This window comes from Oncorhynchus nerka, linkage group LG10 (assembly GCF_034236695.1).
Source record: "Oncorhynchus nerka isolate Pitt River linkage group LG10, Oner_Uvic_2.0, whole genome shotgun sequence".
Lineage (NCBI taxonomy): Eukaryota > Metazoa > Chordata > Actinopteri > Salmoniformes > Salmonidae > Oncorhynchus > Oncorhynchus nerka.
Genome location: NC_088405.1, coordinates 100,530,891 through 100,602,979, shown reverse-complemented (window position 1 = coordinate 100,602,979; position 72,089 = coordinate 100,530,891). Strand labels below are relative to the sequence as shown.

General features: G+C 43.3%; 2 protein-coding genes across 2 annotated transcripts in view; one reads left to right on the top strand and one right to left on the bottom strand.

The window, feature by feature from the left end:
* mis18a (MIS18 kinetochore protein A) overlaps nt 1–751 on the bottom strand; it is a 12,660-nt gene extending 11,909 nt beyond the window's left edge. Inside the window, exon 1 of the mRNA XM_065024016.1 lies at nt 463–751. Coding sequence (XP_064880088.1) covers nt 463–700 — 238 coding nt within the window. The 5' untranslated portion in view covers nt 701–751. The remainder of the gene's footprint in view (nt 1–462) is intronic.
* Nucleotides 752–28,671: 27,920 nt separating this feature from the next.
* LOC115125941 (lysosomal proton-coupled steroid conjugate and bile acid symporter SLC46A3) lies at nt 28,672–71,246 on the top strand. The gene is made up of 7 exons (XM_065024015.1): nt 28,672–28,799; nt 31,305–31,522; nt 51,806–52,682; nt 63,072–63,155; nt 66,771–66,927; nt 69,628–69,732; nt 70,153–71,246. The coding sequence occupies exons 2-6, from the start codon at nt 31,340–31,342 to the stop codon at nt 69,725–69,727; spliced, it is 1,401 nt and encodes a 466-aa protein (XP_064880087.1). The 5' UTR covers nt 28,672–28,799; nt 31,305–31,339; the 3' UTR covers nt 69,728–69,732; nt 70,153–71,246.
* Nucleotides 71,247–72,089: the final 843 nt, after the last annotated feature.

Below are 72,089 nucleotides of genomic sequence, written 5' to 3'. Positions count from 1 at the left end.
TACACCCGTTTCAAAACAGCTGAAAGTACATTATTTTGGACGAAGGAAAATATATTTCACAGTAGTTAAGGTACAAATGATTCTCTACACATCTCTATCCTTGTTCGTTTTGTCACAGAAATGAAATTAGGCCATTTTTTTTTTACAAATTGTAGTAACCAGGAAATGTCGGACGGAGCGATGTCTGCATTTTTAATGAACTCTGCATTGTTGGGAAAGGACTCCCATTGTAAAGTTAAATACTTCACGGTCAAGTCTACATCTGTTGTATTCGGCGCAGATGACAAATACAATTTGAACCTCGTTTCGCCATCTGGGAAAGCCGGGCGCTGCAGCGGGGCACTTCTCAATGCCATTGTTCAGTGTCAAAACAGACACGACAATGAGTAAATGCATTGTATTCTGACACAACCAAGGCTATCACACTATCCAGATCTACAATGTAGTCCGCCAGCAACTTACGTTTCAGGAGTATTTGATTTTTTTCGTCCTCACTCCCAGCCCAAGACAACGAGTCACCGACAGGCAACTTGCAACTCCCGCAGAAAAAGACGACCGGTGGGTCGCTATCGTCGTCTTCTACGAACTTCCCTTGTTTAGAGTTGTCCTTAATGATGGTTGAGTCAGAATAAACTCCATCGTTGACGGTGACTTCATATGTCACGTTTGAATCTTTGCAAAGTGCTCTTCTCCCCGACATGTTTATATTTTTTTTCGAACTTGGGCGGGTTTGGCGACAGACAGTCGCAGACAATACAGGAAATACGTCATACGGCCCGCCTAAAAAAGAAAAGCGGAAGTTTCATGTCATCATTTTTTAATTAAAAAAAATATATATATATTATTTATTTGTTTTAATTATAATTTAATTTTATTATGAACACAACAAATACAAAACCCCTCAGAAATATACAAACAAGAGTACATAAACCTGCGTTTACTTGATAGCTACCTACACAAATAGCTAGCTAGAACAAAGTGTTAATAAGATAAATTCATTTAAAAAGATTAAAAGCAATACAAATATTACATATCGAGATTCATTTTCAATTTCTCAAATACTTTTTATTTTATTTTATTTATTATACCTTTATTTAACCAGGTAGGCAAGTTGAGAACAAGTTCTCATTTACAATTGCGACCTGGCCAAGATAAAGCAAAGCAGTTCGACACATACAACGACACAGAGTTACACATGGAGTAAAACAAACATACAGTCAATAATACAGTATAAACAAGTCTATATACAATGTGAGCAAATGAGGTGAGAAGGAAGGTAAAGGCAAAAAAGGCCATGGTGGCAAAGTAAATACAATATAGCAAGTAAAACACTGGAATGGTAGTTTTGCAATGGAAGAATGTGCAAAGTAGAAATAAAAATAATGGGGTGCAAAGGAGCAAAATAAATAAATAAATAAAATACAGTTGGGAAAGAGGTAGTTGTTTGGGCTAAATTATAGGTGGGCTATGTACAGGTGCAGTAATCTGTAAGATGCTCTGACAGTTGGTGCTTAAAGCTAGTGAGAGAGATAAGTGTTTCCAATTTAAGAGATTTTTGTAGTTCGTTCCAGTCATTGGCAGCAGAGAACTGGAAGGAGAGGCGGCCAAAGAAAGAATTGGTTTTGGGGGTGACTAGAGAGATATACCTGCTGGAGCGTGTGCTACAGGTGGGAGATGCTATGGTGACCAGCGAGCTGAGATAAGGGGGGACTTTACCTAGCAGGGTCTTGTAGATGACATGGAGCCAGTGGGTTTGGCGACGAGTATGAAGCGAGGGCCAGCCAACGAGAGCGTACAGGTCGCAATGGTGGGTAGTATATGGGGCTTTGGTGACAAAACGGATTGCACTGTGATAGACTGCATCCAATTTGTTGAGTAGGGTATTGGAGGCTATTTTGTAAATGACATCGCCAAAGTCGAGGATTGGTAGGATGGTCAGTTTTACAAGGGTATGTTTGGCAGCATGAGTGAAGGATGCTTTGTTGCGAAATAGGAAGCCAATTCTAGATTTAACTTTGGATTGGAGATGTTTGATATGGGTCTGGAAGGTGGTGCATATTGCTTTGTTGTTTTTACATTTACTGAAGAATTGAAATAATGTGAAAAGGGGTTTGTTCTCTGCCCACTTCATTTTATAGACAAAGAATCTTCCAGGAAAGATAAACAAATGAACAATGAAAGAGTCTTTCAAATTAACATTAATAGTCGTTTCTTTTAAAATAAAATCTTCAAAATCCAAAATCTTCTGACATAAGAGCAGTCCCTAAATAAATGGTGAAGAGTCTCTGGGTCACAACCACAAAATACACATTTGTTATCAACAGCTAATTAGAATCTGTGTATGATAAAGGTCTTTACAGGGTAGATTCTATTAATGAGTTTGTATGATACTTCTGTCACCTTATTAGATACAACATTTACCAGACAACAACGAAACATTGTTCCAGTTACCTTGTCCTAGGGCTGCATTCCAGTTACCTTGTCCTAGGGCTGTATTCCAGTTATCTTGTCCTAGGGCTGCATTCCAGTACATTTTAGCAGTGGGTATAGTAACATATTGACATAGTTTCCTTATATAAACATGCTATAGTTTAAAATGTCAATTTCTTCTAATTGTATTGAGGCTACAAAATCCTCAACAGTTGCACTTGGAGTATTGTTATATTCTCCTAAGAGAAGAATAGCACCTAATATTCGGAGATAAACCTGATACATGTGAGAAGGCATGATCTTTCAAGAAAATGGTGGTGTCGTCGGCCAATTGTGAACATTTGATCTCTTTGTCTTGTATCTGAATACCCCTAAAACTATCCTTATTTATATGAAGTGCCATAACTTGTGTGATCAATAAAAATAAGAAAGGAGAAATAATACAAATAAAACTATCCTTATTTTTTATTTCATTCTACTGATGACCTCCCCTTTAAATGCACCTCTTAAAACTGCTACACCTGCAGAGTGGGGAGTCTTACTACTGATGACCTCCCCTTTAAATGCACCTCTTAAAACTGCTACACCTGCAGAGTGGGGAGTCTTACTACTGATGACCTCCCCTTTAAATGCACCTCTTAAAACTGCTTCACCTGCAGAGTGGGGAGTCTTACTACTGATGACCTCCCCTTTAAATGCACCTCTTAAAACTGCTACACCTGCAGAGTGGGGAGTCTTACTACTGATGACCTCCCCTTTAATCCCCTTTAAATGCACCTCTTAAAACTGCTACACCTGCAGAGTGGGGAGTCTTATTACTGATGACCTTCCCTTTAAATGCACCTCTTAAAACTGCTACACCTGCAGAGTGGGGAGTCTTACTACTGATGACCTCCCCTTTAAATGCACCTCTTAAAACTGCTACACCTGCAGAGTGGGGAGTCTTATTACTGATGACCTCCCCTTTAAATGCACCTCTTAAAACTGCTACACCTGCAGAGTGGGGAGTCTTACTACTGATGACCTCCCCTTTAAATGTACCTCTTAAAACTGCTACACCTGCAGAGTGGGGAGTCTTACTACTGATGACCTTCCCTTTAAATGTACCTCTTAAAACTGCTTCACCTGCAGAGTGGGGAGTCTTACTACTGATGACCTCCCCTTTAAATGCACCTCTTAAAACTGCTACACCTGCAGAGTGGTTGTTGCCATATGATAACCAGATATCGTTACCCCATTGATTTTTCCAAAAAGATAGATCGGAAGGACACGCATGAGTCTCTTGTAGAAAGTAAAAGTCTGCATTACAGGAAAATAGCCTTACGTTTGAGTAAATTACGAATAACCCCCGACATTGATTGAACAATGAGATAAAGGCATAAACTTCAACCAACAACCTTGTTATGTGAATATAAGCTTGTAACTCAAAAGGATTTCCATCCCATTATTATCCTCTTATTGGTCATAAAGTTACCAAAGTATTGTTACTCCCACAAGGGGGAGACATTGTGTAGACTTTACAATAAGCAGTTATTCACCTATAGTTACCAGTGTTGAGTTTACCAGTTCTCAGGTCAGCCTTTTCTCATTATTCACCTATAGTTAGTGTTGAGTTTACCAGTTCTCAGGTCAGCCTTTTCTCATTATTCACCTATAGTTAGTGTTGAGTTTACCAGTTCTCAGGTCAGCCTTTTCTCATTATTCACCTATAGTTAGTGTTGAGTTTACCAGTTCTCAGGTCAGCCTTTTCTCATTATTCACCTATAGTCAGTGTAGATAGACTCCGCCTCTATTTTTGGCCTGACAGTTCTGTCCGAGATAGACTCCGCCTCTCACTCCAATGTTCTGATTTGGCCGCATTTGTTTCCCATCGATGATCACTCTTGCACAGATAAATAAATGCAGTTTTCCCTGTCTTTCAGCCACCATCGGCCACAGTTTCTCTCTTGTCACTGTGTCTATTGTCACTGTGTCTGCTGTCTGCTGAGGTCAGATTCTCCGTAAACCTCAATTTTTGCTTGATGAGGAATTCACAGTTCTTCGCTCGCCTCCAGAGAAGATCCCGTGTAGATCTGTTGGTGAACCGGATGATGGTTGTCCTCGGTCTCTTGTCTTGATCCTTAAGTCCCAAACGATGGACGATGTCTACATTTTCCTGAAGTTTGAACATTGTCAGCCAATTAGTTATTATTAATATTAAGTTAACAATTAGTTAATATTAGTGGGAATCTATTTACACGGGGAGAATTTATGTAAAGATACAACTTTGAGGTTTCAAGCAAGGAATATGACACTGTTATTAAAGCTATACCTAGTGGGATAGAAAATGTACTTCAGAATAATGCATATTTTGGAATATCTCCTATTGTAAGCGATATCCAGGTGAAAGGCATTGGTCTGCTAGATACGAAATTCAACAATCGTTTAATTAAGGGATATTTTCTACAGGAAGTCTATTCCCTCTGCGATATTTTGTTGGGCTTCATCGTTTGATGTAAACTGGCACCGTGCTTGGCTCACTTCACACAATTATGGAGATCTCCTTTAAGATTATCCATAGATTCTATCCGTGTAATAGCTTGATTTCTAAATATATATATATATACCTGATGTTACCAGTGAATTCAGTTTTTTTGTGAACTAGAAATTGAATCGATTGAACACTTATTCTGTCATTGTTTATATAGTGAATTGTTCTGGACTGATGTAAAACTATATCTTGGCCTCAAATTGCATACAACCATTGACATTTCTAAGTTTGACATATTATTTTACTACACTGATTCCACAATTGAACGTGAGTATGTCATAAATCTCTTTATTTTATTAGGAAAATGTTTCATACACAAATCAAAATGTATGAAGAAAAAGCCCCTTATCTTTAATTTTTTTAAAATCTGATTTGGAAAACTATTTAGAGTCGTTAAAACGTATACAAAATAAAATGTTTAAAAAAATGTATTCGCTACATGTCTGTATTGATATAAATGTGTATTAGTTTTATTTTCTTATAATTTCTTTCTGGCTGTTATGTTTATGTTAATTAAATATATATATATATATATAATGATAAAAAATGTTTTAAAAAAATAAATAAAAATTGCATTTACCGCCAAAAATCGAATCAAATCTAATTGTATTTGTCACATGCGCCGAATACAACAGGTGTATGTACAGTGAAATGCTTACTGACAAGCCCTTAAACAACAATGCAGTTTTAAATAAATAGAGTTAAGAAAATATTTAATAAATTAACTAAAGCAACAAAAAAAATACAATAATGAGGCTATATACAGGGGGTACCGGTATCAGAGTCAATGTGGAGGCTATATACAGGGTGTTACGGTACAGAGTCAATGTGGAGGCTATATACAGGGGGTACCGGTACAGAGTCAATGTGGAGGCTATATACAGGGGGTACTGGTGCAGAGTCAATGTGGAGGCTATATACAGGGTGTTACGGTACAGAGTCAATGTGGAGGCTATATACAGGGTATTACAGTACAGAGTCAATGTGGAGGCTATATACAGGGGGTACCGGTACAGAGTCAATGTGGAGGCTATATACAGGGGGTACCGGTACAGAGTCAATGTGGAGGCTATATACAGGGTGTACCGGTACAGAGTCAATGTGGAGGCTATATACAGGGGTACCGGTACAGAGTCAATGTGGAGGCTATATACAGGGGGTACCGGTACAGAGTCAATGTGGAGGCTATATACAGGGGGTACCGGTACAGAGTCAATGTGGAGGCTATATACAGGGGGTACCGGTACAGAGTCAATGTGGAGGCTATATACAGGGGGTACCGGTACAGAGTCAATGTGGAGGCTATATACAGGGGTGTATACAGAGTCAATGTGGGGCTATATACAGGGTACCGGTACAGAGTCAATGTGGAGGCTATATACAGGGGGTACCGGTACAGAGTCAATGTGGAGGCTATATACAGGGGGTACCGGTACAGAGTCAATGTGGAGGCTATATACAGGGGTACCGGTACAGAGTCAATGTGGAGGCTATATACAGGGGTACCGGGTACAGAGTCAATGTGGAGGCTATATACAGGGGGTACACAGAGTCAATGTGGAGGCTATATACAGGGGGTACCGGAACAGAGTCAATGTGGAGGCTATATACAGGGGGTACCGGTACAGAGTCAATGTGGAGGCTATATACAGGGGGTACCGGTACAGAGTCAATGTGGAGGCTATATACAGGGGGTACCGGTACAGGGTCAATGTGGAGGCTATATACAGGGGGTACCGGTACAGAGTCAATGTGGAGGCTATATACAGGGGGTACCGGTACAGGGTCAATGTGGAGGCTATATACAGGGGGTACCGGTATCGAGTCAATGTGGAGGCTATATACAGGGGGTACCGGTACAGAGTCAATGTGGAGGCTATATACAGGGGGTACCGGTATCGAGTCAATGCGTGGGGCCACCGGTTAGTCGAGATCATTTCTGGTAATATGTACATGTAGGAAGAGTTAAAGTGACTACGCATAGATAATAAACAGAGAGTGGCAGCAGTGTAAAAGAGGCAAATAGTCTGGGTGGCCATTTGATTAGCTGTTCAGGAGACTTATGGCTTGCGGAAGAAGCTGTTAAGAAGCCTCTTGGACCTAGACTTGCTGTGCGGTAGCAGAGAGAACAGTCTATGACTAGGGTGAGAGTTTGGCCATTTTTAGGGCCTTCCTCTGACACCACCTGGTATAGCTTGCGAGTCCTGCCACATCCAACGAGTGTCGAAGCCGGTGTAGTAGGATTCAATCATAGTCCTGTATTGATGCTTTGCCAGTTTGATGGTTTGTTAGAGGGCATAGCGGGATTTCATAAAAGCTTCCGGGTTAGAGTCCCATTCCTTGAAAGCGGCAGCTCTACCCTTTAGCCCAGGGCAAATGTTGCCTGTAATCCATGGCTTCTGGTTGAGATATTTACGGACAGTCACTGTGGGGACGACATCATCGATGCACTTATTGATAAGCCAGTGACTGATGTGATGTACTCCTCAATGCCATCGGAGGAATCCCAGAACATATTCCAGTCTGTGCTGCAAAACAGTCCTGTAGTTTAGCATCCGTGTCATCTGACCACTTCTTTATTGCCCGAGTCACTGGTGCTTCATGCTTTAGTTTTTGCTTGTAAACTGGAATCAGGAGGATAGAATTATGGTCAGATTTGCCAAATGGAGGGCGAGGGAGAGCTTTGTACACGTCTCTGTGTGCGGAGTAAAGATGGTCTCGTGTTCTTTTTTCTCCTCTGGTTGCACATTTAAGATGTTGGTAGAAATGAGGTAAAACAGATTTAAGTTTCCCTGCGTTAAAGCCTTTGAGCGAGATTTTAGTGCCAGCATCGGTCTCTGGTGGTATGTAGACAGCTACGAAAAATATAGATGGTCTTATCATGAGATACTCTACCTCAGGCGTGCAAAACCTTGAGACTTCCTAATTATTAGATATTGTGCACCAGCTGTTGTTTATATATATGCATAGACCCCTTGTCTTACCAGAGGCTGCTGTTCTCTCCTACCGATGGAGTGTATAACCCACTAGCTGTATATGATATTTGTGATCGTACTGTAGTTTGTCTATTTTGTTATCCGATTGTACGTTGGCTAATAGGACTGATGGTAGAGGCAGATTACCCAGTCACCGTCGGATCCTTACAAGGCACCCCGACCTACGTCCCCGATATCTCCATCTCTTCTTCATGGTAATGACGGGGATTTGGGCCTTGTAGGGTGTCTGAAGTAAAGCCTTTGCGTCCGACTCATTAAAGAAAACATCTTTGTCCAGTACGAGGTGAGTAATCACTGTCCTGATGTCCAGAATCTCTTTTCAGGTCATAAGAGACGGTGACAGAAACATTATGTACAAAATAAGTTATGAATAAAGCAAAATAAAACACACAATGGCACAATTGGTTCGGAGAAAACAGCAGCCTCCTTTGACGTCATTGGGGAGCAGTGCTAGCGTACATTGGGTATACTAAAAATTAGGAATACGTAATATTGAGTTGCACACGAGTCATTCCCAAGGTGAATGGCTGGGCTACGAAATCACACAACTATTGCAGACAATTTGATATTCCCGGCCGCAGTTGATATGGTGAAAACAATGTGTGGAGAGGCAGAGGTACAGAAACTCACATCCATACATGTCGTCAAATAACACTGAAACTAAGAATTGATGCTATAGCTAGCAATCAAGAGGAAACTGACTGAATGAATCGAAAACTCCCCAGATTATGGTCTCCAAATGGACGTGGGGGCCGAGATGTAGCACCGCCTCTGGATGAGCGTTTTCCTGTTTGGAATACAGCTCATTGAGTGCGGTCTTAGTGCCAGCATCGGTCTGTGGTGGTATGTAGCCAGCTACGAAATATACAGATGAAAACTCTCTAGGTAGATAGTGTGGTCTACAGCTTATCATGAGGTACTCTACCTCAGGTGAGCAAAATCTCAAGACTTCCTTAGATATTGTGCACCAGCTGTTGTTCACATATATCCATGTCTTACCAGAGGCTGCTGTTCTGTCCTGCCGATAGAGTGTATAACATAGGCCCCCACCCCGTGTCTTACCAGAGGCTGCTGTTCTGTCCTGCCGATAGAGTGTATAACATAGGCCCCCACCCCGTGTCTTACCAGAGGCTGCTGTTCTGTCCTGCCGATAGTATAACCCACCAGCTGTATGTTCACATATATGCATAGGCCCCCGCCCCGTGTCTTACCAGAGGCTGCTGTTCTGTCCTGCCGATAGAGTGTATAACATAGGCCCCCGCCCCGTGTCTTACCAGAGGCTGCTGTTCTGTCCTGCCGATAGAGTGTATAACATAGGCCCCCGCCCCGTGTCTTACCAGAGGCTGCTGTTCTGTCCTGCCGATAGAGTGTATAACATAGGCCCCCGCCCCGTGTCTTACCAGAGGCTGCTGTTCTGTCCTGCCGATAGTATAACCCACCAGCTGTATGTTCACATATATGCATAGGCCCCCAGCCCCATGTCTTACCAGAGGCTGCTGTTCTATCCTGCCGATAGTATAACCCACCAGCTGTTGTTTTTAATGTCGTTGTTCAGCCATGATTCGGTGAAACATAGAATATTACAGGTTTTAATGTCCCGTTGGTAGGATATATGTGCTTTCAGCTCGTCCCATTTATTTTCCAGCTATTGAACATTAGCTAGCAGGATAGAAGGCAAGGGCAGGTTAGCCACTCATCGCTTGATCCTTGCAAGGCACCCAGATCTCTTTCCACAAAATCTGTTTCCTTTTTCAGCAAATAGCAGGGATCTGGGCCTGGTCGTAGTCCGACTCATTGAAAAATAACTCTTCTTCCAGTTTAAGGTGAGAAGTTCTGACATCCAGAATCTATTTTCACTCACAGCAGCAATATTATGTACAAAACAAGTTATGAACAACGCGGAAAAAATAAATAAAAAATTGCACCATTGGTTGAGAGCCAATAAGAAGGCATCCCTGCCCTCCAGCACCAATCGTACTGCAGTCTCCCTCTGAGCATTAAAACTCATGGTACGCTGACTCAGCCAGGCACACCCATCTCATTAGTGGGGGTGAGATAAGAGACATTATGTCAGACTCATTTGCAATTGATTGTCATTGCCCCACATTAACAGTATGTGATGGTGAGTTGAGAAGAGAAGGTACACAAACAGTACATTTTTTTTTCTTTCTTTGGCCTCTATAACTATATCTATGTTTTTGCGAATTGGATTGATCCCCTCTACCACACGGAACCCCGCTAATCCTACCGACGGAAACGCACGAGGTGGCTAAAAACAGACCTCCATCCTATGCTAGCTTACTACCGATGGCCCGGCAAGCTGTCTGAATCGCTGTGACCCCAACCAACCTCACTATTCACTGAACCCTTTTCATCACTTGATTAAGCATGCCTCTCCTTAATGTCAATATGCCTTGTCCATTGCTGTTCTGGTTAGTGTTTATTGGCTTATTTCACTGTAGAGCCTCTAGTCCTGCTCACTATACCTTATCCAACCTATTAGTTCCACAACCCACACATGCAATGACATCTCCTGGTTTCAATGATGTTTCTAGAGACAATATCTCTCTCTTCATCACTCAATACCTAGGTTTACCTCCACTGTATTCACATCCTACCATACCTTTGTCTGTACATTATACCTTGAAGCTATTTCATCGCCCCCAGAAACCGCCTTTTACTCTCTGTTCCAGACGTTCTAGACGACCAATTCTCATTTATTTTAGCCGTACCCTTATTCTTCTCCTCCTCTGTTCCTCTGGCGATGTAGAGGTGAATCCAGGCCCTGCAGTGCCTAGCTCCACTTCTATTCCCCATCTGCTCTCTTTTGATGACTTCTGTAACCGTAATAGCCTTGGTTTCATGCATGTTAACATTAGAAGCCTCCTCCCTAAGTTTGTTTTATTCACTGCTTTAGCACACTCTGCTAACCCTGATGTCCTTGCTGTGTCTGAATCAGGAAGACCACCAAAAATTCTGAAATGATCATCCCTAACTACAACATTTTCAGACAAGATAGAACTGCCAAAGGGGGCGGTGTTGCAATCTACTGCAAAGACAGCCTGCAGAGTACTGTCCTACTATCCAGGTCTGTACCCAAACAATTTGAACTTCTACTTTTAAAAATCCACCTCTCTAAAAACAAGTCTCTCACCATTGAACAGAGGATGTAGTAGACCACCCTCTGCCCCCAGCTGTGCTCTGGACACCATATGTGAACGGATTGCCCCCCATCTATCTTCAGAGCTCGTGCTGCTAGGCGACCTAAACTGGAACATGCTTAATAACACCCCAGCCATCCTACAATCTAAGCTTGATGCCCTCAATCTCACACAAATTATCAATGAACCAAACCTACCAGGTACCTCCCCAAAGCCATAAACACGGGCACCCTCAGATGTCAGTTGGCTTTTCATAGCCGATCATTAAGAGTTTCTCTACCACTCCTGCTGTCTCTAGAGAGGTATAGGTATATCTAGGTTATATATACCTTATCTAGTGTTGATAAAAGGATATTAGAAGGGTGAGCCGGTTAAGGATCGATTCAGACCAGGTGTTAAAATTGTACGACAAGCGACAGTTTATTTCAGAGGGAGAATATCTGGTACACGTAAATACGGCTCTTCCGTTAGTTCGTGTTGGAACAGCAGGCAGAGAGAGCGTATACAGTCAGCACAGCCCTTATATACGTCACAGAAAGTAGGTTGACCCTAGGAAGATCGGATCTCCGGATTGGTTCAGCTGGTTGTAGTCTGTAGTCTTCCGCCATTGGCTCAGTTGTCTGTCCGTCATCGTAGGATCTTCTTCGGGCACAGTGTTCGGTTAAAAATAAAAGGAGATTATGTGTGTAATGTGGGAGCTATCCTGTGGGGGACCCCACAGGCTTTACTGTGAGTTGTAGCCATGTAATTAGCAGTAAGTTTTTCACCTGCATCTTAAATAGCAATTCCAACAAATCCCTCTCTTCACGTCTCCTCAGAGACGTGACACCACCTAACTAGATCCAGACACAACACAAAAAAACAAAAACAAACAAAAAAACTTCTCCCTAAGGGACTATGAAATAAGGCACGGTACTAAACAGAAATAGATATATATGTATTCCCATCATGTTCTCCATTCAATCCCACTATGTACTAAGTTGGCTTACAACCCTCATTTAACAGAGCGGAGAACAGCTCAAAATAAAGTAAAAATTATTGTCCACATTAGCCAGCTTTTCCAGCAGGAAAAAGTTTCTGATACCCTCTCTTCACATCTCCTAAGAGATGTGATATAGTCCAGATACATTACTCCAAGCAAAAACGAAGACATAATCCAAAAAAGGAAAAATATCCTAAACTTAGGTATGTCTATCCGGAAATGGCCCACAAAGAAAAATAATTTCCCCCTCTTCCCATCCCAGATGGGACACGACATACAATGGAGAAGCTTAATCAATAAAAGCAACTGGATCCCCCTTTTTTGTACTCCTGCTAGGTGTCACTCAATTATCCTTTATTCCAGCAGTCATAGCATTTCATGAAAATAATAAAAGTTTATTACTAATAACAAGTTATATATGCCTTTGTTGTATGCCTTTGTTCCCCCCAAGGGTGTCACTTATCAAAAACAGGATAAAACTTTATTGTTATTGACATGTAAGATGCAGGATAAAACTTTGGTCATGGAAAACAGAGTAAAGAATTATTAGAAACCATCTGGTCCTCTCAGCTACTTCTATCCTGTACCAAGTGGGCTCCTTGCCACCCAGGGACTCCAAACCATGTGTGCATCATCAGTCAGTCCCATCCTCCCCTGAAAGCATGGTATCGGCATCGCCAACTGGAGCATCAAGCAAAAGGCATATGCCTGAAGCCCTCACCACATCTGTAACATACTTAAAACACGGGGTCTGATGCAAGAGCACATCACATCAATAACAAATAATACAAGAATTAGGTCAGAAATCCAGTAACCATCCTACCAGTGCACTTACCAAACCAGGCCAAGAGAACAGACTCCTCCAACCCCCGTGGACCTCATCTTAGCAGATAGTGAATAACTGTTTAGATTGTGAAGTTTAAAAACTATCATCTGGACTGGTATTAGGAATATACGTGCAACATTGTTTACCGAACATCTTGCATACGTCCCCCTGACTGGCAAGAAGCATATTCAAGGCAAGTCTATTCTGTCTGGAAACCCCAAATGTGGCCTCAAGCTGTTCAGACATACTAGTGAGTGCATCACGGATAATTCACAAAACGCTGTTGGTCATAGTAGATATAATTAATCCATGCAGTCTGTCCAGCATCCACCATGGCTGGACCCATAGTAGGTAGTAAGTGCCAGAGTCCATCATTCCTACCCAAGGCCTGAAACTCATGAGGAATCCCCACTGGCACTCCCAACAGGTTAGTGTATGTCAACTACATCCTCTGTCCATGGAGCACTACAACATTTGTCTCCCATGGGATGGAATGTTTTCAGGTCCCCTGGTTACAGAACTCAGCAGCTGTTCAGCAACAACATCAACAATGGTCAGTGGAATTATCAAACTGGTCAGACCACAATTGACCTTGCCATTCTCCTCTAAGAATGGGTCTCAGCCCTCTTTTGGCTTCACTCATCCACCATACATCAGCCAGACCACTAGTTTGGTTTAGGCCTGTAACTGGCCAAGTGGAATTAATGGTTATGTTACTCCTGCAATCACCTTCAGGCAATCTCCCATAATCAATGCCATTACCTGTACCCGTGATGCACTCCATCCTATGCCATATGCCTCAACACCCCAAGAGGCCCGATGAGGAGCTGTACTGCAGGAAACACAAGGCTCAAAGAGGAACAGAGGGTTGAATTGGGCTTAACCTGGTAAAAACTTCTCAAAATACACAACCACCCCTCTCCTTCTCCTACAGCAAATGGGTGTGCCAGAACAGGTCTAGCTTATTTCAAATAATACAGTCCTTTCCTCTCAGGGTTTTAGCTGTGTACCTCATATAAGACAGCCACAAATTGTCCCTACTATCAAAACCAGTCTCAGTTTCTAATTGATCAATAGCCAATAGACTCTAACATTAATTACCTGAATGGTATTTTTAACACAGTGGTGGTAGAGGAGTGTGTCCGGTTACCACCTCTTGCTCCCAGTCTTGGCAGTACCCTGAGAAAACACACCCATCATGTCAAAATGTCCTTCTATGAACAAAAAACAGGGGTCCTTTACTAGTTCCAGAAATTCTGACGACCAATGCTCAGAGATTTTAATAGTTTTGATGGTTTACCTAGGATGTTCCTCACCTTGTAGAGTTCAATATCATTGCCCTGCAGTGCCTAGCTCCCACTTCTGGAAAACCTATCCACCTCTTTTGAGTACCAATTCCTGAAGTTTCTTATCTCTTAAGAACTATCTGCGCTACTTATATATTTTTCGTAAATATATATTTACCTTGGTTCTCTCAATGCATGCTTCTAACTGTTTGACTTTATCAAAAATCATGTCTATGAGTTCCCTTACATTTCCTTAATCTTATTCACAGATGTCTTATACCTGTTAAATTTAATACTTATCTGGTCACCCAGACTCTCAGTATTCTAGGGATCAGAATCTTGTCTGTGAAATCTGTAATTGCCCTATTGGCTTAATATATATCCTATCCTAACCTCCTAACCTAAACTCCTTTATAATGGAATTCATTATACCAATGACAAAATCTGATAAGGTCCATGAACCCACCCATTTATCCAAGTTCTATACTACACTAGCATAACCCTTTATCAAAATCCAAATTCACTTCTCATAAAATAAAACTCATAAATTTCCATATTTGAGCGTGTCTCTTTAAAATACCTTTGCAAAAATAAATAGAACTGCCAATTAATCAGGCCTTTCCACTTGGTCGTGTTTCTCCCCAATATTATAATCCCTGCATTCTCCTTCCAACTGCTCAATATAACAAACACCATTCAAAGACAGCCTTCAGCCCCTCACGAGTAATGTCCATTACTGTTCCTAATAACTAAGACATACTCCAGTTCTGTCCCAAACAATGGATTTAAATTACTGTCTCGTCTTTGAGGTTTATTCTACTTTTAAAAATCAGTGAAACAAGTGTCTCACCATTCCGCCTGCGATAAAATCTGGGTAGCTCTTTTCAGCTAGCTGTCCCAGCTGTGTCTCTGGACACCAAGCCTGAACGGATTGATTTAGAGTGACTTCCCCATCTATCTTCAGTCTCGTCTTTGAATGCATTTTAATTACGTGCTGCAGAGGCTTGAACCTAAAAACGTTTTTTATATCTTATACACTGTTTTTTCTCTGCATTCAATTACAACCAAAGACTTATATAACTATTCTTTACACCTCAGCTGGGAACATGGCCTACACCACTGAACCACCAATGCTTATGATGCAAATAGACCCAATTTACAATTTTTTTTTTTTTTACAAACTATCAATGAACCCCAACCCACATCCTGGACCCCGGTACCTCCCCAGAACCATCTTAACTTTCCCACTTTCTTTATATCACTCCCTTTCCCCTTGAACTCAGTTCAGCTTTTCATTGTGAATTTTTAATCTGCCAATCGGAAATTAATCGGTATCAATATAATTAGAATATACTTAGTCCGTTAAGAGTTTCTCTACCAATCTCTGCTGTCTTAGGTAAGATTATTCGTATATTATCAGATTTATTTCAATTATACATCAGTCATTTTGTTCCTGACATCTAGGGAAGTTTACATATTATACATATTATAGATACACACAACATCTACAACACAGAATTTTCAGATCTAGGTATATCTATATATATATATACACCTTACCTAGGTATATCTAGGTTTATATATATATATACCTTATCTAGGTATATCTATATCTCTTATCTAGGTATATCTATATATATATATACACCTTACCTAGGTATATCTATATATATATATATACTTATCTAATCTCTATCGTATCCTTATCAAAATTGTACACATGTCCGACCCCCATCGGAACTACAGGCCTCAAAAGTGATCCCTCATCATTGAAAGCTATCAGACTGCGCTGACCGTATATATATATCTCAATAAATAAATATATATATATATATATATATATATATATATATATATATATATACACACACATCTTATCTAGATATATACATATATATACACACACACAGTGGGGAGAACAAGTATTTGATACACTGCCGATTTTGCAGGTTTTCCTACTTACAAAGCATGTAGAGGTCTGTAATTTTTTATCATAGGTACACTTCAACTGTGAGACACGGAATCTAAAACAAAAATCCAGCAAATCGAATTGTATGATTTTTAAGTAATTAATTTGCATTTTATTGCATTTTATACATGACATCAGTATTTGATCACCTACCAACCGATAAGAATTCCGGCTCTCACAGACCTGTTAGTTTTTCTTTAAGAAGCCCTCCTGTTCTCCACTCATTACCTGTATTAACTGCACCTGTTTGAACTCATTACCTGTATAAAAGACACCTGTCCACACACTCAATCAAACAGACTCCAACCTCTCCACAATGGCCAAGACCAGAAAGCTGTGTAAGGACATCAGGGTTAAATTGTAGACCTGCTCAAGGCTGGGATGGGCTACAGGACAATAGGCAAGCAGCTTGGTGAGAAGGCAACAACTGTTGGCTCAATTATTAGAAAATGGAAGAAGTTCAAGATAACAGTCAATCACCCTCGGTCTGGGGCTCCATGCAAGATCTAACCTCGTGGGGCATCAATGATCATGAGGAAGGTGAGGGATCAGCCCAGAACTACAGGTCAGGATCTGGTCAATGACCTGAAAAGAGCTGGGACCACAGTCTCAAAGAAAACCATTAGTAACACACTACGCCGTCATGGATTATAATCCTGCAGCGCAGGAAGGTCCCCCTGCTTAAGCCAGCGCATGTCCAGGCCCGGCTGAAGTTTGCCAATGACCATCTGGATGATCCAGAGGAGGAATGGGAGAAGGTCATGTACCTTATCTAGGTATATCTCTATATATATATATATATATATATATATATTATCTAGGTATATCTATATATATATATATATTATCTAGGTATATCTATATATACACTGCTCAAAAAAATAAAGGGAACACTTAAACAACACAATGTAACTCCAAGTCAATCACACTTCTGTGAAATCAAATATCTATATATATCTTATCTAGGTATATCTATATATATCTTAGCTAGGTATATCTATATCTATATATATATATCTTATCTAGGTATATCTATATCTATATATCTTATCTAGGTATATATATATATATATATATATCTTATCTAGGTACATCTATATATATATATCTTATCTAGGTATATCTATATATCTTATCTAGGTATATATATATATATATATATATCTTATCTAAGCTGTCATAGGTTTGTTGATGGGACAGAACCATGGATGCCTGTTTGTACATCTTACCAGTTGCAAAACAAGAGCAAATGTAATATGTAATACCACATGAGGGCATGGAAAAGGGTTCTTTGCAACCATTTCTCTTTCTCAAAAAAAAGAGAGGCATTAATCAAGTCTGTCAGATCAGCATTTTTGAAGAAGCTGACCAGAACAACACGTATCAAACAGTAAACGTCTACAATAATGGAACTGTGTTGATTACAAGGCAACGATTCAAGCCGCCAGGCTTTAGAGAATATGTTTGCTACCCTAAAAGCAGAAGCTGAGGAGAAAGTAGAAGGTGATGACTGTGAAAAGCAGGCCCCACAACGGTCTCTGTGACCCAGCAAGAAGCCACTCAGTGTCCCTCTACCTACCTCACCTGCAGCAGACAGAGCCAAGGACATGTCGACAACACCAAGAACACCTGCTATGCAACGGTTCCACAACACCCTCTGTCTAGTCGAAGCAGAGGTCATAGAACTCAAGAGAGAACAAGCTTCAAGAGGAGGACACTGTCCAGAAACTAAAAGAAGAGGTGAAACAGATCAGGGAGGAGAGCAGAGCATCTATTGCTAAATTAGAAAGCAGAATGGACAAACTGAGTCAGACAAATGATGACCTCAGAGACCATCTGAGCACAACGAGAGAGGAGCTAGAGCAGAGAGAGAGATACATTGATACCCTCAACCAGCAGCGAGTCATTATGTCCTCTGCATCTAGAGAACATGTCCACCAGCTTGGTACAACACATGCAGAACCTGAGACCAGCATAACCAGCATGACCTCCACCACACAGCCTGATGACACTTCACCAGCCTCCCAGTCTGCTCCAGCCCAGGTCAGACTACCAGCCTCCCAGTCTGCTCCAGCCCAGGTCAGACTACCAGTCCCCCAGTCTGCTCCAGCCCAGGTTACCCTACCAGCCTCCCAGTCTGCTCCAACCCAGGTCAACCTACCAGCCTCCCAGTCTGCTCCAGCCCCCCAGTCTGCTCCAGCCCAGGTCAACCTACCAGCCTCCCAGTCTGCTCCAGCCCAGGTCAACCTACCAGCCTCCCAGTCTGCTTCAGCCCAGGTTACCCTACCAGCCTCCCAGTCTGCTCCAGCCCAGGTTACCCTACCAGCCTCCCAGTCTGCTCCAGCCCAGGTTACCCTACCAGCCTCCCAGTCTGCTCCAGCCCAGGTTACCCTACCAGCCTCCCAGTCTGCTCCAGCCCAGGTTACCCTACCAGCCTCCCAGTCTGCTCCAGCCCAGGTCAACCTACCAGCCTCCCAGTCTGCTCCAGACCAGACAACCACCCACAACTACAATCCGTATTGATTCAAATGGGAAGTTCTTGGTCCAGGAAAGATGACTCCCTGGACAACAGGTGTGTAAGTTCTGGTGTCCTACAACTGACAGTGCAATGCAGCTACTCAGTCAGACCAGGATTGACACCCCTGATAACATCATCATCCACACTGGCACAAACAACCTTCCTGCCAAAGGTGAACATGTATCTGGGGCAGTGAGAAGTGTGGCAGAATGGGCACAGGCTATGTTCCCAACAACCAATATCGTAAAGACTTCCCAGGACAGTATGCACAACATAAATCAACAGATCACTGTGGACTGTGCCTCACTGCTCAACGTCAGAACGGCTCACCACCCCACTCTGACATGTCAACACTTATATGATAATATACATCTCGATCAGGACAGTATCAGAACCTTTGCCAAGGACCTAAAAGATGCAACACTTGGCAGGGACCCAAACACCCATCACCCTAGCAACAGAGACCCCCCGTCCCACCTTCTGAAACAACAGTACCTCCACCATCCCCAGGAGAAAAGAGACAGACATGGCTTATTACAGCACAGCTCTACTAGACCAGGCCCAACACAGCACAGATTTACCAGACTAGACCCGCCTCAGGACAGCACGACCAGACCCGGCCCATCACAACACAGCTCTACTAGACCCAGCCCATCACAGCTCTACTAGACCCAGCCCATCACAACACAGCTCTACTAGACCCAGCCCATCACAACACAGCCCTACTAGACCCAGCCCATCACAACACAGCCCTACTAGACCCAGCCCATCACAACACAGCTCTACTAGACCCAGCCCATCACAACACAGCTCTACTAGACCCAGCCCATCACAACACAGCTCTACTAGACCCAGCCCATCACAACACAGCCCTACTAGACCCAGCCCATCACAACACAGCCCATCACAACACACAGCTCTACTAGACCCATCACAACACAGCCCATCACAGCTCTACAGACAGCCCATCACAACACAGCTCTACTAGACCCAGCCCATCACAACACAGCTCTACTAGACCCAGCCCATCACAACACAGCTCTACTAGACCCAGCCCATCACAACACAGCTCTACTAGACCCAGCCCATCACAACACAGCCCTACTAGACCCAGCCCATCACAACACAGCCCTAATGGACCCGGCCCATCACAACACAGCATTGACCACTACTCCGGGGTCGGCCAGAACACTGTCCTTCTGAGCAGTGCAGCACATGATGCAGTCCACACCATGTATCATTCAGAGCATCAGCCTATATATGCTGAGATAGTTCTAGGGGTCTTTTGCCAGAGGTTATCAGTGATTGGACAGGTGCACCAACTACTGCATCGAATATGCAGACTATACTGGGCTAGACAGACCCTTTAAAATCACACACAAACTTACAAAATAAACACATACATACTTCTCCTCCAAGGGGTTGCAGATTCCACTGTAATTATTGTTGTTTGTTTACAACTATTCTTTATTTTATTGCCACTGGTATTTATAATAACATCATATTTTTGTATTTCTGGTTCTTTAAAAAAATATATATATATATATATTAAAAATGAGATCATTAACTATCAGCTCTTGGAATATCCAGGGCCTATACTCTTCACATTTTTGGTTATAAAACAACAAATCCAGAATGGATTAAAAAACATCAAGGGACAGGACATCCTAACCCTACTGGAAACAGATACTCAGTGTCCCTCGGGCTATAGAGAAAGTCAAGGGACAGGACATCCTAACCCTACTGGAAACAGATACTGTGTTAAAAAAGTCAAGGGACAGGACATCCTAACCCTACTGGGACAGTGTCCCTCGGGCTACAAGGGACCATAACCCTACTGGAAACATGGTGTCGTGGAGACATAGATACTCAGTGTCCCTCGGGCTATAGAGAAAGTCAAGGGACAGGACACCATAACCCTACTGGAAACAGATACTCAGTGTCCCTCGGGCTATAGAGAAAGTCAAGGGACAGGACATCCTAACCCTACTGGAAACATGGTATCGTGGAGACATAGATACTCAGTGTCCCTCTGGCTATAGAGAAAGTTTACTACCATCCATCAAACCTACAACATGTTAAAACTGGGACTCAAGTGGAATCATTTAGCATAAAGCAGGACTGGATGAAACTTAAACAAAAAGGTACAATCTATTGTGACAATGATGTGTACATATGTGCAGCTTGTGCTCCTCCTTCAGATTCATCATATTATGATGACCAGGTTTTTTTTATTTTTACAATCTCCAGACAGAAATCCTACAGTTTCAGGCAGAGGGTCAAGTGCTTCGTTGTGGAGATTTCAATGCAAGAACCGGTTCTGAGCCTGACTACACTGACGAGGGAGATAACCACCACGTATTTGGACACCCCTCCTTGTACAGTAGCCCTATTATAAATAATAGAAACAGTCCTGACCAAATACTGAACAAGAATTAGTGCATCTCTGTCGAGCCTTTGGCCTGTACATGCTTAATGGTAGAGTCAGAGGGGACTCTTTAGGTCGGTTTACTAGGCCTGTACAGGCTTCATGGTAGAATCAGAGGGGACTCTTTAGGTCAGTAGTCTTAGGCCTGTACATGTTTAATGGTAGAATCAGAGGAGACTCTTTAGGTCAGTAGTCTTAGGCCTGTACATGCCTAATGGTAGAATCAGAGGGGACTCTTTAGGTCGGTTTACTAGGCCTGTACATGCTTAATGGTAGAATCAGAGGGGACTCTTTAGGTCGGTTTACTAGGCCTGTACATGTTTAATGGTAGAATCAGAGGGGACTCTTTAGGTCAGTAGTCTTAGGCCTGTACATGTTTAATGGTAGAGTCAGTTTACTAGGCCTGTACATGCTTAATGGTAGAATCAGAGGGGACTCTTTAGGTCGGTTTACTAGGCCTGTACAGGCTTAGTGGTAGAATCAGAGGGGACTCTTTAGGTCGGTTTACTAGGCCTGTACAGGCTTCATGGTAGAATCAGAGGGGACTCTTTAGGTCAGTAGTCTTAGGCCTGTACATGTTTAATGGTAGAATCAGAGGAGACTCTTTAGGTCAGTAGTCTTAGGCCTGTACATGCCTAATGGTAGAATCAGAGGGGACTCTTTAGGTCGGTTTACTAGGCCTGTACATGCTTAATGGTAGAATCAGAGGGGACTCTTTAGGTCGGTTTACTAGGCCTGTACATGTTTAATGGTAGAATCAGAGGGGACTCTTTAGGTCAGTAGTCTTAGGCCTGTACATGCTTAATGGTAGAATCAGAGGAGACTCTTTAGGTCAGTAGTCTTAGGCCTGTACATGCTTAATGGTAGAAACAGAGGAGACTCTTTAGGTCAGTAGTCTTAGGCCTGTACATGCCTAATGGTAGAAACAGAGGGGACTCTTTAGGTCAGTAGTCTTAGGCCTGTACAGGCTTAATGGTAGAATCAGAGGGGACTCTTTAGGTCGGTTTACTAGGCCTGTACATGCTTAATGGTAGAATCAGAGGGGACTCTTTAGGTCGGTTTACTAGGCCTGTACATGCTTAATGGTAGAATCAGAGGAGACTCTTTAGGTCGGTTTACTAGGCCTGTACATGCTTAATGGTAGAATCAGAGGGGACTCTTTAGGTCGGTTTACTAGGCCTGTACATGCTTAATGGTAGAATCAGAGGGGACTCTTTAGGTCGGTTTACTAGGCCTGTACATGCTTAATGGTAGAATCAGAGGGGACTCTTTAGGTCGGTTTACTAGGCCTGTACATGCTTAATGGTAGAATCAGAGGGGACTCTTTAGGTCGGTTTACTAGGCCTGTACATGCTTAATGGTAGAATCAGAGGGGACTCTTTAGGTCGGTTTACTAGGCCTGTACAGGCTTAGTGGTAGAATCAGAGGGGACTCTTTAGGTCAGTAGTCTTAGGCCTGTACATGTTTAATGGTAGAATCAGAGGAGACTCTTTAGGTCAGTAGTCTTAGGCCTGTACATGCCTAATGGTAGAATCAGAGGGGACTCTTTAGGTCGGTTTACTAGGCCTGTACATGCTTAATGGTAGAATCAGAGGGGACTCTTTAGGTCGGTTTACTAGGCCTGTACATGTTTAATGGTAGAATCAGAGGGGACTCTTTAGGTCAGTAGTCTTAGGCCTGTACAGGCTTAATGGTAGAATCAGAGGAGACTCTTTAGGTCAGTAGTCTTAGGCCTGTACATGCTTAATGGTAGAAACAGAGGAGACTCTTTAGGTCAGTAGTCTTAGGCCTGTACATGCCTAATGGTAGAAACAGAGGGGACTCTTTAGGTCAGTAGTCTTAGGCCTGTACAGGCTTAATGGTAGAATCAGAGGGGACTCTTTAGGTCGGTTTACTAGGCCTGTACATGCTTAATGGTAGAATCAGAGGGGACTCTTTAGGTCGGTTTACTAGGCCTGTACATGCTTAATGGTAGAATCAGAGGAGACTCTTTAGGTCGGTTTACTAGGCCTGTAGCTTAATCAGAGGGGACTCTTTAGGTCGGTTTACTAGGCCTGTACATGCTTAATGGTAGAATCAGAGGGGACTCTTTAGGTCGGTTTACTAGGCCTGTACATGCTTAATGGTAGAATCAGAGGGGACTCTTTAGGTCGGTTTACTAGGCCTGTACATGCTTAATGGTAGAATCAGAGGGGACTCTTTAGGTCATGCTTAATGGTAGAAACAGAGGGGACTCTTTAGGTTGTACAGGCTTAATGGTAGAATCAGAGGGACTCTTTAGGCCCTGTACATGCTTAATGGTAGAATCAGAGGGGACTCTTTAGGTCGGTTTACTAGGCCTGTACATGCTTAATGGTAGAATCAGAGGGGACTCTTTAGGTCGGTTTACTAGGCCTGTACATGCTTAATGGTAGAATCAGAGGGGACTCTTTAGGTCGGTTTACTAGGCCTGTACATGCTTAATGGTAGAAACAGAGGGGACTCTTTAGGTCAGTAGTCTTAGGCCTGTACAGGCTTAATGGTAGAATCAGAGGGGACTCTTTAGGTCGGTTTACTAGGCCTGTACATGCTTAATGGTAGAAACAGAGGGGACTCTTTAGGTCAGTAGTCTTAGGCCTGTACATGCTTAATGGTAGAAACAGAGGAGACTCTTTAGGTCAGTAGTCTTAGGCCTGTACATGCCTAATGGTAGAATCAGAGGGGACTCTTTAGGTCGGTTTACTTACAGCTCAGCTCTTGGGACAAGTGTAGTCGATTATGCCATCACGGACATCGACCCCTCCTCCATTAGTGAATTCACTGTCAGACCACAGACACCATTGTCAGATCAACGAGTTTCGGAAGAAATGAACCGGCAATATTCATTCAAACAAAACAGCCCAATAAACTCTACAACATGAACCAATTGTACAGATGGGCTCCAAACAGTGCAGAGAAATTCATTGAAACATTCAACTCAAATGAAATGATGAACTCTATACAGTTTTTCAATAACTCACAGTACCAAAACAATAAAGATGGTGTCAATTCAGCTCCTAGAAACATCAACTGCATATTCCAAAAAGCAGCATCAAAAGCAAATCTGAGAAAACCAAAGAAATGCAACAAACAAAAAATGTAATATAGTTTTTGATAATTAATGTAAAACAATTAGGAAACACTTAAGACAAAATGTCAAATGTAAAACACAAGTAGCAAAACAACCCAGAGCTACGATAAGAACACTTTGAAACTCGGAAACAGTAGAAACAAACTTAAACGCAATAAGTTGAATTATACCAAAAAGACACTTGCTGAAATTGAAAAACGCAATTGAACAAAATCCGATCTGGGACCTTTGGAACAATTTTAACAATTTAAGCCACAAGAATGAAGGAATTTCCAAGCTTTAAAAATTCCAGGAAATTATGTCATGGCTTTAGAAGCTTCTGATAGGCTAATTGACATGTTTTGAGTCAATTGGAGGTGTACCTGTGGATGTATTTCAAGGTCTACTTTCAAACTCAGTGTCTCTTTGCTTGACATCATGGGAAAATCAAAATAAATCAGCCAAGACCTCAGAAAAAAATGTGTAGACCTCCACAAGTCTGGTTCATCCTTGGGAGCAATTTCCAAACTCCTGAAGGTACCACATTCTGTACAAACAATAGTACACAAGTATAAACACCATGGGACCACGCAGCCATCATACCGCTCAGTCTTACTGCTCAGGAAGGAGACGCATTCTGTACCCTAGAGCTGAAGTACTTTGGTGGAAAAGTGCAAATCAATCCCAGAACAACAGCAAAGGACCTTGCTGGAGGAAACAGGTACAAAAGTATCTATATCCACAGTAAAACGAGTCCTATATCGACATAACCTGAAAGGCCACTCAGCAAGGAAGAAACCACTGCTCCAAGAGCGCCATAAAAAAGCCAGACTACGGTTTGCAACTGCACATGGGGACAAAGATCGTACTTTTTGGAGAAATGTCCTCTGGTCTGATGAAACAAAAATAGAACTGTTTGGCCATAATGACCATCGTTATGTTTGGAGGAAAAAGGGGGAGGCTTGAAAGCCGAAGAACACCATCCCAACAGTGAAGCACGGGGGTGGCAGCATCATGTTGTGGGGGTGTTTTGCTGCAGGAGGGACTGGTGCACTTCACAAAATAGATGGCATCATTAGGAAGGATAATGATGTGGATATATTGAAGCAACATCTCAAGACATCAGTCAGGAAGTTAAAGCTTGGTCGCAAATGAGTCTTCCAAATGGACAATGACCCCAAGCATTCTTCCAAAGTTGTGGCAAATTGGCTTAAGGACAACAAAGTCAAGGTATTGGAGTGGCCATCACAAAGCCATGGCCTCAATCCAGCAAGGAGGCCTACAAAACTGACTCAGTTACACCAGCTCTGTCAGGAGGAATGGGCCAAAATTCACCCAACTTATTGTGGGAAGCTTGTGGAAGGCTACCCGAAATGTTTGACCCAAGTTAAACAATTTAAAGGCAATGCTACCAAATACTAATTAAGTGTATGTAAACTTCTGACCCACTGGGAATGTGATGAAAGAAATAAAAGCTGAAATAAATCATTCTCTCTACTATTATTCTGACATTTCACATTCTTAAAATAAAGTGGTGATCCTAACTGACCTAAGACATGGAATTTTTACTAGGATTAAATGTCAGCAATTGTGAAAAACTGAGTTTAAATGTCTTTGGCTAAGGTGTTTGTAAACTTCTGACTTCAACTGTAAGTGTTCAAAATTCCTCTAGTCTCCCCCTCATATTATTAGGTTGGAGGCCAGGCAGGGTTTAACTAAACAACACTAAAACTAAAAGCCTATGTGTAAACACTAATAAAACTATAGCACAATATAGCTAAGTAAATACTCATTACTGGTAAACTATAGTACTATACCATAAAATATGTCTCTGAGAAAATGGGATGAAATGAAAATTAATTATTTAAAAATCATAAAATGAGATTTTTCCCGATTTTTGTTTTAGATTTCATCTCTCACAGATGAAGTGTACCTATGATAAAAAATTACAGACCTCCTCTACATGCTTTGTAAGTAGGAAACACTGCCGATTTTGCAGGTTATCAAATACTTGTTCTCCCCACTGTATATTGATCTCAGTAGCATTAATAAGAATAAAAACAAACAGAAAAGCAAAGACTACAACCCTGTCGTAAAGTCAACCCCTTGTCCAGCCAATTAGCGAACAGAGTTAAGACTACATCAACCCCTAGTCCAGACCATTAGCGAACAGAGTTAAGACTACATCCCTGTGAGAAATCAACCCCTAGTCCAGACCATTAGCGAACAGAGTTAAGACTACAACCCTGTGAGAAATCAACCCCTAGTCCAGACCATTAGCGAACAGAGTTAAGACTACATCAACCCCTAGTCCAGATCATTAGCGAACAGAGTTAAGACTACAACCCCTAGTCCAGACCATTAGCGAACAGAGTTAAGACTACAACCCTGTGAGAAATCAACCCCTAGTCCAGACCATTAGCGAACCGAGTTAAGACTACAACCCCTAGTCCAGACCATTAGAGAACAGAGTTAAGACTACAACCCCTAGTCCAGACCATTAGCGAACAGAGTTAAGACTACAACCCTGTCATAAATCAACCCCTAGTCCAGACCATTAGAGAACAGAGTTAAGACTACAACCCTGTCAGACATCAACCCCTAGTCCAGACCATTAGCGAACAGAGTTAAGACTACATCAACCCCTAGTCCAGATCATTAGCGAACAGAGTTAAGACTACATCAACCCCTAGTCCAGATCATTAGAGAACAGAGTTAAGACTACAACCCTGTCATAAATCAACCCCTAGTCCAGACCATTAGTGAACAGAGTTAAGACTACAACCCTGTCATAAATCAACCCCTAGTCCAGCCAATCAGTGAACAGAGTTAAGACAGAGTTACAACCCTGTCAGATATCAACCCCTAGGCTTTAATGGAGCTTCCACTATATTGTTACCACCCCTAGTTCATTCAGAACTGCAGATACTAAGGGCTGGTTTCCAGGACACAGATTAAAACTGATCCTGGACTAAACAGCATGTTTTGATTGAGCGTTTTAGTCCAGGTCAGGATTAGTTTGCCCTAATCTGTGTCCGTGAAACCAGCCCTGACCAACCAGCCCTGACCAACTTTTATTTCTGACTGAGGAACTATAGGTCTGTAGAAACCAGACAGAGAAACAGAGAGAGAGAAAAGAAAGCCCCTTTACCACAACTCAGCATCTGTCCCTTTCAACGGATACATAAGATCTGTCCTAATGGTCCCTGTCAGAGGACACAGAGAGTCACTTTTGAAACTTGGTGTGTGGTGTTTACTGTTCCATAGCAAGTGAAATAAACAATGTAAATATATGTTTCACATGCCAATAAAGCCCCTTTGAATTGGACCTCTGATCTGGAGGACTCACTAAACACAAATGCTTAGTTTGTAAATTATGTTTGAGCGTTGTGTTTCCCTGGTTACGCAAATTAGTATTATTTATATATTATTTAAAAGGTGCCATCTGATTTGCTTAATGTAAGGAATTTTAAATTATGTATACTTTTGATACTTAAGTCTATTTTATCCATTTACATTTACTTTTGATACTTAAATTTATATATATATATATATATATTTTAAATACTTGTATAATTTTACTGACTTTCACTTTTACTTGAGTCATTTTTCTATTAAGGCATCTTAACTTTTAAAAGTATTAAAATTGAGAACTTTTTCCACAACATCTTACCAATTATTTCGAAAACACAGTAACGGTATGTTGAATAACAGCTTGTCAGGAAAACGCAACGGCTTGGGTGGTACGGGATGGCAGGAGCAACATTTGATGTATTTAACTAGACAAGTCAGTGAATAACAAATGATGAAACCAGTGACTTGCCGTTCGGGTCCTGACCCATCTCTCTAACCACTACCTGCCGCCCTGACTAACTAACCTGGCGCGGTGGGAAATCAAACCGGAGCTAATTTCCCTCGTATTTTATCCATCGTTTTAAATGGTACACCGTAGACAAATGATATTTGCTGCCGGGTTTTTCGTCTCGGTCCTCAATAATAATAACGACGTCTCCTGCCACCGCCCACGGTACGTTCCAACGTGACGTGACGACACACCTTCTCTTACGTTAACCTTAAATCACATTTACATAAAGTTATGGATCATTAGAATAAAGGAAAAGTGAGTTAACTGACGGAGAAAAAGTGAATACAGCAACACTAAGGTAAACAAATTCAAGAGGAGATTCCATACAGGTAAATTAGTTCTCTTTGAACGTCATATTTTGGTTAAACAATTCGGATTTAATACTAATAAAATAATACAAAATTAAAATGAGATGTCTGAGGTAACTTATATGGAGGAAACCAGAAAAAGGGAAAAGTCTGCCTGTCTCTTAAATGTTGTGCTGTGTGGGAAACAACACTCACTGTACCTTCTTGTAACTGACAGGACGCTCCGCTGAGTGTTATCCAATCACAGGGCAGAAGGGGCTGAACAAAGGAAATGAACCTTTCATAAGTGATGGGCCTGAGGTAAAGTACATGAGACTCTCAACAGATGTCCGCGGAAATGGTCTGAACATCCAGGACGAGTGGGAAGGGCGTTTCATGATACTTACTCCGAACCAAATGACAAACTAAAAAGGTGAGAAATTTACTTTTTTTTTTTTTTTTTTGCATGTTCTTTATCCTATGAACCTGGTCAGTCAGTAAGCAAAGTGTTGGCATGGTTACGCTTTGCTCACCTTTTTTTTAGTAGCAGTCTCATCAGTGTCAGCTAATCTTGACACATCATAACTGAACGAGCGGTATTGACATGCTGAATGCACCGAGCTGTCTGTTCAGACGACTAGCAAACAGCTCAGACATGCCTCCAGAGATCTCTTTACTGAGAAGGGGGGTAGATAAAACTACACTTTATGGAACAATGCAGACTGTTTAGAGACAGACACTCGCACACGTACTCTACACACATGTAAATGTTCATATAGTTCTATAGGGACATTACACATTTTGTGTTGCAGATATGTAGTGGCGTAATGATGTACTGAGTTAGTGAGTTTTTTTTGTGATGTACCTTAATGTGGTTGGAACCCAGGAAGAGTAGCTGCTGCCTTGGCAGGAACTAATGGGGATCCATAATAAACCCCAGGAAGAGTAGCTGCTGCCTTGGCAGGAACTAATGGGGATCCATAATAAAACCCAGGAAGAGTAGCTGCTGCCTTGGCAGGAACTAATGGGGATCCATAATAAACAACAGGAAGAGTAGCTGCTGCCTTGGCAGGAACTAATAGGGATCCATAATAAACCCCAGGAAGAGTAGCTGCTGCCTTGGCAGGAACTAATGGGGATCCATAATAAACAACAGGAAGAGTAGCTGCTGCCTTGGCAGGAACTAATGGGGATCCATAATAAACCCCAGGAAGAGTAGCTGCTGCCTTGGCAGGAACTAATGGGGATCCATAATAAACCCCAGGAAGAGTAGCTGCTGCCTTGGCAGGAACTAATGGGGATCCATAATAAACCCCAGGAAGAGTAGCTGCTGCCTTGGCAGGAACTAATGGGGATCCATAATAAACCCCAGGAAGAGTAGCTGATGCCTTGACAGGAACTAATGGGGATCCATAATAAACCCCAGGAAGAGTAGCTGCTGCCTTGGCAGGAACTAATAGGGATCCATAATAAACCCCAGGAAGAGTAGCTGCTGCCTTGGCAGGAACTAATGGGGATCCATAATAAACCCCAGGAAGAGTAGCTGCTGCCTTGGCAGGAACTAATGGGGATCCATAATAAACAACAGGAAGAGTAGCTGCTGCCTTGGCAGGAACTAATGGGGATCCATAATAAACCCCAGGAAGAGTAGCTGCTGCCTTGGCAGGAACTAATGGGGATCCATAATAAACCCCAGGAAGAGTAGCTGCTGCCTTGGCAGGAACTAATGGGGATCCATAATAAACCCCAGGAAGAGTAGCTGCTGCCTTGGCAGGAACTAATGGGGATCCATAATAAACCCCAGGAAGAGTAGCTGCTGCCTTGGCAGGAACTAATGGGGATCCATAATAAACAACAGGAAGAGTAGCTGCTGCCTTGGCAGGAACTAATAGGGATCCATAATAAACCCCAGGAAGAGTAGCTGCTGCCTTGGCAGGAACTAATGGGGATCCATAATAAACAACAGGAAGAGTAGCTGCTGCCTTGGCAGGAACTAATGGGGATCCATAATAAACCCCAGGAAGAGTAGCTGCTGCCTTGGCAGGAACTAATGGGGATCCATAATAAACCCCAGGAAGAGTAGCTGCTGCCTTGGCAGGAACTAATGGGGATCCATAATAAACCCCAGGAAGAGTAGCTGCTGCCTTGGCAGGAACTAATGGGGATCCATAATAAACAACAGGAAGAGTAGCTGCTGCCTTGGCAGGAACTAATAGGGATCCATAATAAACCCCAGGAAGAGTAGCTGCCGGCTTGGCAGGAACTAATGGGGATCCATAATAAACCCCAGGAAGAGTAGCTGCTGCCTTGACAGGAACTAACGGGGATCCATAATAAACCCCAGGAAGAGTAGCTGCTGCCATGGCAGGAACTAATGGGATCTCTGTCTACTCCCCTCCCAGGGATCTCTGTCTACTCCCCTCCCAGGGATCTCTGTCCACTCCCCTCCCAGGGATCTTTGTCCACTCCCCTCCCAGGGATCTCTGTCTACTCCCCTCCCAGGGATATTTGTCCACTCCCCTCCCAGGGATCTCTGTCCACTCCCCTCCCAGGGATCTCTGTCCACTCCCCTCCCAGGGATCTCTGTCCACTCCCCTGGAAGACAAGGTAGGAGAGTTCAGTGGATAGCTAGACAGATCAGATCATTGAGGAATCTGTCTGTTGGTCCTCTCCCGTCTCGAGGATCTGTATGTCCACTGAACTCTCCTACCTTGTCTTCCAGGAATCTGTCTGTTGGTCCTCTCCCCTCTCAAGGATCTGTGTGTCCACTGAACTCTCCTACCTTGTCTTCCAGGAATCTGTCTGTTGGTCCTCTCCCCTCTCAAGGATCTGTGTGTCCACTGAACTCTCCTACCTTGTCTTCCAGGAATCTGTCTGTTGGTCCTCTCCCGTCTCGAGGATCTATATGTCCACTGAACTCTTCTACCTTGTCTTACAGGGATCTGTCTTTGTGTCCAATCTCCCCTGGTAAGAATGAAGGGGTTATTGCTGATAGAGCCACTGGTAGCCTTCTATGCTTTCGCCAGTTTCCTGGTCTATCCTCTGGTACCGCAGTATGTCTACAGGAGGCTATGGCAGGATATAACCAACACCACCTACCCTGTCTCTGACAACACATCACGCTGCGATCCCTCCAACACCAGCAGCCACCATGAGGTTAGTTACTGTAGAAACCATAACCAACACAACCTACCCTGTCTCTGACAACACAACCTACCCTGTCTCTGACAACACACCTTACCCTGTCTCTGACAACACAACCTACCCTGTCTCTGACAACATATGAGGTCAGTTACTGTATAAACCCTCACCAACACAACCACATATAGGAGTTATAGACCTAACAAACACAACTACATATAGGGGTTATAGACCTAACCAACACAACTACATATAGGGGTTATAGACCTAACCAACATATAGGGGTTATAGACCTAACCAACACAACTACATATAGGGGCTATAGACCTAACCAACACAACTACATATAGGGGTTATAGACCTAACCAACACAACTACATAGGGGTTATAGACCTTATAGGGGTTATAGACCTAACCAACACAACTACATATAGGGGTTATAGACCTAACCAACACAACTACATATAGGGGCTATAGGGGTTATAGACCTAACCAACACAACTACATATAGGGGTTATAGACCTAACCAACACATAGGGGTTATAGACCTAACCAACATATAGGGGTTATAGACCTAACCAACACAACTACATATAGGGGTTATAGACCTAACCAACACAACTACATATAGGGGTTATAGACCTAACCAACATATAGGGGTTATAGACCTAACCAACACAACTACATATAGGGGCTATAGACCTAACCAACACAACTACATATAGGGGTTATAGACCTAACCAACACAACTACATATAGGGGCTATAGACCTAACCAACACAACTACATATAGGGGTTATAGACCTAACCAACATATAGGGGTTATAGACCTAACCAACACAACTACATATAGGGGCTATAGACCTAACCAACATATAGGGGTTATAGACCTAACCAACACAACTACATATAGGGGTTATAGACCTAACCAACACAACTACATATAGGGGTTATAGACCTAACCAACATATAGGGGTTATAGACCTAACCAACACAACTACATATAGGGGTTATAGACCTAACCAACACAACTACATATAGGGGTTATAGACCTAACCAACACAACTACATATAGGGGCTATAGACCTAACCAACACAACTACATATAGGGGTTATAGACCTAACCAACACAACTACATATAGGGGTTATAGACCTAACCAATACAACTACATATAGGGGTTATAGACCTAACCAACACAACTACATATAGGGGTTATAGACCTAACCAACACAACTATATAGGGGTTATAGACCTAACCAACACAACTACATATAGGGGTTATAGACCTAACCAACATATAGGGGTTATAGACCTAACCAACACAACTACATATAGGGGTTATAGACCTAACCAACATATAGGGGTTATAGACCTAACCAACACAACTATATATAGGGGTTATAGACCTAACCAACACAACTACATATAGGGGTTATAGACCTAACCAACACATAGGGGTTATAGACCTAACCAACACAACTACATATAGGGTTATAGACCTAACCAACATATAGGGGTTATAGACCTAACCAACACAACTACATATAGGGGTTATAGACCTAACCAACACAACTACATATAGGGGTTATAGACCTAACCAACACAACTACATATAGGGGTTATAGACCTAACCAACACATAGGGGTTATAGACCTAACCAACACAACTACATATAGGGGTTATAGACCTAACCAACATATAGGGGTTATAGACCTAACCAACATATAGGGGTTATAGACCTAACCAACATATAGGGGTTATAGACCTAACCAACACAACTACATATAGGGGTTATAGACCTAACCAACACATAGGGGTTATAGACCTAACCAACACAACTACATATAGGGGTTATAGACCTAACCAACACATAGGGGTTATAGACCTAACCAACATATAGGGGTTATAGACCTAACCAACACAACTACATATAGGGGTTATAGACCTAACCAACACAACTACATATAGGGGTTATAGACCTAACCAACACAACTACATATAGGGGCTATAGACCTAACCAACACAACTACATATAGGGGTTATAGACCTAACCAACACAACTACATATAGGGGTTATAGACCTAACCAACATATAGGGGTTATAGACCTAACCAACATATAGGGGTTATAGACCTAACCAACATATAGGGGTTATAGACCTAACCAACATATAGGGGTTATAGACCTAACCAACACAACTACATATAGGGTTATAGACCTAACCAACACAACTACATATAGGGGTTATAGACCTAACCAACATATAGGGGTTATAGACCTAACCAACATATAGGGGTTATAGACCTAACCAACACAACTACATATAGGGGTTATAGACCTAACCAACACAACTACATATAGGAGTTATAGACCTAACCAACACAACTACATATAGGGGTTATAGACCTAACCAACATATAGGGGTTATAGACCTAACCAACACAACTACATATAGGGTTATAGACCTAACCAACACAACTACACATAGGGGTTATAGACCTAACCAACATATAGGGGTTATAGACCTAACCAACACAACTACATATAGGGGTTATAGACCTAACCAACACAACTACATATAGGGTTATAGACTTAACCAACACAACTACATATAGGGGTTATAGACCTAACCAACACAACTACATATAGGGGTTATAGACCTAACCAACACAACTACATATAGGGGTTATAGACCTAACCAACACAACTACATATAGGGGTTATAGACCTAACCAACACAACTACATATAGGGGTTATAGACCTAACCAACACAACTACATATAGGGGTTATAGGACTAACCAACACAACTACATATAGGGTTATAGTTATAGACCTAACCAACCAACACAACTACATATAGGGGTTATAGACCTAACCAACACAACTACATATAGGGGTTATAGACCTAACCAACACAACTACATATAGGGGTTATAGACCTAACCAACACAACTACATATAGGGGTTATAGACCTAACCAACATATAGGGGTTATAGACCTAACCAACACAACTACATATAGGGGTTATAGACCTAACCAACATATAGGGGTTATAGACCTAACCAACACAACTACATATAGGGGTTATAGACCTAACCAACACAACTACATATAGGGGTTATAGACCTAACCAACACAACTACATATAGGGGTTATAGACCTAACCAACACAACTACATATAGGGGTTATAGACCTAACCAACACAACTACATATAGGGGTTATAGACCTAACCAACATATAGGGGTTATAGACCTAACCAACACATAGGGGTTATAGACCTAACCAACACAACTACATATAGGGGCTATAGACCTAACCAACACAACTACATATAGGAGTTATAGACCTAACCAACACAACTACATATAGGAGTTATAGACCTAACCAACATATAGGGGTTATAGACCTAACCAACACATAGGGGTTATAGACCTAACCAACACAACTACATATAGGGGCTATAGACCTAACCAACACAACTACATATAGGGGTTATAGACCTAACCAACATATAGGGGTTATAGACCTAACCAACATATAGGGGTTATAGACCTAACCAACATATAGGGGTTATAGACCTAACCAACACAACTACATATAGGGGTTATAGACCTAACCAACATATAGGGGTTATAGACCTAACCAACATAGGGGTTACCTAACCAACACAACTACACATAGGGGTTATAGACCTAACCAACACAACTACATATAGGGGTTATAGACCTAACCAACATATAGGGGTTATAGACCTAACCAACACAACTACATATAGGGGTTATAGACCTAACCAACATATAGGGGTTATAGACCTAACCAACACAACTACATATAGGGGTTATAGACCTAACCAACACAACCACATATAGGAGTTATAGACCTAACCAACACAACTACATATAGGGGTTATAGACCTAACCAACATATAGGGGTTATAGACCTAACCAACACAACTACATATAGGGGTTATAGACCTAACCAACACAACTACATATAGGGGTTATAGACCTAACCAACACAACTACATAGGGGTTATAGACCTAACCAACATATAGGGGTTATAGACCTAACCAACACAACTACAACACAACTATAGGGGTTATAGACCTAACCAACACATAGGGGTTATAGACCTAACCAACACAACTACATAGGGGTTATAGACCTAACCAACATATAGGGGTTATAGACCTAACCAACACATAGGGGTTATAGACCTAACCAACATATAGGGGTTATAGACCTAACCAACACAACTACATATAGGGGTTATAGACCTAACCAACACATAGGGGTTATAGACCTAACCAACATATAGGGGTTATAGACCTAACCAACACAACTACATATAGGGGTTATAGACCTAACCAACACAACTACATATAGGGGTTATAGACCTAACCAACACAACTACATATAGGGTTATAGACCTTATAGACCTAACCAACACAACTACATATAGGGGTTATAGACCTAACCAACACAACTACATATAGGGGTTATAGACCTAACCAACACAACTACATATAGGGGTTATAGACCTAACCAACACAACTACATATAGGGGTTATAGACCTAACCAACACAACTACATATAGGGGTTATAGACCTAACCAACACAACTACATATAGGGGTTATAGACCTAACCAACATATAGGGGTTATAGACCTAACCAACACCTAACCAACACAACTACATATAGGGGTTATAGACCTAACCAACACAACTACATATAGGGGTTATAGACCTAACCAACACAACTACATATAGGGGTTATAGACCTAACCAACATATACCTAACCAACATATAGGGGTTATAGACCTAACCAACACAACTACATATAGGGGTTATAGACCTAACCAACACAACTACATATAGGGGTTATAGACCTAACCAACACAACTACATATAGGGGTTATAGACCTAACCAACATATAGGGGTTATAGACCTAACCAACATATAGGGGTTATAGACCTAACCAACACAACTACATATAGGGGTTATAGACTAACAACATAGGGGTTATAGACCTAACCAACACAACTACATATAGGGGTTAGACCTAACCACCTAACCAACACAACTACATATAGGGTTATAGACCTAACCAACCAACTACATATAGGGGTTATAGACCTAACCAACACAACTACATATAGGGGTTATAGACCTAACCAACACAACTACATATAGGGGTTATAGACCTAACCAACACATAGGGGTTATAGACCTAACCAACACAACTACATATAGGGGTTATAGACCTAACCAACACAACTACATATAGGGGTTATAGACCTAACCAACATATAGGGGTTATAGACCTAACCAACATATAGGGGTTATAGACCTAACCAACACAACTACATATAGGGGTTATAGACCTAACCAACACAACTACATATAGGGGTTATAGACCTAACCAACACAACTACATATAGGGTTATAGACTTAACCAACATATAGGGGTTATAGACCTAACCAACACAACTACATATAGGGGTTATAGACCTAACCAACATATAGGGGTTATAGACCTAACCAACACAACTACATATAGGGGTTATAGACCTAACCAACACAACTACATATAGGGGTTATAGACCTAACCAACACAACTACATATAGGGGTTATAGACCTAACCAACACAACTACATATAGGGGTTATAGACCTAACCAACATATAGGGGTTATAGACCTAACCAACACAACTACATATAGGGGTTATAGACCTAACCAACACAACCTAACAACACAACTACATATAGGGTTATAGACCTAACCAACACAACCTAACCAACATATAGGGGTTATAGACCTAACACAACATAGGGGTTATAGACCAACACAACTACATATAGGGGTTATAGACCTAACCAACACAACTACATATAGGGGTTATAGACCTAACCAACACCTAACCAACACAACTACATATAGGGGTTATAGACCTAACCAACACAACTACATATAGGGGTTATAGACCTAACCAACACAACTACATATAGGGTTATAGACCTAACCAACACAACTACATATAGGGGTTATAGACCTAACCAACACAACTACATATTATAGGGGTTATAGACCTAACCAACACAACTACATATAGGGGTTATAGACCTAACCAACACAACTACATATAGGGGTTATAGACCTAACACAACACAACTACCTAACCAACACAACTACATAGGGGTTATAGACCTAACCAACACAACTACATATAGGGGTTATAGACCTAACCAACACAACTACATATAGGGGTTATAGACCTAACCAACACAACTATATAGGGTTATAGACCTAACCAACACAACTACATATAGGGGTTATAGACCTAACCAACAACACAACTATAGGGGTTATAGACCTAACCAACACAACTACATATAGGGGACCTTATAGACCTAACCAACACAACTACATATAGGGGTTATAGACCTAACCAACACCTAACAACACAACTATAGGGGTTATAGACCTAACCAACACAACTACATATAGGGGTTATAGACCTAACCAACACAACTACATATAGGGGTTATAGACCTAACCAACACAACTACATATAGGGGTTATAGGGGGGGTTATAGACCTAACCAACACAACTACATAGGGGTTATAGACCTAACCAACACAACTACATATAGGGGTTATAGACCTAACCAACACAACTACATATAGGGGTTATAGACCTAACCAACACAACTTATAGATAACCAACCAACATATAGGGGTTATAGACCTAACCAACACAACTACATAGGGGTTATAGACCTAACCAACACAACTACATATAGGGGTTATAGACCTAACCAACACAACTACATATAGGGGTTATAGACCTAACCAACACAACTACATAGGGGTTATAGACCTAACCAACACAACTACATATAGGGGTTATAGACCTAACCAACACAACTACATATATAGGGTTATAGACCTTATAGACCTAACCAACATATAGGGGTTATAGACCTAACCAACACAACTACATATAGGGGTTATAGACCTAACCAACACAACTACATATAGGGGTTATAGACCTAACCAACACCTAACCAACACAACTATAGGGGTTATAGACCTAACCAACACAACTACATATAGGGGTTATAGACCTAACCAACACAACTACATATAGGGGTTATAGACCTAACCAACACAACTACATATAGGGGTTATAGACCTAACCAACCAACACAACCAACATATAGGGGTTATAGACCTAACCAACACAACTACATATAGGGGTTATAGACCTAACCAACACAACTAACCTAACCAACACAACATATATAGGGGTTATAGACCTAACCAACACAACTACATATAGGGGTTATAGACCTAACCAACATAGACTACATATAGGGTTATAGACCTAACCAACACAACTACATATAGGGTTATAGACCAACTACACAACATATAGGGGTTATAGACCTAACCAACACAACTACATATAGGGGTTATAGACCTAACCAACATATAGGGGTTATAGACCTAACCAACATATAGGGGTTATAGACCTAACCAACACAACTACATATAGGGGTTATAGACCTAACCAACACAACTACATATAGGGGTTATAGACCTAACCAACACAACTAACCAACACAACTACATATAGGTTATAGACCTAACCAACATATAGGGGTTATAGACCTAACCAACACAACTACATATAGGGGTTATAGACAACTAACCAACACAACTACATATAGGGGTTATAGACCTAACCAACACAACCTAACAACACAACTATAGGGGTTATAGACCTAACCAACACAACTACATATAGGGGTTATAGACCTAACCAACACAACTACATATAGGGGTTATAGACCTAACCAACACAACTACATATAGGGGTTATAGACCTAACCAACACAACTACATATAGGGGTTATAGACCTAACCAACACAACTACATATAGGGGTTATAGACCTAACCAACATATAGGGGTTATAGACCTAACCAACACAACTACATATAGGGGTTATAGACCTAACCAACACAACTACATATAGGGGTTATAGACCTAACCAACATATAGGGGTTATAGACCTAACCAACACAACTACATATAGGGTTATAGACCTAACCAACACAACTACATATAGGGGTTATAGACCTAACCAACATATAGGGTTATAGACCTAACCAACACAAGACTAACACAACTACATAGGGGGTTATAGACCTAACCAACACAACTACATATAGGGGTTATAGACCTAACCAACACAACTACATATAGGGGTTATAGACCTAACCAACATATAGGGGTTATAGACCTAACCAACATATAGGGGTTATAGACCTAACCAACACAACTACATATAGGGGTTATAGACCTAACCAACACAACTACATATAGGGTTATAGACCTAACCAACACAACTACATATAGGGTTAACCAACACAACTACATATAGGGGTTATAGACCTAACCAACATATAGGGGTTATAGACCTAACCAACACAACTACATATAGGGGTTATAGACCTAACCAACACAACTACATATAGGGGTTATAGACCTAACCAACACAACTACATATAGGGGTTATAGACCTAACCAACACAACTACATATAGGGGTTATAGACCTAACCAACACATAGGGGTTATAGACCTAACCAACACAACTACATATAGGGGTTATAGACCTAACCAACACAACTACATATAGGGGTTATAGACCTAACCAACACAACTACATATAGGGGTTATAGACCTAACCAACACAACACAACTACAACATATAGGGGTTATAGACCTAACCAACACAACTACATATAGGGGTTATAGACCTAACCAACACAACTACATATAGGGGTTATAGACCTAACCAACATATAGGGGTTATAGACCTAACCAACACAACTACATATAGGGGTTATAGACCTAACCAACATATAGGGGTTATAGACCTAACCAACACAACTACATATAGGGGTTATAGACCTAACCAACACAACTACATATAGGACCCAACCAACACAACTACATATAGTTATAGACCTAACCAACATATAGGGGTTATAGACCTAACCAACACAACTACATATAGGGGTTATAGACCTAACCAACACAACTACATATAGGGGTTATAGACCTAACCAACACAACTACATATAGGGGTTATAGACCTAACCAACACAACTACACATAGGGGTTATAGACCTAACCAACATATAGGGGTTATAGACCTAACCAACACAACTACATATAGGGGTTATAGACCTAACCAACACAACTACATATAGGGGTTATAGACCTAACCAACATATAGGGGTTATAGACCTAACCAACACAACTACATATAGGGGTTATAGACCTAACCAACATATAGGGGTTATAGACCTAACCAACACAACTACATATAGGAGTTATAGACCTAACCAACACAACTACATATAGGAGTTATAGACCTAACCAACACAACTACATATAGGGGTTATAGACCTAACCAACACATAGGGGTTATAGACCTAACCAACACATAGGGGTTATAGACCTAACCAACACATAGGGGTTATAGACCTAACCAACACAACTACATATAGGGGTTATAGACCTAACCAACATATAGGGGTTATAGACCTAACCAACACAACTACATATAGGGGTTATAGACCTAACCAACATATAGGGGTTATAGACCTAACCAACACAACTACATATAGGGGTTATAGACCTAACCAACATATAGGGGTTATAGACCTAACCAACACAACTACATATAGGACCTAACCAACACAACCAACATATAGGAGTTATAGACCTAACCAACATATAGGGGTTATAGACCTAACCAACACAACTACATATAGGGGTTATAGACCTAACCAACACAACTACATATAGGGGTTATAGACCTAACCAACATATAGGGGTTATAGACCTAACCAACATATAGGGGTTATAGACCTAACCAACACAACTACATATAGGGGTTATAGACCTAACCAACACAACTACATATAGGGGTTATAGACCTAACCAACACATAGGGGTTATAGACCTAACCAACACAACTACATATAGGGGTTATAGACCTAACCAACACAACTACATATAGGGTTATAGACCTAACCAACACAACTACATATAGGGGTTATAGACCTAACCAACACAACTACATAAGGGGTTATAGACCTAACCAACACAACTACATATAGGGGTTATAGACCTAACCAACACAACTACCTAACCAACACAACTACATATAGGGGTTATAGACCTAACCAACACAACTACATATAGGGGTTATAGACCTAACCAACACAACCTACATATAGGGGTTATAGACCTAACCAACACAACTACATATAGGGGTTATAGACCTAACCAACACATATATAGGGGTTATAGACCTAACCAACACAACTACATATAGGGGTTATAGACCTAACCAACCTAACAACACAACTACATATAGGGGTTATAGACCTAACCAACACAACTACATATAGGGGTTATAGACCTAACCAACACAACTATATAGGGGGTTATAGACCTAACCAACACAACTACATATAGGGGTTATAGACCTAACCAACACAACTACATATAGGGGTTATAGACCTAACCAACACAACTAACAACATATAGGGGTTATAGACCTAACCAACACAACTAACAACATATAGGGGTTATAGACCTAACCAACATATAGGGGGTTATAGACCTAACCAACACAACTACATATAGGGGTTATAGACCTAACCAACACAACTATAGGGGTTATAGACCTAACCAACACAACTACATATAGGGGTTATAGACCTAACCAACACAACTATAGGGGTTATAGACCTAACACAACTACATATAGGGGTTATAGACCTAACCAACATATAGGGGTTATAGACCAACACAACTACATATAGGGGTTATAGACCTAACCAACACAACTACATATAGGGGTTATAGACCTAACCAACACAACACATATAGGGGTTATAGACCTAACCAACACAACATATAGGGGTTATAGACCTAACCAACACAACTACATATAGGGGTTATAGACCTAACCAACACAACTACATATAGGGGTTAGGGGTTATAGACCTAACCAACACAACTACATATAGGGGTTATAGACCTAACCAACACAACCACATATAGGGGTTATAGACCTAACCAACACAACTACATATAGGGGTTATAGACCTAACCAACACAACTACATATAGGGGTTATAGACCTAACCAACACATAGGGGTTATAGACCTAACCAACATATAGGGGTTATAGACCTAACCAACATATAGGGGTTATAGACCTAACCAACACAACTACATATAGGGGTTATAGACCTAACCAACATATAGGGGTTATAGACCTAACCAACACAACTACATATAGGGGTTATAGACCTAACCAACACAACTACATATAGGGGTTATAGACCTAACCAACACAACTACATATAGGGGTTATAGACCTAACCAACACAACTATATATAGACCTAACCAACACAACTACATATAGGGTTATAGACCTAACCAACACAACTACATATAGGGGTTATAGACCTAACCAACACAACTACATATAGGGGTTATAGACCTAACCAACACAACTACATATAGGGGTTATAGACCTAACCAACATATAGGGGTTATAGACCTAACCAACATATAGGGGTTATAGACCTAACCAACACAACTACATATAGGGGTTATAGACCTAACCAACACAACTACATATAGGGGTTATAGACCTAACCAACACATACCTAACCAACACAACTACATATAGGGGTTATAGACCTAACCATATAGGGTTATAGACCTAACCAACACAACTACATATAGGGGTTATAGACCTAACCAACACAACTACATATAGGGGTTATAGACCTAACCAACACAACTACATATAGGGGTTATAGACCTAACCAACATATAGGGGTTATAGACCTAACCAACACAACTACATATAGGGGTTATAGACCTAACCAACATATAGGGGTTATAGACCTAACCAACACAACTACATATAGGGGTTATAGACCTAACCAACATATAGGGGTTATAGACCTAACCAACACAACTACATATAGGGGTTATAGACCTAACCAACATATAGGGGTTATAGACCTAACCAACACAACTACATATAGGGGTTATAGACCTAACCAACACAACTACATATAGGGGTTATAGACCTAACCAACACAACTACATATAGGGGTTATAGACCTAACCAACATATAGGGGTTATAGACCTAACCAACACATAGGGGTTATAGACCTAACCAACACAACTACATATAGGGGCTATAGACCTAACCAACACAACTACATATAGGGGTTATAGACCTAACCAACATATAGGGGTTATAGACCTAACCAACACAACTACATATAGGGGTTATAGACCTAACCAACACAACTACATATAGGGGTTATAGACCTAACCAACACAACTACATAGGGGTTATAGACCTAACCAACACAACTACATATAGGGGTTATAGACCTAACCAACACATAGGGGTTATAGACCTAACCAACACAACTACATATAGGGGTTATAGACCTAACCAACATATAGGGGTTATAGACCTAACCAACATATAGGGGTTATAGACCTAACCAACACAACTACATATAGGGGTTATAGACCTAACCAACACAACTACATATAGGGGTTATAGACCTAACCAACACAACTACATATAGGGGTTATAGACCTAACCAACACAACTACATATAGGGGTTATAGACCTAACCAACACAACTACATATTATAGACCTAACACAACATATAGGGGTTATAGACCTAACCAACACAACTACATATAGGAGTTATAGACCTAACCAACACAACTACATATAGGGGTTATAGACCTAACCAACACAACTACATATAGGGGTTATAGACCTAACCAACACATAGGGGTTATAGACCTAACCAACATATAGGGGTTATAGACCTAACCAACATATAGGGGTTATAGACCTAACCAACATATAGGGGTTATAGACCTAACCAACACAACTACATATAGGGGTTATAGACCTAACCAACATATAGGGGTTATAGACCTAACCAACACATACCTAACAACATATAGGGGTTATAGACCTAACCAACACAACACAACTACATATAGGGGCTATAGACCTAACCAACACATAGGGGTTATAGACCTAACCAACACAACTACATATAGGGGTTATAGACCTAACCAACACAACTACATATAGGGGTTATAGACCTAACCAACACAACTACATATAGGGGTTATAGACCTAACCAACACAACTACATATTATAGACCTAACCAACACAACTACATATAGGGGTTATAGACCTAACCAACACAACTACATATAGGGGTTATAGACCTAACCAACACAACTACATATAGGGGTTATAGACCTAACCAACACATAGGGGTTATAGACCTAACCAACATATAGGGGTTATAGACCTAACCAACACAACTACATATAGGGGTTATAGACCTAACCAACATATAGGGGTTATAGACCTAACCAACATATAGGGGTTATAGACCTAACCAACACAACTACATATAGGGGTTATAGACCTAACCAACACAACTACATATAGGGGTTATAGACCTAACCAACATATAGGGGACCTTATAGACCCTAAACACAACACAATATAGGGGTTATAGACCTAACAACTACATATAGGGGTTATAGACCTAACCAACACAACTACATATAGGGGTTATAGACCTAACCAACATATAGGGGTTATAGACCTAACCAACACAACTACATATAGGGGTTATAGACCTAACCAACATATAGGGGTTATAGACCTAACCAACACAACTACATATAGGGGTTATAGACCTAACCAACACAACTACATATAGGGGTTATAGACCTAACCAACACAACTACATATAGGGGTTATAGACCTAAGGGGTTATAGACCAAACACAACTACATATAGGGGTTATAGACCTAACCAACACAACTACATATAGGGGTTATAGACCTAACCAACATATAGGGGTTATAGACCTAACCAACACAACTACATATAGGGGTTATAGACCTAACCAACACAACTACATATAGGGGTTATAGACCTAACCAACACAACTACATAGGGGTTATAGACCTAACCAACACAACTACATATAGGGGTTATAGACCTAATAGACCAACCAACACAACTACATATAGGGTTATAGACCTAACCAACACAACTACATATAGGGGTTATAGACCTAACCAACACATATAGGGGTTATAGACCTAACCAACACAAGGGGTTATAGACCTAACCAACACATATAGGGGTTATAGACCTAACCAACACATATAGGGGTTATAGACCTAACCAACACAACTACATATAGGGGTTATAGACCTAACCAACACAACTACATATAGGGGTTATAGACCTAACCAACATATAGGGGTTATAGACCTAACCAACATATAGGGGTTATAGACCTAACCAACATAGGGGTTATAGACCTATAGACCTAACCAACACAACTACATATAGGGGTTATAGACCTAACCAACACAACTACATAGGGGTTATAGACCTAACCAACACAACTACATATAGGGGTTATAGACCTAACCAACACAACTACATATAGGGTTATAGACCTAACCAACACAACTACATATAGGGACCTAACCAACACAACTACATTATAGACCTAACCAACACAACTACATATAGGGGTTATAGACCTAACCAACTACAACTACATATAGGGGTTATAGACCTAACCAACACAACTACATATAGGGACCTAACTCCAACATATAGGGGTTATAGACCTAACCAACACAATAGACCTAACAACACAACTATAGGGGTTATAGACCTAACCAACACAACTACATATAGGGGTTATAGACCTAACCAACACAACTACATATAGGGTTATAGACCTAACCAACATACATATAGGGTTATAGACCTAACCAACACAACTACATATAGGGGTTATAGACCTAACCAACACAACTACATATAGGGGTTATAGACCTAACCAACATATAGGGGTTATAGACCTAACCAACACAATGGCGTGATGGAGAGCTGTGTGAGTGAGCGATGCTTCGGCGCAGGCAGCACTCACGAAGAAAGGCATTTTTTTTGGGGGGGGGGGGGGGGGGTGATTTCATTACAGCCACAAATGGGATGCTGCCGTGAAATTCGAGGAATTATCAAGTGATTGTGAATGATGAAGTGTGTACAGCCGGCGCAAAACAAACAAAGCAGAGCTCATGCCTTTTTCAGGTGACTTTAGTCAAATCATCATTAGAGTCTCATCATGCAGCCGTACAATGTATTAAATTAAAACGTATAACCCAACGTTTGTAGAACAACTAAAGTCACATTAATAACTCTACATGAAGCAGGTAGGAGGACCTGTGTCTTTGTTAACCCCTCAACACAGAATAACCTCGTGCAACACTTCCTCATCGTTTGGGGGAAAATATCCTTTCTCTTTTATTGTTCTATCTTCAATTGAATTCTTCATACTATAACATAATATAAAATAATGCCATGGAATTCTAAGTAATTCTTGTCTGCTAAATGAACTGGTAGAGCCCACAGCCGTATGATGTAGCCAGATCAGGACCTAACATGAGGACAGGACCTAACATGAGGACAGGACAGGACAGGACCTAACATGAGGACAGGACCTAACATAAGGACAGGACATAACATGAGGACAGGACCTAACATAAGGACAGGACCTAACATGAGGACAGGACCTAACATAAGGACAGGACCTAACATGAGGACAGGACCTAACATGAGGACAGGACCTAACATGAGGACAGGACCTAACATGAGGACAGGACCTAACATGAGGACAGGACCTAACATGAGGACAGGACCTAACATAAGGACAGGACCTAACATGAGGACAGGACCTAACATAAGGACCTAACATAAGGACAGGACCTAACATGAGGACAGGACCTAACATGAGGACAGGACCTAACATGAGGACAGGACCTAACATGAGGACAGGACCTAACATGAGGACAGGACCTAACATGAGGACAGGACCTAACATAAGGACAGGACCTAACATGAGGACAGGACCTAACATGAGGACAGGACCTAACATGAGGACAGGACCTAACATGAGGACAGGACCTAACATGAGGACAGGACCTAACATGAGGACAGGACCTAACATGAGGACAGGACCTAACATAAGGACAGGACCTAACATGAGGACAGGACCTAACATAAGGACAGGACCTAACATGAGGACAGGACCTAACATGAGGACAGGACCTAACATAAGGGCAGGACCTAACATAAGGACAGGACCTAACATAAGGACAGGACCTAACATGAGGACAGGACCTAACATAAGGACAGGACCTAACATAAGGACAGGACCTAACATGAGGACAGGACCTAACATAAGGACAGGACCTAACATAAGGACAGGACCTAACATGAGGACAGGACCTAACATAAGGACCTAACATAAGGACTGGACCTAACATGAGGACAGGACCTAACATAAGGACAGGACCTAACATAGGGACAGGACCTAACATAAGGACCTAACATAAGGACTGGACCTAACATGAGGACAGGACCTAACATAAGGACAGGACCTAACATGAGGACAGGACCTAACATGAGGACAGGACCTAACATAAGGACAGGACCTAACATAAGGACAGGACCTAACATAAGGACAGGACCTAACATAAGGACAGGACCTAACATAAGAACAGGACCTAACATAAGGACAGGACCTAACATAAGGACAGGACCTAACATGAGGACAGGACCTAACATGAGGAAAGGACCTAACATAAGGACAGGACCTAACATGAGGACAGGACCTAACATAAGGACAGGACCTAACATAAGGACAGGACCTAACATGAGGACAGGACCTAACATGAGGACAGGACCTAACATGAGGGCAGGACCTAACATGAGGACAGGACCTAACATGAGGACAGGACCTAACATAAGGACAGGACCTAACATGAGGACAGGACCTAACATGTGGACAGGACCTAACATGAGGACAGGACCTAACATAAGGACAGGACCTAACATGAGGACAGGACCTAACATAAGGACAGGACCTAACATAAGATCAGGACCTAACATAAGGACAGGACCTAACATAAGGACAGGACCTAACATAAGGACAGGACCTAACATAAGGACAGGACCTAACATGAGGACAGGTACTAACATAAGGACAGGACCTAACATAAGGACAGGACCTAACATAAGGACAGGACCTAACATAAGGACAACTAAATGAACTAGTGTAGCCCACAGCCATGTGGCATAGCCAGATCAGGACCTAACATAAGGACAGGACCTAACATGAGGACAGGACCTAACATAAGGACAGGACCTAACATAGGTAGACTATATTACATGGATTTATTGTGATGGTGTAGACTATATTACATGGATTTATTGTGATGGTGTAGGTAGACTATATTACATGGATTTATTGTGATGGTGTAGACTATATTACATGGATTTATTGTGATGGTGTAGAATATATTACATGGATTTATTGTGATGGTGTAGACTATATTACATGGATTTATTGTGATGGTGTAGGTAGACTATATTACATGGATTTATTGTGATGGTGTAGACTATATTACATGGATTTATTGTGATGGTGTAGACTATATTACATGGATTTATTGTGATGGTGTAGAATATATTACATGGATTTATTGTGATGGTGTAGACTATACTACATGGATTTATTGTGATGGTGTAGACTATATTACATGGATTTATTGTGATGGTGTAGACTATATTACATGGATTTATTGTGATGGTGTAGGTAGACTATATTACATGGATTTATTGTGATGGTGTAGACTATATTACATGGATTTATTGTGATGGTGTAGACTATACTACATGGATTTATTGTGATGGTGTAGGTAGACTATATTACATGGATTTATTGTGACGGTGTAGACTATATTACATGGATTTATTCGACTTTTTAAAATGTAGATGTTCCTCAGGACTGCATCAGTGTCCTGTGGGCTGTGTGGAAGCCAGGAGATGATACATGTGTTAATTAACGGTCAATTACCGTGAGACCGACTGTTATTTGCTTGACAATCAACGGCTGATGAAATTTCAATTTTTATTTTGTAACCAACTAGGAGGTCACGTCTCACCAGTTACAGTAGCTGGTTGACAGGAGACTGATTAATTACTTGTTCAGGAGATGCCTGCTTGTTCTCGATTTTTGAAAGGCAAGAACCACCTGTAGCCTACACCTGTTGTGGGTTTAGACAAGGGTTATCTTCCTCCGGTTTGAAACCTTGATTGACATAAATAACATTATATTTCCATGGAGAGCTGTCATACTGGCCTTGAACAGAGCAGAGCAGAGCCACATTTCTCCTTTTCACTTTGTGTACTTCCTCTTTTTCATCATGGCCATATAACAGGCTGCAGTCAATCTCTGTGGATGAAGAGTGTGTGGAGCTGTCTGCCTGTGAAGATTGTGTGGAGCTGTCTGCCTGTGAAGAGTGTGGAGCTGCCTGCCTGTGAAGAGTTGTGTGGAGCTGTCTGCCTGTGAAGATTGTGTGGAGCTGTCTGCCTGTGAAGATTGTGTCTGAGCTGTCTGCCTGTGAAGATTGTGTGGAGCTGTCTGCCTGTGAAGATTGTGTGGAGCTGTCTGCCTGTGAAGATTGTGTGGAGCTGTCTGCCTGTGAAGAGTGTGTGGAGCTGTCTGCCTGTGAAGATTGTGTGGAGCTGTCTGCCTGTGAAGAGTGTGGAGCTGTCTGCCTGTGAAGAGTGTGGAGCTGTCTGCCTGTGAAGATTGTGTGGAGCTGTCTGCCTGTGAAGATTGTGTGGAGCTGTCTGCCTGTGAAGAGTGTGGAGCTGTCTGCCTGTGAAGATTGTGTGGAGCTGTCTGCCTGTGAAGATTGTGTGGAGCTGTCTGCCTGTGAAGATTGTGTGGAGCTGTCTGCCTGTGAAGATTGTGTGGAGCTGTCTGCCTGTGAAGATTGTGTGGAGCTGTCTGCCTGTGAAGATTGTGTGGAGCTGTCTGCCTGTGAAGATTGTGTGGAGCTGTCTGCCTGTGAAGAGTGTGGAGCTGTCTGCCTGTGAAGAGTGTGGAGCTGTCTGCCTGTGAAGATTGTGTGGAGCTGTCTGCCTGTGAAGATTGTGTGGAGCTGTCTGCCTGTGAAGAGTGTGTGGAGCTGTCTGCCTGTGAAGATTGTGTGGAGCTGTCTGCCTGTGAAGAGTGTGGAGCTGTCTGCCTGTGAAGAGTGTGGAGCTGTCTGCCTGTGAAGATTGTGTGGAGCTGTCTGCCTGTGAAGATTGTGTGGAGCTGTCTGCCTGTGAAGATTGTGTGGAGCTGTCTGCCTGTGAAGATGTGTGTGGAGCTGTCTGCCTGTGAAGATTGTGTGGAGCTGTCTGCCTGTGAAGATTGTGTGGAGCTGTCTGCCTGTGAAGAGTGTGTGGAGCTGTCTGCCTGTGAAGAGTGTGGAGCTGTCTGCCTGTGAAGAGTGTGGAGCTGTCTGCCTGTGAAGAGTGTGTGGAGCTGTCTGCCTGTGAAGAGTGTTCTTTGTGGAGCTGTCTGCCTGTGAAGAGTGTTCTTTGTGGAGCTGTCTGCCTGTGAAGAGTGTGTGGAGCTGTCTGCCTGTGAAGAGTGTGTGGAGCTGCCTGCCTGTGAAGAGTGTGTTCTGTGTGGAGCGGTCTGCCTGTGAAGAGAGTGTTCTGTGTGGAACTGTCTGCCTGTGAAGAGAGTGTTCTGTGTGGAACTGTCTGCCTGTGAAGAGAGTGTTCTGTGTGGAACTGTCTGCCTGTGAAGAGAGTGTTCTGTGTGGAGCTGTCTGCCTGTGAAGAGAGTGTTCTGTGTGGAACTGTCTGCCTGTGAAGAGAGTGTTCTGTGTGGAACTGTCTGCCTGTGAAGAGAGTGTTCTGTGTGGAACTGTCTGCCTTTAATATGTTACAGTTCCTTCTGTGTTTAACTGATTGTGTTTTCCCCCATCCATCAGAGACATTATCCATTACACCTCGTGTTTAACTGATTGTGTTTTCCCCCATCCATCAGAGACATTATCCATTACACCTCGTGTTTAACTGATTGTGTTTTCCCCCATCCATCAGAGACATTATCCATTACACCTCGTGTTTAACTGATTGTGTTTTCAGCCGAGGTAACGTTAATAACTCCACCCTCTTCTCCATGACACCTCCCTTGTCGTTGTTGGTTACGTGTTTGTTTACCTTGTTGTTTTCTGTTTACACCAGGAGGTGCAGAAGGCGGCGTCTCTCTTCTCCCTCTACACCGAGCTCATCTCCATTATCCCCTCTCTGGCCGTCACCTTCATCCTCGTTGCCTACAGCGACCAGCGCGGACGCAAGATCACCATCATCCTGCCTCTGATTGGTTCTCTGTTCTACGCGCTGTCCTTCCTGGCAGTCTCCTTCTTCGAGCTTAACCTCTACCTCCTCATCGTCTCGTCGTTCGTCAGCGCCCTGTTCGGGGGCTCGGGGACGTTCCTGGGTGGCTGTTTCTCCTACATCGCTGACCTGTGTGAGGACGGACAGCAGAAGACCCTGCGTATGGCCGGGATAGACATGGTGATCGGCCTGCTGTCTGGAGTGGCCTCTCTCTCTACGGGATACTTCCTCCGAGCAGCAGGCTTCAACTGGCCCTTCTTCACCTCTGCTCTGTTCCTGTGTTTCAACCTGCTCTACGCTGTCTTCATCCTGGAGGAGACGCTCCAACGACCCCTGGACGCCCCCCTGGACGGCTCCCTGCGTCGCACCGCCATGCATCAGCTGGCCTACGGGGCCTACCAACTGTTTGCAGGGGCCAGCAGGAGGCGTAACGTCCTTCTGATGCTTCTCCTGCTCCTCTTCGGCTCCTTCTCCTTCGCCAACATGGGCGGGCACTCCATGATCACACTGTACGAGCTCAACCAGCCGCTGTGCTGGAGCGAGATCCTAATTGGCTACGGCTCTGCGCTGTCCATGACGATGTTCCTGACCAGCTTCGTGGGTGTGACGGTGTTCTCTCGCTGCGGCGTGCCCAACATCGTCATCATTCTCATAGGGATACTGAGTGTCATGGCGGGTATGACCCTGGTGGCCTTCGCCAAGACCACGGTCATGATGTTCCTGGGTAAGGAATAAGGAGGGTATTCACATGGTATCATGGTCAGGAATAAGGAGGGTATTCACATGGTCAGGAATAAGGAGGGTATTCACATGGTAACATGGTCAGGAATAAGGAGGGTATTCACATGGTCAGGAATAAGGAGGGTATTCACATGGTCAGGAATAAGGAGGGTATTAACATGGTCAGGAATAAGGAGGGTATTCACATGGTCAGGAATAAGGAGGGTATTCACATGGTCAGGAATAAGGAGGGTATTCACATGGTAACATGGTCAGGAATAAGGAGGGTATTCACATGGTCAGGAATAAGGAGAGTATTCACATGGTCAGTAATAAGGAGGGTATTCACATGGTAACATGGTCAGGAATAAGGAGGGTATTCACATGGTCAGGAATAAGGAGGGTATTAACATGGTCAGGAATAAGGAGGGTATTCACATGGTCAGGAATAAGGAGGGTATTCACATGGTCAGGAATAAGGAGGGTATTCACATGGTAACATGGTCAGGAATAAGGAGGGTATTCACATGGTCAGGAATAAGGAGGGTATTCACATGGTCAGGAATAAGGAGGGTATTCACATGGTAACATGGTCAGGAATAAGGAGGGTATTCACATGGTCAGGAATAAGGAGGGTATTCACATGGTCAGGAATAAGGAGGGTATTCACATGGTAACATGGTCAGGAATAAGGAGGGTATTCACATGGTAACATGGTCAGGAATAAGGAGGGTATTCTCATGGTAACATGGTCAGGAGTAAGGAGGGTATTCACATGGTCAGGAATAAGGAGGGTATTCACATGGTCAGGAATAAGGAGGGTATTCACATGGTCAGGAATAAGGAGGGTATTCACATGGTCAGGAATAAGGAGGGTATTCACATGGTCAGGAATAATGAGGGTATTCACATGGTCAGGAATAAGGAGGGTATTCACATGGTAACATGGTCAGGAATAAGGAGGGTATTCACATGGTCAGGAATAAGGAGGGTATTCACATGGTAACATGGTCAGGAATAAGGAGGGTATTCACATGGTCAGGAATAAGGAGGGTATTCACATGGTCAGGAATAATGAGGGTATTCACATGGTCAGGAATAAGGAGGGTATTCACATGGTAACATGGTCAGGAGTAAGGAGGGTATTCACATGGTCAGGAATAAGGAGGGTATTCACATGGTAACATGGTCAGGAATAAGGAGGGTATTCACATGGTAACATGGTCAGGAATAAGGAGGGTATTCACATGGTCAGGAATAATGAGGATATTCACATGGTCAGGAGTAAGGAGGGTATTCACATGGTCAGGAATAATGAGGGTATTCACATGGTCAGGAATAAGGAGGGTATTCACATGGTCAGGAATAAGGAGGGTATTCACATGGTAACATGGTCAGGAATAAGGAGGGTATTCACATGGTAACATGGTCAGGAATAAGGAGGGTATTCACATGGTAACATGGTCAGGAATAAGGAGGGTATTCACATGGTCAGGAATAAGGAGGGTATTCACATGGTAACATGGTCAGGAGTAAGGAGGGTATTCACATGGTCAGGAATAAGGAGGGTATTCACATGGTCAGGAATAAGGAGGATATTCACATGGTCAGGAGTAAGGAGGGTATTCACATGGTCAGGAATAAGGAGGATATTCACATGGTCAGGAATAAGGAGGGTATTCACATGGTAACATGGTCAGGAGTAAGGAGGGTATTCACATGGTCAGGAATAAGGAGGATATTCACATGGTCAGGAGTAAGGAGGGTATTCACATGGTCAGGAATAAGGAGGATATTCACATGGTCAGGAATAAGGAGGGTATTCACATGGTAACATGGTCAGGAATAAGGAGGGTATTCACATGGTAACATGGTCAGGAATAAGGAAGGTATTCACATGGTCAGGAATAAGGAGGGTATTCACATGGTAACATGGTCAGGAATAAGGAGGGTATTAACATGGTAACATGGTCAGGAATAAGGAGGGTATTCACATGGTAACATGGTCAGGAATAAGGAGGGTATTCACATGGTCAGGAATAAGGAGGGTATTCACATGGTAACATTCTATCCTCTGAGAGGTGTCTGGGTTCCAGCTCTGGAATGGAGGGTATTCTGGTAACATGGTCAGGACCCAGTATGTTTTTGACAGTGCCTGGAATAAGGAGGGTATTCTATGGTAACATTCTATCCTCTGGGACTATAATTGATGTGACCTACTGAGGATGGTCACCTATGTATGTTTTTGACAGTTGATGTGACTACTGAGGATGAGGTCTTCTATGGTAGGGTTCGTTCCCCTGGGACTATAATTGATGTGGCTGTTCCAGCGCTGGGAGCTAGCAATGCGCTTGGATGGGAACAGACCCTCTTGCCCGCCAGTGGCCTCGGACCCTCCTATACATGTTTCCGGGCAGTGGTTCTGGTTCAGCCCACGTTGGAAGGATTGCCGGGAGGGATTACCGTTGACTCTTGTGGCTCCCCAGTGACACAGCAGCGTTGATTCGTGGGGATCTTTTGCCTTTTAGGCAGGGACGCGTGGCTTCTCCCATTGGCAGGGACCCGTTGACCCACTGTGCAGGGACCCGTTGTCCCAGGCGCCAGGGCAGGTTTGGCACGCGAGGCCAGATATTTGGTTCCTATCCGCTTGGCCACTGACAGGGACAATCTAATGGCTGGAGGTTTACCTCTGAATGTTATTGCTACCATTCTATCTCCAGGGCTCCCTCAATCCCTCCAGTTTGCAGGGCTCCCTCAATCCCTTCTATCTGCAGGGCTCCCTCAATCCCTCCAGTTTGCAGGGCTCCCTCAATCCCTCCAGTCTACAGGGCTCCCTCAATCCCTCCAGTTTGCAGGGCTCCCTCAATCCCTTCTATCTGCAGGGCTCCCTCAATCCCTCCAGTTTGCAGGGCTCCCTCAATCCCTTCTATCTGCAGGGCTCCCCCAATCCCTCCAGTCTGCAGGGCTCCCTCAATCCCTCCAGTCTACAGGGCTCCCCCAATCCCTCCAGTCTGCAGGGCTCCCTCAATCCCTCCAGTCTGCTGGGCTCCCTCAATCCCTCCAGTCTGCAGGGCTCCCTCAATCCCTCCAGTCTGCAGGGCTCCCTCAATCCCTCCAGTCTGCAGGGCTCCCTCAATCCCTCCAGTCTGCAGGGCTCCCTCAATCCCTCCAGTCTGCAGGGCTCCCTCAATCCCTCCAGTCTGCAGGGCTCCCTCAATCCCTCCAGTCTGCAGGGCTCCCTCAATCCCTCCAGTCTGCAGGGCTCCCTCAATCCCTCCAGTCTGCAGGGCTCCCTCAATCCCTTCAGTCTGCAGGGCTCCCTCAATCCCTTCAGTTTGCAGGGCTCCCTCAATCCCTCCAGTTTGCAGGGCTCCCTCAATCCCTCCAGTTTGCAGGGCTCCCTCAATCCCTCCAGTCTGCAGGGCTCCCTCCAGTCTGCAGGGCTCCCTCAATCCCTCCAGTCTGCAGTGCTCCCTAAATCCCTCCAGTTTGCAGGGCTCCCTCAATCCCTCCAGTTTGCAGGGCTCCCTCAATCCCTCCAGTTTGCAGGGCTCCCTCAATCCATTCAGTTTGCAGGGCTCCCTCAATCCCTCCAGTTTGCAGGGCTCCCTCAATCCCTCCAGTTTGCAGGGCTCCCTCAATCCCTCCAGTCTACAGGGCTCCCTCCAGTCTACAGGGCTCCCTCAATCCCTCCAGTCTACAGGGCTCCCTCAATCCCACCAGTCTGCAGGGCTCCCTCAATCCCACCAGTCTACAGGGCTCCCCATCCCTCCAGTCTACAGGGCTCCCTCAATCCCACCAGTCTGCAGGGCTCCCTCAATCCCACCAGTCTGCAGGGCTCCCTCAATCCCACCAGTCTGCAGGGCTCCCTCAATCCCACCCTGAGGTGGCCATATAGGTGCCAAGATAAAGGACTCCCTCAACCCTGGGCTCCTCAATCCCTCCAGTTTATCAAGGGGACTCATTCTCCACGTTAAAGGGCCTCCTCAATCTCAGCAGTTATGGTAGGGCTTCCTCAATCCCACCAGTCTCAGGCCGGTTTCTAGAACCTCCATCCCCAGTGGGTCTTGGTGCTCCCTTTGGAATCCCACCAGCCTCTGGAGTCAGGGCTCCCTCAATCCCCTCCTACAGAACCCACCTGCTCATGGCTTTGGGCTCCTCAATCCCTCAACAGTTGCCTGGACTCCCTTCTTCCCAGTCATGGCTAAGCAGTGTCTCTCCCATTGGAGTCTGGAGGCCAGGGCTCCCTCAATCCCACCAGTCTCCAGGGCTCCCTCAACCAGCCAGTCTGACAGCGTCCAGTCTGGGGCAATCCCTCCAGTATTTTTGCTGTGGAGGGCATCCCACAACTGGTGTGAGGTTTTAGTTGGATGGGCTCCTGGTTTAACACACAGTGATGCAGGGCTCCCAATCCCACCAGTCTACAGGGCTGATCCCACCAGTCTACAGGGCTCTACAGGGTGATGAGACCTCCAGTCCCAGTCTACAGGGTGATGAGACAGGGGTCTAGGGCTCCCTCCAGTCTACAGGGGAGGGCTCCCAGTCAAGTCCCTCCAGGGGAGGGCTGTATAGTCTACAGGGCTCTACCAGTATAGTCTGGGGAGGGCTCCCTCAATCCCACCAGTCTGAGGGCTCCCTCAATCCCACAGTCTGAGGGCTCCCAGTATAGTCCCACCAGTCTGCAGGGCTCCCTCCAGTCTACAGGGCTCCCTCAATCCCTCCAGTTTGATGAGAGGGCTCCCTCAATCCCTCCAGTCTACAGGGCTCCCCAATCCCTCCAGTTTGATGAGACAGGGCTCCCAGTCAATCCCACAGTCTGCAGGGCTCCCTCAATCCCACCAGTCTGCAGGGCTCCCTCAATCCCACCCTGAGGTGGCCATATAGGTGCCAAGATAAAGGACTCCATTTTGTTTTTACTGGAGTTTATCAACAGGGTGATGAGACATTCTCCCGTTAAACAGGGTGATGAGGCTCCCAGATCTCAGCATGTTGATGAGACAGGGGAGTTCCCAGAAAGGTGATGACCTCTTCTCAGGCTACAGGGTGATGAGACACCTAGGGCTCCCACGTGGTCTTGGTGCTGGTTTTGGAGGCACTGTGTACAGCCACCTTTTGAGCCTCTGGAGTCAGTAGATCTGAAGATCCTCCTCCTACAGAACCTCCCTGCTCATGGCTTTGGGCTCGGCTTAAACTCGTTGGAGACCTCAACACGTTGCCTGGACACCCTTCTTGTAACCAGGTGGCTAGTTGAGAACAAGTTCTCATTTGCCTGCGATTGGCCATTGTGGAGGCCATCTTACACATGCCAAGCAATTAACAAGTCAATAACACAGTAGCGTAAAAAATGGGCAGTCTATATACAATGGTGAACCAGCCATGGGAGGTCTGACAATTTTGCAGATTAACACTGGGGTGTTTAATGGGTTGACAGGGAGATATTTTTGCAAAAGGAGAAAAGTTAAATAAATCACCAAACACTGGTGTGAAAACAGTATTGGGATGGATGGTAAAGCTGGGTGGTTTAACACACAGACTGATGATACAGGGAGGTTAGCTCCTCGGATATGATGTTTGAAGGGTGAGGGCTCCAACTTCAGTATTTTTGCAGTCTTCCAGTCACAGGCAGATGAGTACTGGGGAGGGCTCCCAATGAGGTGTCTATAGGGATCAGTGGCTCCCTGCTGGAGTCTACGGATGGGTGATGATGACAGTGAACTGAGGGCGGAGCTTTACCTAGTATGGACTTGTAGATGACCTGAGCCAGTGGGTCTTATGAGGGCTCCCAGTATAGTCTACAGGGGAGGGCTCCCAGCATAGTCTACAGTGGAGGGTCCCAGTATAAGTCTATGGGACAAAACGGATGGCACTATATAGTCTCCAGGGTGATGAGTCAGTGTTGGAGGGACATCCCGAGGATCGGTAGGATAGTCAGTTTTACTAGGGTAGGGCTCCCAGTGAAGGAGTCTTTGGGGAGGGCTACTCTTGATTTGATTTTTCAGGAGATGTTTGATGTAGTCTGGAAGGGGAGGGCTCTAGCCAGTATAGTCTATAGAGGGCTCCACATATAGTCTAACCATCCAGGGTGATGCTAGTCGGGGATGCGGGTGCAGTATAGTCTACAGGGAAAAGCATGGGCTTTACCCAGTTAGTCTACAGGGTGGGCATTGAAGCTCGTTTGGAGGTTAGTCTACAGGGAGGGCTCCCAGTATAGTCTACAGGGGAGGGCTGCGTAGAGGTGGATCAGGGGAGGCTAGCAAGAGCAACATCAGTCTACAGAGGGAAAAGCTCCCAGAATAGTCTACTGGGTGATGAGACAGGGACCGGATGGTCTATCAGTGAACTCTGTCTGCAGGGAACCAGGCTCCCAGTCATAGTCTACAGGGGAGGGCTCCCAGTATAGTCTACAGGGTGATGAGACAGGGAGGGCTCCCATTATAGTCTACGATGGGAGGGCTCCCAGTACTAGTCTACAGGGTGATGAGACAGGGGAGGGCTCCTGTATAGTCGTGGCTGAGGTGCACCCGTGACCGCTCCCAGTATAGTCTACAGGGTGATGAGACGGTGGGGAGATGGCTGACCTGTTTAGTCTGAGGGTGATGAGACAGGGGAGGGCTATAGCAGTTTGGGTCTACAGGGTGATGAGACAGGGGATGGCTCCCAGTATCAATCTTGGGGATCTCAGGATGATGAGAACAGGCTGGTAATAGGGCTTGCCAATGGCGGCAGATAGTTTCTACAGGGTGATGAGACCAGGGGAGGGCTCCCAGTTTAGTCTCTTTCAGAACATCTGCTATCTGGATTTGGGTGATGAGAACCTGGAGGGGGCGAGGGCTGCCCAGTATAGTCTGGCAGGGGAGATACCAGGGAGGGCTGGCCAGCCGTTGAGTGCTTATTGAAGCTTTCGATAGGGGAGGTGGAGACCCAGTATAGCCTCAGGGTGATGAGAGCTGGGAGGGCTCCTCTATAGTCTCCATGGACTATACTCCCAGTATAGTCTACAGGGTGATGAGACAGGGGAGGGCTCCCAGTATAGTCTACAGGGTGATGAGACAGGGGAGGGCTCCCAGTATAGTCTACAGGGGAGGGCTCCCAGTATAGTCTACAGGGTGATGAGACAGGGGAGGGCTCCCAGTATAGTCTACAGGGTGATGAGACAGGGGATGGTCTATCAGTATAGTCTACAGGGGAGGGCTCCCAGTATAGTCTACAGGGGAGGGCTCCCAGTATAGTCTACAGGGGAGGGCTCCCAGTATAGTCTACAGGGTGATGAGACAGGGGAGGGCTCCCAGTATAGTCTACAGGGTGATGAGACAGGGGATGGTCTATCAGTATAGTCTACAGGGGAGGGCTCCCAGTATAGTCTACAGGGTGATGAGACAGGGGATGGTCTATCAGTATAGTCTACAGGGGAGGGCTCCCAGTATAGTCTACAGGGTGATGAGACAGGGGAGGCTCCCAGTATAGTCTACAGGGGAGGGCTCCCAGTATAGTCTACAGGGTGATGAGACAGGGGAGGGCTCCCAGTATAGTCTACAGGGGAGGGCTCCCAGTATAGTCTACAGGGTGATGAGACAGGGGATGGTCTATCAGTATAGTCTACAGGGGAGGCTCCCAGTATAGTCTACAGGGTGATGAGACAGGGGAGGGCTCCCAGTATCTTTATTCATCCAGTAATATATTTAGTAATTAACTACAATTTTATAATGATTTTTTTTTCCACCTTTATTTAACCAAGAAGGCTAGTTGAGAACAAGTTCTCATGTACAACTGTGACCTGGCCAAGATAAAACGAAGCAGTGAGACACAGACAACACAGAGTTACACCAAAACAAACCTACAGTCAATAACACAATAGAAAAGTGAAAGTCTTTATACAGTGTGTGCAAATGGCGTGAGGAGCTAAGGCAATAAATAGGCCATAGTAGCGAAGTAATTACAATTTAGCAGATTAACACTGGAGTGACAGATGAGCAGATGGTGATGAGCAGATGATGGTGTGTAAGTAGTGATACTGGTGTGTAAGTAGTGATACTGGTGTGTAAGTAGTGATACTGGTGTGTAAGTAGTGATACTGGTGTATAAGTAGTGATACTGGTGTGTAAGTAGTGATACTGGTGTATAAGTAGTGATACTGGTGTATAAGTAGTGATACTGGTGTGTAAGTAGTGATACTGGTGTATAAGTAGTGATACTGGTGTGTAAGTAGTGATACTGGTGTGTAAGTAGTGATACTGGTGTGTAAGTAGTGATACTGGTGTATAAGTAGTGATACTGGTGTATAAGTAGTGATACTGGTGTGTAAGTAGTGATACTGGTGTGTAAGTAGACATACTGGTGTGTAAGTAGTGATACTGGTGTATAAGTAGTGATACTGGTGTGTAAGTAGTGATACTGGTGTATAAGTAGTGATACTGGTGTATAAGTAGTGCTACTGGTGTATAAGTAGTGATACTGGTGTGTAAGTAGTGATACTGGTGTGTAAGTAGTGATACTGGTGTATAAGTAGTGATACTGGTGTGTAAGTAGTGATACTGGTGTGTAAGTAGACATACTGGTGTGTAAGTAGTGATACTGGTGTGTAAGTAGTGATACTGGTGTATAAGTAGTGATACTGGTGTGTAAGTAGTGATACTGGTGTGTAAGTAGTGATACTGGCACTACTGGTGTGTAAGTAGTGATACTGGTGTGTAAGTAGTGATACTGGTGTATAAGTAGTGATACTGGTGTGTAAGTAGACATACTGGTGTGTAAGTAGTGATACTGGTGTATAAGTAGTGATACTGGTGTGTAAGTAGTGATACTGGTGTGTAAGTAGTGATACTGGTGTGTAAGTAGTGATACTGGTGTGTAAGTAGTGATACTGGTGTGTAAGTAGTGATACTGGTGTGTAAGTAGTGATACTGGTGTATAAGTAGTGATACTGGTGTGTAAAAGAGCAGAAAAGTAAATAAAAACAATATGGGGATGAGGTAGGTATATTGGGTGGGCTATTTACAGATGGACTATGTACAGCTGCAGCGATCGGTTAGCTGCTCAGGTTGCTGATGTTTAAAGTTAGTGAGGGAAGTATAAGTCTCCAGCTTCAGCGATTTTTGAAATTCGTTCCAGTCACTGGCAGCAGAGAACTGGAAGGAAAGGCGGCCAAAGGAGGAATTGGCTTTGGGGATGACCAGTGAGATATACCTGCTGCAGCGCGTGCTACGGGTGGGTGCTGCTATGGTGACCAGTGAGCTGAGATAAGGCGGGGCTTTACCTAGCAAAGACTTATAGATGACCTGGAGCCAGTGGGTCTGGCGACGAATATGTAGCGAGGGCCAACCAATGAGAGCGTACAGGTCGCAGTGGTGGGTAGAATATGGGCTTTGGTGACAAAACGGATGGCACTGTGATAGACTGCATCCAATTTGCTGAGTAGAATATTGGGACCTATTTTGTAAATGATATCGCCGAAGTCAAGAATTAGTAGGATAGTCAGTTTTACTAGGGTATGTTTGGCGGTGTGAGTGAAGGAGGCTTTGTTGCGAAATAGGAAGTCGATTCTAGATTTAATTTTGGATTGGAGATGCTTGATGTGAGTCTGGAAGGAGAGTTTACAGTCTAACCAGACACCTAGGTATTTGTAGTTGTCCACATATTCTAAGTAACGACCGTCCAGAGTAGTGATGCTGGAATGACGGGCAGGTGCAGGCAGCGATCGGTTGAAGAGCATGCATTTAGTTTTACTAGTGTTTAAGGGCAGTTGGAGGCCACAGAAGGAGAGTTGTATGGCATTGAAGCTCATTTGGAGGGTTGTTAGCACAGTGTCCAAGGACGGGCCCAAAGAATACAGAATGGTGTCGTCTGAGTAGAGGTGGATCAAGGAATCACCAGCAATAAGAGCAATATCATTGATGTATACAGAGAAAAGTGTCGGCCCGAGAATTGAACCCTGTGGTACCCCCATAGAGACTGCCAGAGGTCCGGACAACAGGCCCTCCGATTTGACATACTGAACTGAATGAAGTACAGCCTGAATTTGACTGGACGATTTACTTGGCAACGTTCCGAGGCTGTTTTATTTTTACTATGAAATCGGATACAATGAAAACGTTAAGAAGACGCATTCAGATGTACATTACATCATAATACAACAAGCCACTCGATTTCAATGATCTTTGTAATACATGGATTACCACAAAGGTTTAAGCCAACATTTCAGCCAATCAGGTCTCTATCTAGTTCCTTTCCAAAAAGGGACAACACTGTATCCAAAGAAATGTATAGGAAATAAATTGACAATATGTTTGAGCTACAACAAAACAATCATAACAATGCTATGAAAAGGTAAAAACTAAACAAGCAACAATTCCAGAATGAAATCTACAAGGAAATCTGTCATGTTTGTTCTTCTCAGTCAGGCTTCCAATGCTTCTGGCCATCATGCCATTCCCCGTGCTGAGATCCATGATGTCGAAGATCGTGTCAAAGACCGAGCAGGGTGAGTTTTAGTTCACTTTCTTTGACTAAACTAATGCTTTAAAACCCCACCGCAATCCGTTAATAAAATCATTGAGAATGAAACACACAGATTTATTTAGACTTATTTCCATGCCTTTGTGTTTATTATGGATCCCCATTAGTTCCTGCCAAGGCAGCAGCTACTCTTCCTGGGGTTTATTATGGATCCCCATTAGTTCCTGCCAAGGCAGCAGCTACTCTTCCTGGGGTTTATTATGGATCCCCATTAGTTCCTGCCAAGGCAGCAGCTACTCTTCCTGGGGTTTATTATGGATCCCCATTAGTTCCTGCCAAGGCACCAGCTACTCTTCCTGGGGTTTATTATGGATCCACATTAGTTCCTGCCAAGGCAGCAGCTACTCTTCCTGGGGTTTATTATGGATCCCCATTAGTTCCTGCCAAGGCAGCAGCTACTCTTCCTGGGGTTTATTATGGATCCCCATTAGTTCCTGCCAAGGCAGCAGCTACTCTTCCTGGGGTTTATTATGGATCCCCATTAGTTCCTGCCAAGGAAGCAGCTACTCTTCCTGGGGTTTATTATGGATCCCCATTAGTTCCTGCCAAGGCAGCAGCTACTCTTCCTGGGGTTTATTATGGATCCCCATTAGTTCCTGCCAAGGAAGCAGCTACTCTTCCTGGGGTTTATTATGGATCCCCATTAGTTCCTGCCAAGGCAGCAGCTACTCTTCCTGGGGTTTATTATGGATCCCCATTAGTTCCTGCCAAGGAAGCAGCTACTCTTACTGGGGTTTATTATGGATCCCCATTAGTTCCTGCCAAGGAAGCAGCTACTCTTCCTGGGGTTTATTATGGATCCCCATTAGTTCCTGCCAAGGCAGCAGCTACTCTTCCTGGGGTTTATTATGGATCCCCATTAGTTCCTGCCAAGGCAGCAGCTACTCTTCCTGGGGTTTATTATGGATCCCCATTAGTTCCTGCCAAGGCAGCAGCTACTCTTCCTGGGGTTTATTATGGATCCCCATTAGTTCCTGCCAAGGAAGCAGCTACTCTTACTGGGGTTTATTATGGATCCCCATTAGTTCCTGCCAAGGAAGCAGCTACTCTTACTGGGGTTTATTATGGATCCCCATTAGTTCCTGCCAAGGCAGCAGCTACTCTTCCTGGGGTTTATTATGGATCCCCATTAGTTCCTGCCAAGGCAGCAGCTACTCTTACTGGGGTCCGGCAAAATTAAGTCAGTTATATAATCTTTTTTTACTATACATTACAGATTTCACAACACACTGTGTGCCCTCGGGCTCCTACTCCACCACTACCACATATCTACAACACACTGTGTGCCCTCAGGCCCCTACTCCACCACTACCACATATCTACAACACACTGTGTGCCCTCAGGCCCCTACTCCACCACTACCACATATCTACAACACACTGTGTGCTCTCAGGCCCCTACTCCACCACTACCACATATCTACAACACACTGTGTCCTCAGGCCCCTACTCCACCACATATCTAGAACACACTGTGTGCCCTCAGGCCCCTACTCCACCACTACCACATATCTACAACACACTGTGTGCCCTCAGGCCCCTACTCCACCACTACCACATATCTACAACACACTGTGCCCTCGGGCCCCTACTCCACCACTACCACATATCTACAACACACTGTGTGCCCTCGGGCTCCCACTCCACCACTACCACATATCTACAACACATTGTGTGCCCTCAGGCCCCTACTCCACCACTACCACATATCTACAACACACTGTGTGCCCTCAGGCCCCTACTCCACCACTACCACATATCTACAACACACTGTGTGCCCTCAGGCCCCTACTCCACCACATATCTACAACACACTGTGCCCTCAGGCCCCTACTCCACCACTACCACATATCTACAACACACTGTGTGCCCTCGGGCCCCTACTCCACCACTACCACATATCTACAACACACTGTGTGCCCTCGGGCCCCTACTCCACCACTACCACATATCTACAACACACTGTGTGCCCTCAGGCCCCTACTCCACCACTACCACATATCTACAGTACACTGTGTGCCCTCAGGCCCCTACTCCACCACTACCACATATCTACAACACACTGTGTGCCCTCGGGCCCCTACTCCACCACTACCACATATCTACAACACACTGTGTGCCCTCAGGCCCCTACTCCACCACTACCACATATCTACAACACACTGTGTGTCCTCAGGCCCCTACTCCACCACTACCACATATCTACAGTACTAAAGCCACGTTTATATGTTATGTTGTCATGTGTCTGCACCTGTGTTTGTGCTTTCCTGAGCCATGGTTAGTTTAAACAGAGAACGTTCTAGACCACAGAGTAGGACCCTTGTCTGACCAGAGAGCCATGTCTTTTAAGCCGTCCTCTCCTACACGGACACTTGACGAAACCATGTGGAATGTAAACCAACTCTTCTGTCCCGGACCTAGATAACAGGAGGAGTTGTACCCTGCTCTTTCTGTCTCAACCTTAGGCTGAAGTGTTGTCATGGAGACTGTCTCAACGGTAGGTTGAAGTGTCGTCATGGAGACTGTCTCAACGTTAGGTTGAAGTGTGGTCATGGAGACTCTTTCTGTCTCAACCTTAGGCTGAAGTGTTGTCATGGAGACTGTCTCAACGTTAGGTTGAAGTGTTGTCATGGAGACTCTTTCTGTCTCAACCTTAGGCTGAAGTGTTGTCATGGAGACTCTCTGTCTCAACGGTAGGTTGAAGTGTTGTCATGGAGACTCTTTCTGTCTCAACGGTAGGCTGAAGTGTTGTCATGGAGACTCTTTCTGTCTCAACGGTAGGCTGAAGTGTTGTCATGGAGACTCTTTCTGTCTCAACGGTAGGCTGAAGTGTTGTCATGGAGACTCTTTCTGTCTCAACGGTAGGCTGAAGTGTTGTCATGGAGACTCTTTCTGTCTCAACGGTAGGTTGAAGTGTTGTCATGGAGACTCTTTCTGTCTCAACGGTAGGTTGAAGTGTTGTCATGGAGACTCTTTCTGTCTCAACGGTAGGTTGAAGTGTTGTCATGGAGACTCTTTCTGTCTCAACGGTAGGTTGAAGTGTTGTCATGGAGACTGTCTCAACGGTAGGCTGAAGTGTTGTCATGGAGACTCTTTCTGTCTCAACGGTAGGTTGAAGTGTTGTCATGGAGACTCTTTCTGTCTCAACGGTAGGTTGAAGTGTTGTCATGGAGACTCTTTCTGTCTCAACGGTAGGTTGAAGTGTTGTCATGGAGACTGTCTCAACGGTAGGCTGAAGTGTTGTCATGGAGACTCTTTCTGTCTCAACGGTAGGTTGAAGTGTTGTCATGGAGACTCTGTCTCAACGGTAGGTTGAAGTGTTGTCATGGAGACTGTCTCAACGGTAGGCTGAAGTGTCGACATGTAGGAACATACTTTTTCAGCACTTCCGCGGGGGCAGTGATGCTTAACCTATGACTTTGAACCAATTTACCTGACAGTGTATTCTCTCTCTCTCTCTCTCGTGTGTGTGTGTGTGTGTGTGTGTGTGTGTGTGTGTGTCTGTGTGTGTGTGTGTGTGTGTGTGTGTGTGTGTGTGTGTGTGTGTGTGTGTGTGTGTGTGTGTGTGTGTGTGTGTGTAGGAGCGTTGTTTGGGTGCTTGGCATGCCTGGACAGTGTGAACAACAGTGTGGCGATAGCTGTGTTCAGTAGTCTCTACGCTGCCACGGTAACCTGGTACCCTGGATTCTGCTTCCTGTTGTCTGCTGGACTCTGTGTCATCCCCTTGGTCCTGCTAGTGTGAGTATTATATGCTACTAATAATATACTACTACTACTACTAATATACTAATACTACTACTAATATACTACTACTAATACTACTACTACAACTAATATACTACTACTAATATACGACAACTACTACTACTACTACTACTAATATACTACTACTACTACTACTAATATACTACTACTAATATACTACTACTACTACTACTAATATACTAATACTACTACTAATATACGACTACTACTACTAATATACTACTACTACTAATATACTAATACACTACTATTGCTACTAATATACTACTACTACTAATATACTAATACTACTACTAATATACGACTACTACTACTAATAATAATAATATACTACTACTACTACTACTACTACTAATATACTAATACTACTACTAATATACGACTACTAATACTACTACTACAACTAATATACTACTACTAATATACGACAACTACTACTACTACTACTACTAATATACTACTACTAATATACTACTACTACTACTACTACTACTACTACTACTAATATACTAATACTACTACTAATATACGACTACTACTACTAATATACTACTACTACTAATATACTACTACTACTAATATACTACTATTGCTACTAATATACTACTATTGCTACTAATATACTACTACTAATATACGACTACTACTACTACTAATATACTACTACTACTAATATACTACTATTGCTACTAATATACTACTACTACTACTACTACTACTACTACTACTACTAATATACTACTACTAATATACTACTACTACTACTAATATACTACTACTACTACTACTAATATACTACTACTACTACTAATAATAATAATATACTACTACTTATATACCACTACTACTAATATACTAATACTACTACTAATATAACTACTAATATACTACTAATAATAATATACTACTACTACTAATATACTACTAATAATAATATACTACTACTACTAATATACTACTAATAATATACGACCACTACTACTCTACTAATATACTACTACTACTAATATACTACTACTACTACTAATATACTACTACTAATATACGACCACTACTACTACTAATATACTACTAGTAGTAGGGGGTGTTTAAGTGCTTTGCTCAAGGGCGCAACGGTAGGCAACGTCCTCTAGGATTTGATACCAGCAACCCTACTGTTGCCAGCTCACTTCCCGACAGATTTTTCCTCATCAGACCCAAGATTTTAAAGTGGCATCCCAGCAGTTGCTGGCTCACCTCTATAACAACTAGGCTACCTTCTGCCCCATGATGTTACTCAGCCAACCACATGAATACACACTCAGTGACTCCTGTCAGCTTTCCTTTCCTTATCAAGGGCTGGCTGCTGTTGTGAATCTGGTTGCAAAGGTAGTTCTTTGTAGGCGTTTCATTGGATCAGTGTTATGATGCTGTTGGTCTGGTTACGGTTGTGGCGAGATGGAGTAGGCCTACAGCGCCATCTAGTGGTCGAGTCAGGGACAACAGTTGACAACTGTAGCATTATAGCTAAGCCTAACCCTTTTCATAACGTTAACCTTGCTCTGATGAGCTGCCACGCTGGCTCTCCCATCCTGCTGGCTCTCCCATCCTGCTGGCTCTCCCATCCTGCTAGCTCTCCCATCCTGCTGGCTCTCCCATCCTGCTGGCTCTCCCATCCTGCTGGCTCTCCCATCCTGTTGGCTCTCCCATCCTGCTGGCTCTCCCATCCTGCTAGCTCTCCCATCCTGCTGGCTCTCCCATCCTGCTGGCTCTCCCATCCTGCTAGCTCTCCCATCCTGCTGGCTCTCCTATCCTGCTGGCTCTCCCATCCTGCTGGCTCTCCCATCCTGCTGGCTCTCCCATCCTGCCTCGCTGGCTCTCCCATCCTGTTGGCTCTCCCATCCTGCCTCGCTGGCTCTCCCATCCTGCTAGCTCTCCCATCCTGCTGGCTCTCCCATCCTGCTGGCTCTCCCATCCTGCTGGCTCTCCCATCCTGCTAGCTCTCCCATCCTGCTAGCTCTCCCATCCTGCTGGCTCTCCCATCCTGCTGGCTCTCCCATCCTGCTGGCTCTCCCATCCTGCCTCGTAAACAAACCAACAGGCTCTCTGGCTGTCTGGAACCACTACTGACTCACCTTGTGTGCATCTCTATAACTTTTAAGAGGCTTCCCCTCGTCTCCTTTCTTTCATCTGCACTGAATTAAAAGCCCCGGAAAGGTGAAAACTACACACTGTATTCCACAGGGAATCTGCCGTTCACCTGTCCTCTTCTATAATGCCAGACTCTGTGCAGGTCAAAGGATGTAGTGAGAGACTGGAGCAGGTTCTGTGGACTCCCTGTCTCTCTCTCAATCTCCCCGTCTCGCTCTCTCTCCCTGTCTCTCTCCACATATCTCCCTGTCTCCCTGTCTCTCTCTCTCAATCTGTCAATCTCTCCGTCTCGCTCTCTCTCTCTGTTTCTCTCCACATATCTCCCTGTCTCCCTCTCTGTCAATCTCTCCGTCTCGCTCTGTCTCTCTCTCTCCCTGTCTCTCTCTCTCTCCCTGTCTCTCTCCACATATCTCCCTGTCTCTCTCCACATATCTCCCTGTCTCCCTCTCTTTCAATCTCTGTCAATCTCTCCGTCTCGCTTTCTCTCTCTCTGTCTCTCTCCCCCTCTCTGGCTCCTTCTCTTGCTCTTTCTGTGACCTACAGGATTGTGGGGCTGCTGGGGGTGGATGAAAGTAAGGAGGCAGAGGTCCTCATCCCAGAAGAGGAAGGCCTGGCCGGAGACGATGACCCTCTCCTCACCTGAGGCTGGTGAGGCAAGACTAGAAACCTTTTGGCCTGGTGCTCTTTGATTTGTTCTCTTCTCTCTCACTCTGTGGGGTCTGTTCTGGCACCTACTGTAGATCTATACTTAATCTGTGTTTTGAAAAAATTTGCCCATGGTAGCATGTGGTTGGACAAACAGAGCTGGACTCTTAAACCAATCAGCAGTCTAGGACTCTATAAGAGATCGATTACCTCAGTTTTTAATTGTTCTGATATGAAAGTCTAGATTTTAATTTCAGGGTAAATAGTGAACGGATGTTTCTAGAGGGCTTCAGTAACATAATATCAGAGCTCCTTCAACCTGGTCACATATATTATTATTATTATATATTATTATTACACGTTATATTTCTGCCATCCATAATAATAACCTATGTCTATTCCAATGCATCTTTTTATGTACAGGGTGGCAGGTAGCGGTTGGGCCAGCAACCAAAAGGTCCTTGGTTCAAATCATCGAGCCGGCAAGGTGGAAAAATCTGTCGAATGTGTGTCCTTGAGGTTGCTCTGAATAAGAGAGAGTCTGCTAAGTGAATTTTTGTTTGTTGGGCGTCGGAATCACAGGTGCGTCCACAGGTGCGTCGGAATCACAGGTGCGTCGGAATCACAGGTGTTGCTTTTGGTTTGATTTCCCGTAGCCTCTTTTGTCAGCGTCAATTTCTCTGTAAAGTAAAGACCGCGTTTTAAAACACACAGCCCAATTCTTCTGATCTCTCACGGTGGAATAATTAGTCGTTGTACATGATTCAATTATTCACGTTGTTGCAACAAAAAAAATGGGAAATAAGCTAATTGATTTTCCAAAATGTTTTAATAAGTAGCTAGAAGTCTCTGAAGTGAAATGAATATTGATATCAAACAGAGCGACCGTAATAGCAGACAGCGGTTATCTACCTAATTCACTGTATATCACACCATGTCCCACTTACCTGTTTTTATTACTGATCTGCTTGTGTTGTCGTTACATGACAAGGCTCAAACTGTCAAACTCATTTAGCTGTTCCTTACACCAACATGATAGACTTGTATGACGCTCAAGGAAATGCACTTTCTGTCTGAACTGTGTCACGACTTGTTAGTTTCCCCAGTGATCAAAACGGGTTGAAAAGATGTCATTTCAATGGCAACTGGTTGGAATTACATTTTTGGGCTGACCCTAGACCAGTTTGGGCTCTTGCTGTCGTTGTCATGATGTCAGAAACAGATCTACAAACAGATCTAGGATCAGGATAATAAACACTTTGTTGGTTGATATTTCAACTACACTGTTACAGTAGGTTACCTCCACTTAATGATTGATTAACAACAACGATCAATAACTCAGAACTGATCATGTAAAAACCAGCATAGGCAAATGGATGTGAAGGACAGTATTGGGAAATACTACTTTAGGGGAAAATGTTTTAAAAAGTTGTATGTGCTATTATTTTTACAATAATTTATGACTGCCACAAATGTTTGTGTAATTGTGTAAAATAAAATTCAAAAAATGTATTGGTATGAAATGTGTGACGGAATTCATGAAACTCTTTTTCATATGTTTTCTGACAACTAAACATTGAAGTGGCTGGATTGCATTATTTGCGGTCATTGGTTTGTAGAAAAGCAAAACATGAGTGTAATACATACAGTGGCCACCAGGTGTCACTGTTGGATTAGGATGTAACACCCACCGAATGATGTATAAAACCCCTAGAAAGCTGATGTTATACATTGGCCATTGAGAGGCTTTGAAGCCACCGGCCATTTTGTCATTCCCCTGTAGGAGCAGTCCTCCATATAAATGAATGAAATTCAACAGTATTTCAAATGAATGTTTCAAGGACCAAATGACATATATTTTTGTTGTTGTAGTGGGGACCGTAACATTGGTAATCCCCAAAAATTATACTTCAATGGAAAAGAATTATAAAATATTTTTAGATCACGTATTATAATTTAAAAGGATGCTGCACAGTCTTTTATCGATGGCACTTCCCTCATCAACTCATCCCTGCCCACTCAACCCCATCCCTTCCTCCCCTCTCCAGACCTTCTCCTATTCATCACTTCCCTCATCAACTCATCCCTGCCCACTCAACCCCATCCCTTCCTCCCTTCTCCCTAGACCTTCTCCTATTCATCACTTCCCTCATCAACTCATCCCTGCCCACTCAACCCCATCCCTTCCTCCCCTCTCCAGACCTTCTCCTATTCATCACTTCCCTCATCAACTCATCCCTGCCCACTCAACCCCATCCCTTCCTCCCCTCTCCAGACCTTCTCCTATTCATCACTTCCCTCATCAACTCATCCCTGCCCACTCAACCCCATCCCTTCCTCCCCTCTCCAGACCTTCTCCT

Bases quoted from the DNA above. Each gene is read 5' to 3' on its own strand.
- LOC115125941 (XM_065024015.1), top strand. From the start codon at position 31,340: ATGAAGGGGTTATTGCTGATAGAGCCACTGGTAGCCTTCTATGCTTTC. The intron at 63,156-66,770 runs GTGAGTTTTAGT...GTGTGTGTGTAG, and splicing joins CGTGTCAAAGACCGAGCAGG to GAGCGTTGTTTGGGTGCTTG. The intron at 66,928-69,627 runs GTGAGTATTATA...TGTGACCTACAG, and splicing joins ATCCCCTTGGTCCTGCTAGT to GATTGTGGGGCTGCTGGGGG.